This window comes from Palaemon carinicauda, chromosome 8 (assembly GCF_036898095.1).
Source record: "Palaemon carinicauda isolate YSFRI2023 chromosome 8, ASM3689809v2, whole genome shotgun sequence".
Lineage (NCBI taxonomy): Eukaryota > Metazoa > Arthropoda > Malacostraca > Decapoda > Palaemonidae > Palaemon > Palaemon carinicauda.
In genome coordinates this window covers 115258357-115330445 of record NC_090732.1, presented here as the reverse complement: position 1 = coordinate 115330445, position 72089 = coordinate 115258357, and the positions used below count along the sequence as shown (strand labels likewise).

Here is a 72089-nt window from a genome sequence, read left to right as displayed (position 1 = left end):
TGTCGCCCTCGAAGAAGAATTAGCCTGATTAGCTTTAATTATTAAATTAGGATGAGCCATGAGGCTATTAAAAGTAATCTCAACTTTACTCGAACAGGCAGCAAGTACGGGATAATTTAATTTGACAATAGGATGGTCATAATGACGTCTCCAAAAATTCTTGTAATTAAAAAGTTCATCTCTTACTTTACCAACAAGGGTTTTAAAATGATTTACGGCTTCAGGACCCATGCTGGGAAAATCTACAGAAGCAAGAGCATGAAGTGCTATGTCTGCGTCCTCACACACAAAGGTAAATGTTAATTCCTGTTCCTTAAGCCTAGCGCTAATCTCCTCGGGGCTGAGCGTTTCCGCCTTAGGCGTTGAAGGGTTGTTTACGTTAAACATGAACTCCGCCATCTTGGAATGACCACGTTTTGATGAACGGATTCGTAAAAGCAAATAAGGGGTAACTGTATTTCAAAAGATCATGAAAATGAAACTTTACAAATTTACAAGGTTGATAATTGAACATTTAAATTTACTCATGATGGGAGGAAAATGGTTAAATGGACAAAAACATACAAGTCATGAAATTACTTTAAGATTCAAAGTGACCGGGCCCAACAAAGCAGACGATGCTCGGTCACGTGACGTTAAAGACTTTGCTAAAATTAATTATATACGCACGTGGCGATAATGACTAATTAATTTACTTTAAAGTAGAACATATTAGAAAGCACACGGGCTTATGAATGCAAAGACTCAAGTTAAAAGTTAAAATAACAGGTGGAGGCTGACACTGTTGTGACGATTTCACAATTACGGGCGCACTAAGGCAGCCACTGATCTATTCAAAATGTAAATAGGCGCACAAGGCAGCGACTTTAAAGAGCACTCTCGTGGAGGCTAAACAAATATAAAATTTCCCTCACGCGGAGGTAAAACAAAAATATCCTCGCTAAAGGACAAAAACAATATTTCCTCGCTAAAGGAAATTAAATGAACTACACGAAGTTATTTACTTACGGTAGCAAACAATTACGAACCCTTAGTTTGGGCTGTAGACAAGATCCGCCATCTCGGAACAAACACGTGGAATGAAACGGACTTGGTGAAATTAAGTTTCTACGTTACTCTTAAGAACACTTAAAATTATGTTGCGCCAATTCGCTCTTTAGGACAAGGACATGTGCTAGGTATACGGGAAACGTTAGTTATAAAAGTTAAGGTTGGTTAGGGAAGGTAAACGACACAAAGGAAGGTAGACCAAGGTACAAAATGTTACAAATTAGATGCTTAGCTAGCAAAATTAGTTGACAGGACAAGTACACCGGCGCTCTAGCTGAGCAGTAAACACGGGCGTCTGAACAACAAAAAACCTTAGTTCAAGTAGCTTAGAACTTTCTGGTATAAGTGGATTCCGCCACACGTGGGTGAACGGATCCGAGACAAAGTGAAGTTCCTACGACAAATTCTAGTCTTTCTGTAGAGAACCTTCAAGCAACAAATTAACCTGGTTACGTAGCTCTTTCCTTAAACATGTGGTCGATACAAAAACATCATGTTGATTACAAATTTCTCTTCCCAATTAAAGTCTGGGCTTTACACATTCGACAAACTGGCTGTGTGCGCGTGGGTAAGTGATATAGCGAGTTACTATGAGCTTAATCAAGCTGATTAATTACGTTAGTGCTTCACAAGTCAAAGGTAAAAGATCCGGTTCGAAGGACCACTCGTGTGGAGAATTTTTTAATGGTTATGTTCTGAGTGGGAACTTAGTCCGGGAAAGTCTCCTTATAACAGTTACATAAAGTTCAACAGGGGAGGATATGAGCACTTACTCTCGGGGCACAAACACCCTGCTAATACTTTACTGTCACAATTCACTAACCATCACTCTAAATACAAAAGGGGGAAATTTTACTGTCCAGAGGCCGAAGCACTCCACACGTAGGATTAAGAATAATTTATGGCCTACTTTAGCTTTGTCAGGTCTATAGTCATCTCATTCTCAGGCTCTGTTCCGGCTCCGTCCCAGCTACCCCAATGAGATGCTGGACAGTTATTTTACGTTAATGTAAGGTAGACAAAATCCAAAATGGGAGCAGTGATGTAAAGTAGTTTAAAAAGTTTAAAGATAAGGATCTTTACCTTCGAAGCAAATATATTAATGCAAAGTACCTCGCTGTTACCACCTATAGACTTACTCTTTAAATATTGGGTATTTTGTCCCGTAATCAACTATTCATTTCACACATTAAAATAAATGAGGGAGCAAAAATACTAAGGAGGTTTGATTAACCTAATATTGATTTATTCACAAATTTACATTGAAACAAAACGGACATCTTAACAAAATGGAATCATAAAAATGCAATTCAAATAATGAAAATGATGGGTTAGACACGTGGTCTGCAACAATCAAAATCAAAATAGGGTCTGGCACGTGGCCCACGTGACCCAGAGACTATGTTAGTCTCAAAAGGCAAAAATTGTATAGAAAAAAAATATATACACACAATCCCACCGCACACAGTCCGAATAGTGTAATTAGCCAGGTACCCTATCAAGTTAAAATTAGTCTAAGCTAATAAAAAATGGGGGAAAACTAAATGGCCATTGATGTAGTACCTGCACTCCTTTAAAGATAGTCCTATGCCCGTGGTGGCTGTTGACCTGGTTGTCGCACTAATTTCTTGCCTGGCTCACCCCAAGAATTCTCACTGTAGCTGTAACTAGGTACATCAGGGTCCTCTTCTTCTCAATCTCTCCGACCGGCAGCAACCTTTTGTGAGTCGAGTTTTGGGAGAGAGAGTGTGCGGGGTGAGCCAGAAGTGGCCGGGTTCAATGACCAGGCAGGTCAGCAGGCCAGGGCAGCTTGTCGTAGAATGGGGTCGACTGTCGACACTACGGTCGAAGAGATCACCTGGCTTCACCTTTTCAGACAGGTGAAGAGCATGGTGCGCACGGTACTTCATTGGGGGTGCCATATCGGGACTTAAGGACAGGGGAATATATTGTAGCAAGGAGTGCAGAGGAGGCAGGATTTTGTACTAAATACTCAGATAAATCTTGCTGTTCTGAGGGAGGTTATATATACAACAATCCTACCTATTCTGGCTTGCTAAAAATTAACATTTTAAATGATTAATTAGCAATGGACTGGTACGATGGGCATACATCTTAAAATTAACAAACCTTAATTGGTATTGAGAAATATAAGATGCATTAATTCAGCAGTATTGGAATTTATATAAAATGTGTAGTTTAGGAATTTAATCTCGACCCATGTAGCTTAAGGAAAGAACCAACATACGCCGGGGTTACAACTAAGGCCATCTGTTGTGCGTATCTACGCTGTGACGTCACGAGCATGGCGTGCGCCACTGTCAACAAGTTTAGATTAGTCCTCCCTATGTTTCGTTAAAGAAAACTAGATTTAGGAGAGAATGTTTAAGGGGTAGCTATAGTATTAGTAGAAGAGAGCTAAAAATACGATTAAAAGAAGAGTGAAGAAAATTCTTCACACCCTGGGGATAAAGGGGAGAAAAAGGAAGAGGGGCTAGTTCCGGCAAATGTGATTCAACTACTTGTTAGTATGAGCGAGATAAGGTTACTGGCTGAATGATGAGTGAAGTTGTTCTTCACATCATCGTCCGTTTAAAGTTAACAAAACGCCTTTAACGTTAATTGAAATCAATTGAATCAAAAGTTATGCTTTCACGTGAATTTGGGGAATATTGAACCACGCAGGCAATGTTTCACGGAAACGTTTATATAAGTAAATGATCAGTGTTAACTTGAAACATACGATGCAATAATAACAGAACGATTAAAAGTAAATTCTTCCCACCCTAGGGGTACGGATAGAGCAAACAAAACGTAAGCTAATAACGGTCGAGTTCAGCAACAAGTCAGGCCAAATGACAAATTAAAATTTATGGGGGTGAATCCCAATCCCGGTCTGACAACCAACGTTTTACATTAAATGATTTTACAAAGAAAATTACTGGCGTAATGAAAACTTTGTATTCATTGCCTGACAAAAGGAGAAAAGTTACTTCCTTCTCGGCGTTTAAAGGTGAAAATTTGCTTGACACTAGCCTGAATGATAAATCGAGACGAACTAGGTCTATGGGGACATCGTATTTATGACAGCTTGGGTCTTGGATGTCGTCTTTAAGAAAAACGCTTGCAAGGGGAGCAATTAAAGGAAAAGTTATATTCAGCACAAGCTGAAGGATGTCAGGGGGATTATAGCAACATGACAAGTTGTCAAGGCAAAAATCAAATCTACGCTTTGAGGTTAAAGCAAGGGATTGGCCTGGAAAATGCTGCTGGATGACTTGGCAAAAATAATAAAAGTTTAATGTGACGTCATATATGACTGAATGAAAATAATGAATGACGTTCAATGTACCGTTATCCTTAAGCAAGGTGAATCGTAGACAGGCTCTAATCTCCGGTGCTAGGTCTACATGTGTGACCTTTGCTAAATCCGCCGTCAGTGCACAAGGTTCATTTCTGACTGCTAAGGTCTTAACATTGTGATCACGCGGCTCTTTCTGAGGGCGGGTTTCAAATCCTAACGGGGATGTTTTAGCTTTGACACGGGTTGGAGCGGAAGTTACGGGCTTAAGAATAGGACAATCAGGCAACGTGAGCACTGGTCCATGGGATGGTACGACTTTAGTGACTGACTTTACCGGTGTAGGCCTCTGCTGGCCTTCAAGCACACGGTTGGGTTGAGTGGTATTTGCGCTACTAGTTGGGGGGTCCATATTAAGACTGTGAATGGGGTTTTCTCCGGGACGGACTGTCACCGGCGGCAAAGACAAAGGGGGTTGAGGGTGATCAAACACTGGTAGCTTAAGGTTTGGAGATGAGGACAGAGCAGGTGGGGCTGACACAAAATTACTAATTGTATGCCGTGTTGGCAACATAGTATTAAAATTTGAAGATTTTACAGGTTGGGGAATTGATACAAAATTATGAGCATTGTGCTTGACTGCTGATATATTAGAAGTAACAATTAGGGGAACGTTAATGGCATTCACAAAGGGACGTGTCACTGAAGGTGTCGCCCTCGAAGAAGAATTAGCCTGATTAGCTTTAATTATTAAATTAGGATGAGCCATGAGGCTATTAAAAGTAATCTCAACTTTACTCGAACAGGCAGCAAGTACGGGATAATTTAATTTGACAATAGGATGGTCATAATGACGTCTCCAAAAATTCTTGTAATCAAAAAGTTCATCTCTTACTTTACCAACAAGGGTTTTAAAATGATTTACGGCTTCAGGACCCATGCTGGGAAAATCTACAGAAGCAAGAGCATGAAGTGCTATGTCTGCGTCCTCACACACAAAGGTAAATGTTAATTCCTGTTCCTTAAGCCTAGCGCTAATCTCCTCGGGGCTGAGCGTTTCCGCCTTAGGCGTTGAAGGGTTGTTTACGTTAAACATGAACTCCGCCATCTTGGAATGACCACGTTTTGATGAACGGATTCGTAAAAGCAAATAAGGGGTAACTGTATTTCAAAAGATCATGAAAATGAAACTTTACAAATTTACAAGGTTGATAATTGAACATTTAAATTTACTCATGATGGGAGGAAAATGGTTAAATGGACAAAAACATACAAGTCATGAAATTACTTTAAGATTCAAAGTGACCGGGCCCAACAAAGCAGACGATGCTCGGTCACGTGACGTTAAAGACTTTGCTAAAATTAATTATATACGCACGTGGCGATAATGACTAATTAATTTACTTTAAAGTAGAACATATTAGAAAGCACACGGGCTTATGAATGCAAAGACTCAAGTTAAAAGTTAAAATAACAGGTGGAGGCTGACACTGTTGTGACGATTTCACAATTACGGGCGCACTAAGGCAGCCACTGATCTATTCAAAATGTAAATAGGCGCACAAGGCAGCGACTTTAAAGAGCACTCTCGTGGAGGCTAAACAAATATAAAATTTCCCTCACGCGGAGGTAAAACAAAAATATCCTCGCTAAAGGACAAAAACAATATTTCCTCGCTAAAGGAAATTAAATGAACTACACGAAGTTATTTACTTACGGTAGCAAACAATTACGAACCCTTAGTTTGGGCTGTAGACAAGATCCGCCATCTCGGAACAAACACGTGGAATGAAACGGACTTGGTGAAATTAAGTTTCTACGTTACTCTTAAGAACACTTAAAATTATGTTGCGCCAATTCGCTCTTTAGGACAAGGACATGTGCTAGGTATACGGGAAACGTTAGTTATAAAAGTTAAGGTTGGTTAGGGAAGGTAAACGACACAAAGGAAGGTAGACCAAGGTACAAAATGTTACAAATTAGATGCTTAGCTAGCAAAATTAGTTGACAGGACGAGTACACCGGCGCTCTAGCTGAGCAGTAAACACGGGCGTCTGAACAACAAAAAACCTTAGTTCAAGTAGCTTAGAACTTTCTGGTATAAGTGGATTCCGCCACACGTGGGTGAACGGATCCGAGACAAAGTGAAGTTCCTACGACAAATTCTAGTCTTTCTGTAGAGAACCTTCAAGCAACAAATTAACCTGGTTACGTAGCTCTTTCCTTAAACATGTGGTCGATACAAAAACATCATGTTGATTACAAATTTCTCTTCCCAATTAAAGTCTGGGCTTTACACATTCGACAAACTGGCTGTGTGCGCGTGGGTAAGTGATATAGCGAGTTACTATGAGCTTAATCAAGCTGATTAATTACGTTAGTGCTTCACAAGTCAAAGGTAAAAGATCCGGTTCGAAGGACCACTCGTGTGGAGAATTTTTTAATGGTTATGTTCTGAGTGGGAACTTAGTCCGGGAAAGTCTCCTTATAACAGTTACATAAAGTTCAACAGGGGAGGATATGAGCACTTACTCTCGGGGCACAAACACCCTGCTAATACTTTACTGTCACAATTCACTAACCATCACTCTAAATACAAAAGGGGGAAATTTTACTGTCCAGAGGCCGAAGCACTCCACACGTAGGATTAAGAATAATTTATGGCCTACTTTAGCTTTGTCAGGTCTATAGTCATCTCATTCTCAGGCTCTGTTCCGGCTCCGTCCCAGCTACCCCAATGAGATGCTGGACAGTTATTTTACGTTAATGTAAGGTAGACAAAATCCAAAATGGGAGCAGTGATGTAAAGTAGTTTAAAAAGTTTAAAGATAAGGATCTTTACCTTCGAAGCAAATATATTAATGCAAAGTACCTCGCTGTTACCACCTATAGACTTACTCTTTAAATATTGGGTATTTTGTCCCGTAATCAACTATTCATTTCACACATTAAAATAAATGAGGGAGCAAAAATACTAAGGAGGTTTGATTAACCTAATATTGATTTATTCACAAATTTACATTGAAACAAAACGGACATCTTAACAAAATGGAATCATAAAAATGCAATTCAAATAATGAAAATGATGGGTTAGACACGTGGTCTGCAACAATCAAAATCAAAATAGGGTCTGGCACGTGGCCCACGTGACCCAGAGACTATGTTAGTCTCAAAAGGCAAAAATTGTATAGAAAAAAAATATATACACACAATCCCACCGCACACAGTCCGAATAGTGTAATTAGCCAGGTACCCTATCAAGTTAAAATTAGTCTAAGCTAATAAAAAATGGGGGAAAACTAAATGGCCATTGATGTAGTACCTGCACTCCTTTAAAGATAGTCCTATGCCCGTGGTGGCTGTTGACCTGGTTGTCGCACTAATTTCTTGCCTGGCTCACCCCAAGAATTCTCACTGTAGCTGTAACTAGGTACATCAGGGTCCTCTTCTTCTCAATCTCTCCGACCGGCAGCAACCTTTTGTGAGTCGAGTTTTGGGAGAGAGAGTGTGCGGGGTGAGCCAGAAGTGGCCGGGTTCAATGACCAGGCAGGTCAGCAGGCCAGGGCAGCTTGTCGTAGAATGGGGTCGACTGTCGACACTACGGTCGAAGAGATCACCTGGCTTCACCTTTTCAGACAGGTGAAGAGCATGGTGCGCACGGTACTTCATTGGGGGTGCCATATCGGGACTTAAGGACAGGGGAATATATTGTAGCAAGGAGTGCAGAGGAGGCAGGATTTTGTACTAAATACTCAGATAAATCTTGCTGTTCTGAGGGAGGTTATATATACAACAATCCTACCTATTCTGGCTTGCTAAAAATTAACATTTTAAATGATTAATTAGCAATGGACTGGTACGATGGGCATACATCTTAAAATTAACAAACCTTAATTGGTATTGAGAAATATAAGATGCATTAATTCAGCAGTATTGGAATTTATATAAAATGTGTAGTTTAGGAATTTAATCTCGACCCATGTAGCTTAAGGAAAGAACCAACATACGCCGGGGTTACAACTAAGGCCATCTGTTGTGCGTATCTACGCTGTGACGTCACGAGCATGGCGTGCGCCACTGTCAACAAGTTTAGATTAGTCCTCCCTATGTTTCGTTAAAGAAAACTAGATTTAGGAGAGAATGTTTAAGGGGTAGCTATAGTATTAGTAGAAGAGAGCTAAAAATACGATTAAAAGAAGAGTGAAGAAAATTCTTCACAATATATATATATATATATATATATATATATATATATATATATATATATATATATATATATATATATATATATATATATATATATATATATATATATATATATATATATATATATATATATATATATATATATATATATATATATATATATATATATATATATATATATATATATATATATATATATATATATATATATATATATATATATATATATATATATATATATATATATATATCTTTCCTCACTGGGCTATTTTCTCTGTTGGAGCTCCTGGGCGTATAGCATCCTGCTTTCCAATTAGGGTTGTAGCTTAGCTAGTAAATAATAATAATAATAATAATAATAATAATAATAATAATAATAATAATAATAATAACAGAAATTAATTGAGAATCTCATGTGTACTTTACGGTACCAGGAACACTATAGCCACCTACTGACAAGAAAAGGCAACTATATGAGACAGTCAAAAATTGTGATTTCAAAAAAAGCATTTCATATCGTAGGTGTATCCGTTATTACATGATATCTAAAACACCTTAATACCTTTATCTAATCTTAAAGACTTCACTTATGATATATATTTATATATATACATCAAAGACAAATTACAAGGTTTATTTTCAATTAGACAATGTAATATATATGGTACCTAATTTTTTATGTTTATTATCAGATAGCGAGCATTTTTGTGTCTTTATTTTTTATCAAAATTTTATCTTTCTGCAATTATATTTGTAGAATCTTATTTTCTTTGTACATAATGTTTCAAATTGAAATTTCACCAAAATGTTATAATTTTTGGAAGTCTAATAAGATTGAAAAATGAAATAAGACTAAGGCCGTCGTGACCCAGAGACTATGTTAGTCTCAAAAGGCAAAAATTGTATAGAAAAAAAATATATACACACAATCCCACCGCACACAGTCCGAATAGTGTAATTAGCCAGGTACCCTATCAAGTTAAAATTAGTCTAAGCTAATAAAAAATGGGGGAAAACTAAATGGCCATTGATGTAGTACCTGCACTCCTTTAAAGATAGTCCTATGCCCGTGGTGGCTGTTGACCTGGTTGTCGCACTAATTTCTTGCCTGGCTCACCCCAAGAATTCTCACTGTAGCTGTAACTAGGTACATCAGGGTCCTCTTCTTCTCAATCTCTCCGACCGGCAGCAACCTTTTGTGAGTCAAGTTTTGGGAGAGAGAGTGTGCGGGGTGAGCCAGAAGTGGCCGGGTTCAATGACCAGGCAGGTCAGCAGGCCAGGGCAGCTTGTCGTAGAATGGGGTCGACTGTCGACACTACGGTCGAAGAGATCACCTGGCTTCACCTTTTCAGACAGGTGAAGAGCATGGTGCGCACGGTACTTCATTGGGGGTGCCATATCGGGACTTAAGGACAGGGGAATATATTGTAGCAAGGAGTGCAGAGGAGGCAGGATTTTGTACTAAATACTCAGATAAATCTTGCTGTTCTGAGGGAGGTTATATATACAACAATCCTACCTATTCTGGCTTGCTAAAAATTAACATTTTAAATGATTAATTAGCAATGGACTGGTACGATGGGCATACATCTTAAAATTAACAAACCTTAATTGGTATTGAGAAATATAAGATGCATTAATTCAGCAGTATTGGAATTTATATAAAATGTGTAGTTTAGGAATTTAATCTCGACCCATGTAGCTTAAGGAAAGAACCAACATACGCCGGGGTTACAACTAAGGCCATCTGTTGTGCGTATCTACGCTGTGACGTCACGAGCATGGCGTGCGCCACTGTCAACAAGTTTAGATTAGTCCTCCCTATGTTTCGTTAAAGAAAACTAGATTTAGGAGAGAATGTTTAAGGGGTAGCTATAGTATTAGTAGAAGAGAGCTAAAAATACGATTAAAAGAAGAGTGAAGAAAATTCTTCACAATATATATATATATATATATATATATATATATATATATATATATATATATATATATATATATATATATATATATATATATATATATATATATATATATATATATTCTTTCCTCACTGGGCTATTTTCTCTGTTGGAGCTCCTGGGCGTATAGCATCCTGCTTTCCAATTAGGGTTGTAGCTTAGCTAGTAAATAATAATAATAATAATAATAATAATAATAATAATAATAATAATAATAACAGAAATTAATTGAGAATCTCATGTGTACTTTACGGTACCAGGAACACTATAGCCACCTACTGACAAGAAAAGGCAACTATATGAGACAGTCAAAAATTGTGATTTCAAAAAAAGCATTTCATATCGTAGGTGTATCCGTTATTACATGATATCTAAAACACCTTAATACCTTTATCTAATCTTAAAGACTTCACTTATGATATATATTTATATATATACATCAAAGACAAATTACAAGGTTTATTTTCAATTAGACAATGTAATATATATGGTACCTAATTTTTTATGTTTATTATCAGATAGCGAGCATTTTTGTGTCTTTATTTTTTATCAAAATTTTATCTTTCTGCAATTATCTTTGTAGAATCTTATTTTCTTTGTACATAATGTTTCAAATTGAAATTTCACCAAAATGTTATAATTTTTGGAAGTCTAATAAGATTGAAAAATGAAATAAGACTAAGGCCGTCTGTTTTTATTCAAAATATTGCTCAAAATACGTAATCTGATAAAAAAAATTTGGTAATTTTGTATATTATTACATCCTAATGTAACCTAGGAAAAAAACTACTGTTTCTTACAGAAAAAATTACGATATCTTCAAAAATGACACTCGTTTCCGTCGCAAATGAATAGTTTCAGAAATATATATACATCTATATCCTACGATAATGGGGGACCCCCAGTGGGAACTCGGGGTTTTGGGTGGGGAAAACATACTGGGGAAACGAAATATAATTGTTTTTCTATAGTAAATAACGTGAATTAAGCGAATTTGATGTTCATTTCAATGGGAAACAAACATATCAACCAATTCGGATAACTTTAAGATGCACGGTGTCACACGATAACATTAGCAACGTTACCAATAATACACAGTGTTACCAACGTTGAAGTATGGTACACAGAGTTACCAACGGCACGTTGACATTACTAAAGATAGTAATGATAGATATTTCCATAATGTAAATAATTTCTCCATATAAGTTTTACTCAATATATAAAAAGTACAAAAAGGGCACAGAACCTAACAAACCCACCTAACCTAGCCTAGTAGTATGACAGGTCACAAAATAACATTTGATCTACATCGACGTTGGCAGCACTGGTTACTGTATTTTTTCATGACACAATCTTTGTAACGGCGCCTCCAAAGTTTATCCAGATATACTGTTTTGTATTTTCCTCCAGTTATTATAAGTTCAAGAAGGTAATGTATAGAGAAGAAAAGGCTTGTTTTACGTTTATATATCGATTCCCCAGTATGTTTTCCCCACCCAAAACCCCGAGTTCCCACTGGGGGTCCCCCATTATTGGAAGATATAGATGTATATTTATTTCTGAAACTATTAATTTGCGACGGGAACGAGTGTCATTTTCGAAGAGAGCGTAATTTTTTCTATAAGAAACAGTAGTTTTTCCCTAGGTTACAATAGTATGTAATAATATACAATGAAACCAAAAAGGGTAAGATATAAAAGATATAGTTTAGTTATACCTTTATAAATAAGATTATAAAGGAAAACGTTACCTAAAACTTGAAAGAAAACGACACCTTATTTATAAAAATAGGTGTAACTTAGCTAAAATATATTTTCGTGTCACAGAACTTGTCTTGATATTATACATTAAAAAGCGTCATATATGTGAAAATAATACTTTTTATATATACCAAATGGAATCTTCATACTAAATAAAGGTCAAAATAACATAATATATGCTATATACATCTAGAATAATACGACATTTAAGTAGCATTTTTTTTTTCAAGATAATTAGTTTTCTTTTCTACCGACAGATGGCCTCAACGTCTACTTTTTAGGACGTGTGTCCAGTTAAAAACTGGGGACGAGGTGAATAAAATTCATGTTATTATTATGTTTTCTTATATATTCATAAATGAATATCAACCACAGTGAGATTTAGTACCAAGTTTAATCTTGAGAACATATATCCAATAAAAAAAACTTATATATGCGTTAGGCTGATCAAGGACTCGAGCCTATGACTCATCGTCAAAGCAACAGTAAATAAGAATAACGGTTCTTATTATAATAATTGTGTGTGTGTGTGTGTGTGTGTGTGTGTGTGTGTGTTTACGGGTAAAGACAGGCTTAGAAAGATCATACACAGACTCGTGTGGAAGGATATGTCTGAAGCCTTTGTCCTGTAGTGGACAGGCAACAGGTGATTATATATATATATATATATATATATATATATATATATATATATATATATATATATATATATATATATATATATATATATATATATATATATATATATATATATATATATATATATATATATAGTATCATCATCATCTACGCCTATTGACACAAAGGGCCTGGGTTACATTTCGTCTCTATCTTGAACTTTAAATCACTATTTCTCCATTTATCATCTCTCACTTCACGCTTCATAGTCCTCATTTCACTTATATGTTTTTGAACGTGTTTCTACTGCCATTTACCTTGATACCTAAGTATTTGATATTGCTTACTACTCTTATTCCCTCTATATTATCTGGTTTCTCCTTCATAGTATATATAAGTACGCTACTTTTATCTCTATTTGTGTCTAAACCACACTGCTTTCCTATATCTATCACTTTCCTTACGTTCAATTCAGCATCCTGTATACTCTCAACAAGAATTAGGACATCATCAGCAAAAAATAGTACTACTAGCTTTATAATATCATTTTTAAAACCATTACCTTCCTTTTCTACATGTTTTATAGTAAGATAAGTAATTAATTTGATCAATGTTGTAGAGCCAGTACAGCCTTACTTTATTCTACTATTTACGCTAATTTTGTGTTCTACCTTTTCCCCTATGTCTAATGTAGTATTCTCCCACATATACTTCAACTATAGAGTTTATTATACTAGTATGTACTTTATATATTTTTTAATATTTCTATCTGTGCTTTTCTTTTTGTGGAGTCTTAAGCTTTTTTGAAATCTAAAGAGGCAACTATTATTTTTTTTTCTTATTTTTGAAAGTTTCTTCGACCATGTACTATAAAATGAATACATTATCCTCAATCCTTCCCCTCTCTGTAAATCCAGCTATCCTCTATAGCATTATTATTATTATTATTATTATTATTATTATTATTATTATTATTATTATTATTATTATTATTATTATTATTATTACTTGCTAAGCTACAACCCTAATTGGAAAAGCAGGATGCTATACGCCCAGGGGCTCCAACAGGGAAAATAGCCCAGTGAGGAAAGGAAACAAGGAAAAATAAAATATTTTAAGAACAGTACCAACATTAGAATAAATTGTTACTCTTTAGGTGTCATATTCCACTCTTGATATAAGCCATGTATATTTCATATGATAAATTTGTGAGTGCTATTGGTCTCAATTCCTTTGCTGATGATTTGTTTTTCTTTTTTAACATTTTTGTTCTGGATTCTTTTCCAGCTTTTGGGTTTTTCTTGCGTAGCTAATTCCTATTTGGAACAGTTCATTAGTGTATTCTTACATATATCATTTATCATCATAGCTTTATAATAGTGTGGCTTTAGCCCATCTGGTCCAGCCGCTTTACCTTTCTTTAGGTGCTTTATGCATTTTTATTTCAGGGGCATATATGGGTTTACTCCTTCGACTTTTAATATAGCATCCTAAAGGTCCCTCAGATGATCAGGTACACTACATTCGTTAATTATCATAATGTCATCTTCTCTTCTCAAATTATCCTGGTATTTACTCTTCTTCTCCTTATTCATGATCTCTGATATCCTATTTTTGTATATTGTAGATTGTTTTCCAATTTTTATTTCAAGGGGCATGCTTGGGTTTACTCCTTCGATATTTAATATAGCATCCTAAAGCTCCCCTAAGGGTTCAGTTATACTTCATGCGTTAACTATCATAATGTCACCTTCTCAAATTAATCCTGGTACCCACTCTTCTACTCCTCATTCCAGATCTCTAAGGATTTGAGGATTAAGGATTTGATATCCTATTTTCGTATATTGTAGACTGTTTTCTAAAATTTTATTTTGCAGAAAATCACTTAGGGACTGAGGGGAGCCATATGTTCAGTAATGTTTACAATGTTGATTTTGTTTAATGCGAATTGAAATCACTCTTCTCCTCATTCCAAATCTCTAAGTATTTGAGGATTAAGGATTTGATATCCTATTTTCGTATATTGTAGACTTTTATAAAATCTTATTTTGCAGAAAATCACTTAGGGACTGGGGGGAGCCATATGTTCAGTAATGTTTACAATGTTGATTTTGTTTAATGTGAATTGCAAATTTATGATGCTCTTCTAAACCTGAAGATTTAAGGATTAAGGACTATTTTCATGTGTATTATAGACTGTTTTCCAAAATTTTGTTTTGCAGAGTGATCAGGTAGGGACTTAGAGGAGCCATGTGTTTCAGTATTGTTTACAATTTTGACGAGTCAATGTGGAGTCGAAGTGCGAGGCTTATTTTATGTTTTTTTATAAGTAACATATTTTACGAAGTCTACGAAACTATATGAATGAATAAAGAATGTGTGAATGTAAGTAAAAGAAGAATAAAGCAATGAATTAGTGATTGGTAAGCTTAAACAGACCAAGAATTGTACTGCAGCTGCAGGCCACGAGTCATGTGGTCTCGAATTAATTATTGTATTAAAAAGAATACAATTCACTTTTCCCATTCCAATGACAAATGGTTTAATTTTGACTTTGCAAAAGTTCCCATTTGTTCCTTCACAATTACAAACTTTCGTAGGAGCCTTTGTATATCAGCGGCCAGTTCTTCCTATGCAAATTAAGAATGGACATCAGCTAACCGGAACTTTCCCCCGTAACCTACAAGCCGTGTCCTTACCTACTTACCTAACGGGGGGGCTAACGGCCCCCTGCGACCCTCCTCCCCCCTCACACTACTGTATTCTAAGTTAGCCATAATCAAACATATAGGTGGCCGCTATTATACATACAACCCCTTTCGTACTTTACCTTTGAGATATTGACTCAGTGTAGGCTGCTTCATCCAAAGAAACTTTAATGCTGGTTAGTGGCGGGTGGACCAACTACCCCGCTTGTACTCTTACCCAGTTGACTGCATTTGAATACAGGTATTCACGTCGCTCTCTCCCGGTATACCTTACCTAATTCACAGGCTGTAATAACTGTATTAATTCCTTATTCAGGGTGTGTGTGTTCTTGAAGATCTTCTAGGAGAAGGACAATCCAAAATCAAACCATTGTTCTCTAGTCTTGGGTAGTGCCATAGTCTCTGTACCATGGTCTTCCACTGTCTTGGGTTAGAGTTCTCTTGCTTGAGGGTACTCTCAGGCACACTATTCTGTCTTATTTCTCTTCATTGTGCTTTATTAAAGTTTTCTTAGTTTAAATAGGAAATATTTATTTTAATGTTAACTATTCTTAAAATATGTTATTTATCCTTGTTTTCTCTCCTCACGGGGCTGTTTTCCCTGTTGGAGCCCCTGGCCTTATAGCATACTGTTTTTCCAACAAGGGTTTTAGCTTAGCAAGTAATAGTAATAGTAATAATAATAATCTGCAATTATGCGTGTTTGTCCCGGCTTGACAGGCCACTCCTGCCGTACCTTTATGTCGGTCAAGGAGACGGATCCGCACCAGCTTTGCTCTTTGTGCGATTGTTGGGAGTGGTCATGTTTCCAGTGGGAGCGGTACAATAGACATAGAAAGAAGAAATCTGAAATGGGTTCTTCACCTTAGGGTTCATCCTCAAAGTCAAAGAAACCTTGACTCCTTTTTCTTGCGGCTCTGACTCTCCCCCCTGCCGCTTCCTGTTCAGGTTCCTCCAGATGCCGAGGGGACAAGAGCGATTCTCATTTAACCTCAGGACAACCTTCCAGTCTGGAAGACTGTTGTTTCCCCTATCGAAGCGGTAGCAGCATCCCCTCGAAGGGAGTCTAGCTCTTTTGACGCTCTGCATCATCTTTGACCTTCCTTGGGGCTTTTAGGTTCCCCCACTAAGGAATGGCTCTTGGAGGTGTTAACGCTAGAGGCACAGTGGAAGAACACATCTGCCTCCGCAGGAGTTATCCTCGGCACTCCCTGGACCCCTGGAGGGGAGTCCCTTCCAGTCAGTCTTATGCCACTAGAGGAAACATGCTCCAGAGTTCCTCACCCACTTGAGGTTCTGGAGATTTGTTCTCGCCTGAGTTTCAGCTTAGGACACATGCCCCCAGGGTGAGTGTGCGTGCTGAGTTGGCTCAGCATGCTGCATTTAACCAGCACCAGTGGCAGCTCGTGTATAGGCACTGTGGAACTTCAGCAGCCCCTATTTTCACTTTATATTATTGATAAGATTCAATATAATTTTTCTTTATTTTTTCCTTTATACTTATGCAATATATAATCCTTAGATTTAATGTAAATAATCATCCTTCAGTTTATGAAAATAATAAAATAAATCTTTTTATGTATCAAACTGTGGACTTCACAGTTTTAGCAACAAGATGTTTGACTGTTGTTTTTTTTTTTTTTTTTTTACTGTGTGTGTGTGTTGGGCTAGAGTTAGATTATCATTCTTCCAGCTATTCTATTTTATTCATTTTCTTTTTGGTGCTCTTGACAATTCTCATGGCTACGTCATAGGCAAAACGCTGCTTTTCAACACTGAAAGTGATAAAAACTTTTCTTAGAAGCATTATGAATTTGGAAAGGCGTAATGCACTAGTAGTGCTTTCAATTGAGAAAACTTATCTCAGTTGTCATCCAGAAATCAAGGAGAAAATTATTTATCTTTTTTCACAAATTAAAACAGGAAGAATGGCTTTCATTTTTAAATGAGTGAAATCAAGCTTAATCAGTAACAATTTAGGATATACTGTAGTCATTAAAATTTTTTTTATTTTGTTCTTTTAAGATTCTATCAAGTTTCTTAATAAATTTTCTTAAACCTATTTGTTTCCTATTACAGTAGTGTACACAGTATTAAAACCAAGGCTTCAAATTTTCTGGAGCAGCACCCCTAATAATTTTAGCCGTGAGCCGCCACTGCCTAGCACGCTGAGTTCACTCACCCTGAGGTTCCTTGTGGACCTCACAGTTAAGAGCCTGTCATCCCTTCTGGGTCAACGAGAGGTTGTTCTCACCCAGGTAGAGAAATTATTATAAAATCTGGAATGATGAGCCTTTGCCTCTGCCATTAGATCCGACAGTGTCAGCTTAGTCTAAAGCATGACACTGGAGAAGTTGGCAGCTCAGTCATTGAGGTTTTCAGCTGCAGACACAGCTGACTTGGAGAGTTTGCAAAGGCCATATTGCAAACCTCTACACGGATGGACTACTGGTCTGACACTTCGGGTTACCTGGCCGACAACAAAGACCTGTCGGATCCAGAGAAGTGAATAGCATTTAAGAATGTTCTGCTTTTTGGGGCCAGGGGAGTTGAGTTCTTTAGCTATAACTCAGCAAACCAGAGGACCAACTGAATCTTAAAGAGACGAGATGCCGTATTCTCCAAGTTCCAGTGGCAGGTGCCAATGAGGAAAGCTCTCCGTCTTCACAACTCATTGATCTACTCTTCTCTGTTTGGTACCAAGAATATTGATGCGGTAGCAGAGTGTTGAAGAAAGGCGAGTCAGGGCTCCCTTCTCCACAGAGTCGTAATATTCCATCCTCCCCCTTTGGCACCAGCTGCGCCGAAAATGTCACCACTTTGCAGGCAGGCACATATAATAAGACGTCTAAGTAATATTCTTGGCAGTCCACCACCAAGAAGACTTCTCATGCCAGACAACCCTTTCATGACAGGAAGGCACACGGAAGGATAGGGAGAGCTGCAAGACATGGAAAGCACCCCCACTATGGGGCATTTCTCGCACAATACCACCGGTAGGAGAATTCCTGAGGCACAGGTGGCAGAGATGGGAGTGCCACAAGTCCAAACCATGGACAGTCAAAGTTCTCCAAGCGGGTTACTTTGTCCCATTCATCAGCTCTCCCCCTCCCCTTAGTCATCATTCAGTGCAGTCGTTGTCCTTTGAGAAGGGATCAACGAAGGATGTCGCCTCCAGGTTGCTCTCCAAGAGGTTTTTGACAGATCCCCAGGCTTCTTCAGTTAACTCTCTCTACGGGATCTAGAGATATATACAGTACTAGAGTACTACAATGTGTGTTGGGCTTCGGATCCTGTGTCATGTACCCTCTCTGCGGCCTCTTGGAATTTTGAATCGGATTCCCCAGCTGTCCATTGACCAAGGGGCTGGCCAGGAGTTACGAACTTGGATGCTTGTTGCCCCAGGTTAAAGGAGCTTTGGCATTCTCTTTGCAGGGACAATGGGATCCTGCTCCTCCTTCAATGCACAATAGTTTGGTAGAGCAAGTTAAGAAGATTGCACCATTCGAAGCTTTCCCTGTTCGTAGTCCCACACTGGAAGATCAAGAGTTGGGTGCAGAGGGATCTTCTCCCATGTTAGCACAGGTCCATCCCTCCACTCCTTCTAGCAGAGGAAGAGTATGAGTACTCCTCCCATTTCTCCCACATTAGTTCCAGGAATCTTTTCCCATCTATTGCCGGTGTTCCCGGGCTGCCTTTTAGTACATGATTACATGGTCAGGTCTGTCCTTAGGACAGAAGAATCGTATTCAAGGGTTGGGTGGATGATTCACCGAGTAACCTGTTATGCCCTCTTCAAGAATTGATAAGATGGTACGCAGATTTTGTCTGCCCTTAAGGCATCGGACCTTGAATCGATACCATTAGAGGGAGACAATCCAGATCAGTTTGTTTGACTGATGCCCGTGCTCACTTTCAAGGGTGCGACGGTTGGATGGAGTTTACCAAGAATTTGTTTTCCTGGGGTTTGGCCTCCGTTATTAGGCAGTACTTAGGTGTTCTTCAAGGGCATCGGGCCATCCCTTGGCCAGACATGTTATCCCAGAAGTATCTAGTAGTACAGACCACAACATCCCGGAAGGAACTGGGGCAAGCAGTTCTTCAAGTTACCCTACCTGTTTCTTTCAGGCAGGAGGGCTGTGGAAGAAAGGAAGAAGAGGGTTACGCTTTGCAGTGTTCAACCCCCTCTTTTCTTACATCAGAAATCGCTTGTCGTGCCATAATTGATTGATTGATTTAAAGATGTCAGGCATCGTAGACAATCTAGCAGAAGCATAGAGGTGAGTCCTTCAGGATGGTTACTTACTACCGCCTTCTTCAGCCTTATGCATTCCCCTTTTTCTCTTTTGCTGATAGAGTACTCATCTGTTCTCCCAACTTCCTCTAGAACCCTGGCTTTGTGGACAGAAGTAGGAGGGATGTTGGAGTGGATTACGTTTGAAGAATTTCATCATAGAAAGACTTCTTTCTTTCAGTGGATCTGAAGGATGTATACTGTACTTTTATTGCAGTGTCTTACCAAACAATTATACAGCTGTAGGTTCCCTACGAGTGACAGACAATAGATTCAAAACTACCGCGGTGGCGCCGCCATCGCTGATGCTGATGTAGGTGACGTCATCTCCCTCCACTCGAGGTACAACTGTCCAGGTAACACCAATTCGTTCTCTGCCGGCTTCTGGTGAACATCGGTGGTCGGTGCAGACTTTTTCTTCGTTTGTTGGGAAGTACTATCTCTCCAATATCGGTGAAGTATTCAACTCCGTGTTTGTAGGATTGAAGCTGAATTTCTTTTCTGCAATTTTGTGGTCTTACCATCATGTCGGACTCTAGTCCTTCAGTAGTTAGGTTTTGTGCCGGAGGGTGCAAAACTAGGTTATTTGAATTAATTTATGATTCGCGCACTAAGTGCATTAAGTGTACGGGTTGTGAGTGCTCTAGAGAATCTACTTGTGATGAATGTAAGGATTGGAGTGAACAACAGTGGAAAGTTTTTGTTTCTCACTCGGGGAAGATAATGATAGGAAGAGGAAGGCGGCTCTCAGAGCTGAAAGTTAGACTAGTTTAGCTTCTTTGGCTTCTTCTATCTAAGCTCCTGCTCCTATTCCTTTTCCTTCTCCTCTAATTATGTCTCCGATCTTGAGTACTCCTACTCCTGTAACTCCTTTGCCAACTTCCCGGGGAGTTTCTCCTAACACCATTGCCAGCCTCGAGTCTAAATTTGAAAAGAAATTTTATGTATTAGCTAATACGGTGATGCAGTTAGGTTTATCTGTAAAGTCTTTCATAGGAAAGACTTCTAGTAAAGTGAGAAGTGTCAGTGCAGTGCAATCTGAGGGGGTGGCTGTTTGTCCCGATAGTTTTCCTAGACGAAGGTCACTGTCCTGCTCCCCCGCCTCGGGGAGAAGACATATCGGAGGTCCAAGGGAGACTATCGGGGTTTGCCCACAGACAGTCGCTTCCTCCGTCGATCCTGTGGTGCGACAGCAGGATTCGACTAAACACCATTGGAAAGGTGTGTCGTTCGGTAATCAGTTATCGACATAGTCGAGTGATTCGTCGCCAGTTAGACGTCGTAAGTGGCATGATTCTTCAGTCTCATGTCCGTTGAAGAAACGTTCGACTGAAGAGGTGCTATCTCCGCCCCCTGTGAAGAGGAACAGAGAAGTAGATAACTCTCACCCGTCAAGTAGCTACATGGACTTCGCCTCGTAGTCTTACGACAGTGACAGCTGCCTTCGACTCGGTTGTGGAGCGACCGATTCTGAGTTCGTCGAGATCTTAGACTCATCAAGCTATCGAAACTTTTCCTTCGACTTCGCATGCGACAGATAATTCGACTGGCCCGAGACCTCTGGTGGCGATCGTGTTGAAATCCGCGACCCCAGTTTCTTCGACTTCAACTCAAGAAGACGAGTATCTAATTCTGTTACGTCGACAGTTGAAAGAGCTGATGAACTGGATGAAAGAAAACAAAGAATGTACGAAGAATAATGAGTCGAATCAAGAACCGTCTCTGTCGCCTATCTCTTCGGATGACGAGGAGGACTTGGAAGCAGACTCTATCCCTCTCTCATGTTATTTAAAATTTTTACGCTACCTTCTCGACATGTACCCAGATTACTTCGTAGCAGCCGCTCCCAGGTCGCCTGCTTCCATCTTCCTGATGAGAAGAAGAATTTCGATCCTCTTCTCCCGAAGCTCATTTTTTCCAAGGCTGCTAAACATTCGCTTCGTGGTATAGAAGATTGGTTGAAGGTCTAGAGAGAACTCAGGAAAGCAACTTTCGCCTATCCTCTGTCGAAGCTTATTAAGAAGAGGTATAGGCTCTACGTAACCGGAGAAGCCCCCTCTATGGGAGTTTCTGCCTCCTCCCAGGGGGACTTCTCTGGCTTGGTGGATGCAAGTAGAAGGTCCGCATTTGTAGCAGCTAAAATATTCTTTACATCGCCCGAGTTGGACCATTTGGTAAAGAATATTTTCTATTTTTAGAAATTATGAGTTTCTTGGACTGGACGATTGGAGCCCTCGCTATGAAAATAGAGGATTGCCCTACTCTTCAGGAAGACCTGGCCTCAGACTGGCTTGGGGTTTTGTCATGTGCCGACAAATCAGTTCGAGGTGGTTGCAATGAGCTGGCCTCTCCCTTTGCATTCGGAACTCTCAAGAAAAGACAGCTCTGGTGTTCTTTTGTTTCGAAAGGAGTCGCTTTGCCTCAGAAGTCCGCACTTTTGTTTTCTCCTCTCGACAAGGATCATCTGTTTCCCGAAGAAATAGTGGCCAAGATTCTGTCTGCACTGGAAAAGAAGTCTACTAATGACTTGCTTGCCCAGTCTTCTAAGCGGGTTAAACCCTCAACTGTGACGACTACCGCCTCGGAATCACCCTTGCAGAAGAAACCCTTTCTAGGTGATAGGTCCCAACCGTTCATCAGGCCTCGATCGAATTTACGACACCCAACCAAGTCCTCGACCAAACCCGACACAAAATCATCCAAGTGATTTTTCAATCCTTCATGCTCCGATAGGGGGCAGATTGAGCGTTTTCTGGGAGGAATGGAGTCGCAGAGGGGCAGAGCCCTGGGTGACCCAAGTTCTCCGGTTCGGTTACTCCATTCCTTTCAAAGACTCTCCGCCTCTATCCAACGTTCCCATCACATTATCCGCCTGCGAAAACAGGCTCGGAGAAGTTTGTAGCCTTAACCCGAGAAATAGAGATTCTCGTGCAGAAAGCGGTCATAGAGGAGATAAGCGACAGACCATCCTCGGAGTTTTTACAACCATCTTTTCTTAGTCCCCAAGTCATCGGGGAGCTGGAGGCCCATACTCAATGTAAGCGCACTGAATTTGTTCGTCCAGAAGACCAAATTCAATATGGAAACGACTCGTTCAGTTTTGGAATTCCTTTGTCAAGGGGACTAGATGTTATCCCTGGATATGCAGGACGCATACTTCCACATTCTAATTCACCAGGACTCCAGGAAATACCTTCGGTTTGTGTTCATGGATAAGACCTACCAGTTTCGAGCTCTTTGCTTCGGCCTTTCAACAGCACAGCAAGTATTTACGCGAGCGTTGACTCCTCTGGGAAAGTGGTTACACCTCCTGGTCAGATTACGCTGATCCCTCGATTTGTTCAAGGGAAAATGAACGTGTTGGCGGACGGACTAAATCGCCTTCTTCAAGTACTGCCGTTAGAATGGACTCTCGATGCAAAGGTCTGCCTAGACCTATGGAATTTATGTGGCTCGCACGACCAACTTGGTGCGCACGAACAACTAGGCGCAGGCAATCAGTTGAAGTGCGCGAACAACTCTTATGACAGAGTTTTTCAAACTCTCGTTGCGCGAAGTGTTCATGAGTGGACAAGAGTTTTACTCTCATGACAGAGTTTTTGAACTCTCGTCCCGTGAATTTTTTGCGCGCGCCCATCGTCATCAAGAGTTTTACTCTGATGACAGAGGGATGCCTGCTGCCTAAGGGTTTACGAATCTCTACAGGTAACTATGTCAGTTCCTTTGGGTCCTGGTCACGTAACACGATTCCTGAAAATTCCGTCAGGAATCAGCGACAGAGTTCCTACGGATTCTCGGCACATCTCTTAAGGTCGTGAGAACAGTATTCACAAATAGATTCTGAACCCGTAGGTTCTCATCCGAATCTCTTGGTTTCCGTGATCCAGAGTTTTCTGAAAACTCTATGGTTGACCCCCCCCCTACGGGATGGGTCTTCCGAAGGTGAGACTTGTTACGTCACTCTACACTCCCAGCTGATTACTATATCAGCTAGTCTGGTTTCGCCAGCACCGATCCTTTCGTTTTCGAATGAACCACCGTCATCTTTCCTCCACCTTCCCACTTCGAGTGGTTTGGTTAACAGACGTAAATGAGTGAGGAATAAAAAATTCTTTACATTCCAGTTCATTTCCCTGGCAGGCCTTGCCTGATTTAGACGGTAGTTTTCTCACTAGCGAGAAAGCGTTTGATGGCAACCCCTTCGAGTAAGCGGTCGATGGTAATTATATCTGGCATTCTTGAAGCAAACTCCCACAAACGAGACCACCCTTTTCGGGAGACTCGTTCCTGAAAAGTTTTTACAGAACTTCAATGGGTGTTGTTTAAACTTCATGAAGGCCGTAGGCCGTCCTGGAGCATGCGCTCTAACTAAGACAAAACCACGAGGTTATTGCCTTAAACTCGGTTCTACCGTTTGATGGAGGCAGCCTCCCCTGTCATTGCACCCTGGGTATAACGACTTGCCTTTTACACGATAGGCTTCTGAGACCTTTCATTCTATCCTTACAGGGTTATTGTTTCGAACAATTAGTCTCAAAGGAACGTTGTTAGCTGACGTTAAAAGAATGATAGCAACAGCTTGGGCAACTTTCTTGCCAGAGGACATTTTATGTCGATTCTGAGGCTCACCCGCTTCCTCTGCCTGTTGACCCCGATGTTGCCAATCTGGTACCCACAAGTACCAAGCGACAAGTTGGCCAATCTACCTTCTGCTTTCTCTGCATCCAAAATGCAGAACATGGAAGTTGCTGCCACATCTGTCAATCAGGGCCTGCTCTTGGCTGGATCACTGGTCAGGAGCAGTGTCCCATTTTGCAGTGACAGAAAAGCTGAAAGCACACTCCTATTAAAGGACTAGGGTTTGTATAGTTAGGAAAAAAAAAAAAACAGTTATTTTTAGAAATTCTTATTTTGTTACTATTTCTCATTTTAAATCAGTTGATAAGAAAGTAATATTCAGATTTGAACCTATAGACCTAGAAAATCCTTTGCTTACCCTAATATATTTTTTTCAGCTCACTCCGCTTTTTATTGGGAAGTGAAGAGACGATCTTGTCCATCCCAAACTGATTGTATTAAGGACTGAAAGGCATAAAGGAAAGTCTCACTTCAAAGAGGAGTCCCTACACAACTGAGGTATATTTAATTTTGTAATTCCTTTTCCCTATTTTGAGAAATCTCAAACAGTGTTCTGAGGCTATACAATGCAGTTTTTTAATGTGTTTGTAATTTATCTATAATTTGTGTATCGTGTCCATTGAAAACACTGAAATTTTTAAAACCTTTTGTTTGTTATGATTAACACCTAGATTAGGAAAACATTTTCTATTTGAGATTTGAAACCATTACCTTTACCAGTAATATTTTGCCTCTCAGAGGCTGAACAGTTGGTATGAAAATGGGTCTATAGGGGACATGAAAGTTGGAGCGCAGATTCTGCATGCTAGTGTATGAGATATTTTTATTTGAAAGACCTTATTTTGTTTCTTATAGAATGGCTTAACGAATATAGCTGGGAGGACTGTTTTCAAACAAATGGTGAGAATTTGAGCAGTGTGAAGTTAAAGAAATTGGGTTAGGAAATAGACCAAACTGTTCATGTGAGTGGAGTTCAAAAACTCTCCATCTTACCTCAGAGGATGAGGTACAGTTCTAATGGTGTGGTCGTCATGTGTCATGTTCCTCTCTAGTTTTCATTACTTTACTTTGATGGCTGCTTTTCCAGTCCCATACAGCAGGGGAACCCCACTCTCTACAGGGCCTCCACTGTTGTTTTACCTTGTTCGTTCAGAGTATTTAACGTTTCATATCTCGTATTATTCATTTATTGTTAAATCGTCACTGTTGTATGACTGTTGAAATAAGAAAGTCTTCAGTTTCCTCTTGAAAGCCTTAATGTCTTCAATCATTTGAATGTTTCGTGGGAACTTATTATATAGTCTCGGGGCCACGTATTTAAACGCTCTGGAGCCTAAAGCAGACATAAATCTAGGTTCCAACAGTTTGAAGCCATCTATAGCTATTCTCGTGTCAACACGATTTGTTGGCTGCAGAATATGTAGCAATTCTCTTGAGTATTTTGGATGCCCGGTTCTGATAACTTGGTGGGTTATTGTACATATTTTAAATTCAATTCTTGGTTTAATCGGCAGCCAGTGTAAATCGATTGCCTCAGTATAGATGGCTGTCTGGTTAAAGTATATGATGAATCAGAATAAAGATGATGTGGTGAAGTACAGGGTGGCATCATCTATCATGGCTATACAATATTCAATACAGTATCCGTCCCAAACTGTTGTGTATAGGATGAGAGATATTGAGCTTGTAAGGTTGGTCTTCAAATGCATTATATACTACATATGTAATTGAATCATGTCTTATTAACCAGTCTTGTGAGATCATGTTTTCTTTGTGTGTTTCAACATAAATAGCTAAATCTGTGGGTCCTATTATTGCCCAGGCAGTACTACATTGGATCCCTCACTCTGGTTACGGCTCAATTTGTCTTTGCCTACACATACACCGAATAGTCCAGCCTATTCTTTCCACAATCTTCTCTATCCTCATACACCTGACAATACTTGAGATTACCAAACAATTCTTCTTCACTCAAGGGGTTAACTACTGCACTGTAGTTTTTCAGTGGCTTCTTTCCTAAGTGGAAATAGTAGTCTGAATATCTAAGTAAAAAAATATATGTGTCACAGTACTTCAGAAATGCTAAAGACCATTGTAAAACTGAGTTTTTCAATATTAATCTTACCCGATGATCATGTAGCTGTCAACTCTGTTGCCCGACAGAAATCTACGGTCGGGATACGCCAGCGATCGCTATACAGGTGGGGGTGTACACAACAGCGCCATCTGTGAGTAGGTACTCAAGTACTTCTTGTCAACAAGAACTCAATTTTTCCTCTGTCGTGCCACCGGCAAGACCTACTAATACGCCGTCCCTAACTGGATTTGTTTTCACAACTTTTTGGTGAAGTACACTATTCCAGTTTTGAGCTTTCGCTATGCAGGGGTTTTATCTTCATTTCAAAACTTGAACTCGTTTTGGATAGATTTAATTATGGTGACGAAGAGAGTATGGACTCTCTTTCACTTTTAAATGGCCGACCCTTCCCTTAGACGGAAGTGTTGGTGTCGAAGAGAGTATAGACTCTCTTTCTCTTTTTATGACCGACCCTTCCCTTAGACGGAAGTGTGTTTAGGTTTTTGGTAATTTTGCTTAACAAAGTTATAGATTTAGTTTATATCTCTCCGCCATTTATAGGCCTCTTCGATTAACTTTCCATTTATTATAAACTTATAAAACTTAATTTTTATGTTTGTTTATATGCGACCTTTCCTAATAGTAGGCGGTCCTTACTTGGAACCGAAGTTAATTAACATTGAGCCCGTCATATCGTATTTCCTGTTAAGAATTTATGCTATTTTAATTTTAATGTTTTTAAAAGAATTTCTTTGATAGTCTCGTACTGTTTTCAAAGATGAACTAACGTTTAGTTTAGTCTCCGCAGTTGTTGACGTTCAGAACGTTCAACATGCGCTCTATCGTTACGATAGAGAGAGAGTATTTCACGGTTTCACGTTGCAGTAAGAGTAAACCGATTCTAGCGTTTCGTTCATTCTTTCTTAGCTTAAATGGTTTTAATTCTAATAAAGGAACTTTTTATTTGGGAAACCTTTCAGTTTTTTTCCCTTAACAAATAATATGTTTTAACGATATATAATTGGGCTCATCTCTCAGGTTCTAAGTCAAGAGAGAGAGAGAGATAGAGACGGAGGGAGAGAGAGGAGGATAAACGTTTCGTTCAAGCGGGTAACTTTGTTCTCGTTTTTTACTCTTCTCCCTAGTCGCTATAGGGGAAGAAGGTAAAACGTTTCTAGAGTTTTATTCTTGTTCCCAGGCTTTATGCGGTGAGAGATTTTAAACGTAGTTTATTTGATCTAGTGTTTAGTCTCTTTTCCAGCCACTGAATTCTTTATCTTTCATTATGTTTTTCTGTTACATTGTAAAACTGTTTTCGCAATTACTACCTTTTAATGAAGGATAGGATTGCGTGTTTCAGGTACAAATCACTTAAAGTTCGAGTTCAGTGAAATAAGTGCAAACAGAAAATCAAAAGTGATAAAGTGATATGCGCAAAGTGTTACAGTGTTGCGTTCGAGGGTTCGTTTGTTCGTGCCAGTTGTTCACCTTGTCCGATACCTCTTACAAGCTCCCAAGCCCAGGGGAGAAGTAATGTCGAAGGACTTATGGGTTCCACAGGTCTTGATCGACGAACAGACGTTTCCCTCCGTGGTTTCGGGTGTATCTACACACGTTGCCGACGTGATCACCCCACCCACACAAAGACGAGAGAGCCCATTTATTCCTCGTCTGTGGAAGAGGTTTCTCGCAGAAACCATGGACCAAATCTTGCAGCTTTTAAGTGCAAGTCGGTCCCTTCCGCGCAAGTCCAACGGCCTAGGTGTAGCCACTGGGTCAGTTCGGACTCGCTCCAGTCATCCGACGACTGCACACCTCCCAAGAGAGGCAAGGTGGTACCGCAACAGACAGTAACTCCGTCTGTTGCCGCACCAGCTGTTTTAGACCCTCAGTCACAACGGACAGTAGCTCCGTTTGTTGTTGTCTTTCATAGACCCTAGTGGTCCATGCTGCAGACTATACAGTCTCAGCTTGCTCCTTCATGCAGGAGTATCGTGCTGGAAGGTTGACAATGCACCTGTTAACCTACAACCCGCCGAGGTTGTGCGCTCAGCAGATACTGCGGCTGCCTGCTCCCACACTCCACCTGTGAGAGCTCCACCTCCGATGCGCAGTCCACCCTGCCAGACGCATGTTCTTGCTGCACCATCCGTTGACATGCGTGAGCTACCACATCAGCAGTGGGAAGGTGCTGTAGAGCTGTCGGGTTCCAGCTCTATGCGGCATTCTCCGCAACCCATACAGCATGCTCCGCATACCATTCAGCATGCTCCGCAACCCACCGCAGCCCCTCCCACGCACCAGCACTCTGCTTTTGTTGTTGCCAGCTCCCACACTCCGACTGCGGAGAAGGTTGACGATGCACCCGTGGGCCTACACCTCCCACGGTTGTGCGCCCGGCATGGCTTCCTGCTCTCACACTCTTGTTGTGAGAGCTCCTCCACCCATGCACAGTCAACCCTGCCAGATGTATGATGACTCCCACACACAGAGCACTCCGTTGCCGTGCGTGAGCTACCACAAGCTGCCGTGTTTTGACACGGTGTGTCAGCCTCCGCAACACACTGTGGTTACCGCCACTCGCCCGCAGCTAACTAGTCAGTCAGGAGTTGAGGCTTCCCCACACAACTTTGGTTGTTGCCAACTCACAGACTGTCAAACAGTTACATGACGTTGCCTTCTGGTCTGCTACTTACTCACCAGTGCTGTATGTCCTCACGCTCCTGTTGTGGTTGACAGTTCAGTTTTTGACAGTTCAAAGACTGTCAAGCAGTTTCATAACGTTGCCTTCTGGTCTGCTGCTTTTGCACCAGTGAAACCCTCACTGAGAGAACCTAGCTTTTCTCGGATATGGTTCCTGTAGATGAGAAAGTGCTGTTCTCCCTCCTTCTGATATTCCCTTGAGGACTCTGTCATTTGGAGAGGAGCCTTAACCCTTGATAGGTACGCTCCTCGGACACCCCTTTAAGGGTATACTCGGACGCGAACGACCCCGACGCCAAAAAAAATTCTTGAAAAATCAGTTTTTGCAGTAACCTCCTTTTTTCTTTTTCCAAAAAAAACTTCAATGAATGCTTAAAACAACTGTAAAGATAAATACTACTCATCTGCAGAAAAACTATTTATTATAAATATTTTAAAAAATTAAGGAGAAAAAATAAGACCTGACATAAAAATTCATAAAAAAAAGTTTATACATATATACACAAATCCTTTTAGGAATTGATTCTTGAATGTTTAGGACACATCTTGATGTATTTTGGATGAAGTCAGACCCATGGAGGTGAAGATCTGAAATGAGAAAAAAAGGGTAACTTTTTTTGGCCAAAAAAATTTGTCCAAATTTCATGAATTTTTTTGGGTACCCAAATGAAATAGGAAGTGGCTAATTTTTTTAGGGAATAAACATATGTTATCCTAAAATAGAAATATGTTAAAAAATCTTCATTATTTTGTAAATTACATTTATATCAGGGGCCATATCTAAAGGTAATTTTTTGAGTACTTAGAAATTTCGTAAAAAAATACATATATTTAATATATAATATGATATTTATGCAGGTAAAAATATACCAAAATATCACAAATTCTATAGGGAACAAGAATATATATAGATAGGGCAGCTTACGCTTCGGATATGTCCACAAAATGGCCGCCAACCACACTGACTCAGACTCCCTAATCTGCCACTTGAAATGTAGGAAGGGTATGTCAATTTCAAGGTGTTATTTACTAATCTAATTATTATTGGGTATGCATAAAAATTGTATGGTGGGTTGCTGGATAATTGTCGATTATTTTACGACTATAAAATTAACCCTGGATAGGTACGCTCCTCGGACACCCCTTTAAGGGTATACTCGGACGCGAACGACCCCGACGCCAAAAAAAATTCTTGAAAAATCAGTTTTCGCAGTAACCTCCTTTTTTCTTTTGCCAAAAAAAACTTCAATGAATGCTTAAAACAACTGTAAAAATAAATACTACTCATCTGCAGAAAAACTATTTATTATAAATATTTTAAAAAATTAAGTAGAAAAAAAAAGACCTGACATAAAAATTCATAAAAAAAAAGTTTATACATATATACACAAATCCTTTTAGGAATTGATTCTTGAATGTTTAGGACACATCCTGATGTATTTTGGATGAAGTCAGACCCATGGAGGTTAAGATCTGAAATGAGAAAAAAAGGGTAACTTTTTTTGGCCAAATAAATTTGTCCAAATTTCATGAATTTTTTTGGGTACCCAAATGAAATAGGAAGTGGCTAATTTTTTTAGGGAATAAACATATGTTATCCTAAAATAGAAATATGTAAAAAAATCTTCATTATTTTGTAAATTACATTCATATCAGGGGCCATATCTAAAGGTAATTTTTTGAGTACTTAGAAATTTCGTAAAAAAATACATATATTTAATATATAATATGATATTTATGCAGGTAAAAATATACCAAAATATCACAAATTCTATAGGGAACAAGAATATATATAGATAGGGCAGCTTACGCTTCGGATATGTCCACAAAATGGCCGCCAACCACACTGACTCAGACTCCCTAATCTGCCACTTGAAATGTAGGAAGGGTATGTCAATTTCAAGGTGTTATTTACTAATCTAATTATTATTGGATATGCATAAAAATTGTATGGTGGGTTGCTGGATAATTGTCGATTATTTTACGACTATAAAATTAAAATTCTGACCCAAAAAAATTTTTTTGAAGGGAAATAAAATCGAAAAAAAAATGTAAAACAATATAATATTTTAGCTAAAAAAAATTGATGATATTCAATCAAAAAAAAAAGTAAACAAAATTTTCCGACAAATAAACATCTAGAGGAATCATTACTCTGTGATAGTTCCTTAGTACGTAGTAATTTTGAAAGAATTGGGAAAAAACGAAAAAATGGCAATCACCGGAAAATCGAACACATACCTATATATACGCCATATCTTGCTAAAAAAAAGATAGGCATGGGTAGCCAGATCATCTAGAAACACTTTCCAACACTATAAAAATATAAGTTTTGCGACACTACTTGCCAATTCCTTACGGTAACATGACTAAGCAAAAAAATGCAAAACAAATAAAAAGGGGCACTCGCGGAAAAATGGCTAACATTCTAATATACGACATTTCAGAAAAAAAAAATTCAGCCACGTGCTAGGCAAACCATCAAGGCACATTTTCCGACAAATAAACATCTAAATGAATAATTACTCTGTGATAGTTCCTTAGTACGTAGTAATTTTGAAAGAAATGGGAAAAAACAAAAAAATGGCAATCACAGGAAAATCGAACACATACCTATATATACGCCATATCTGGCTAAAAAAAGAAGATAGGCATGGGTAGCCAGATCATCTAGAAACACTTTCCAACACTATAAAATTATAAGTTTTGCGACACTACTTGCCAATTCCTTACGGTAACATGACTAAGCAAAAAAATGCAAAACAAATAAAAAGGGGCACTCGTGGAAAAAGGGCCATTCTAATATACGGCATTTCAGAAAAAAAAAATTTCAGCCACGTGCTACGCAAACCATCAAGGCACATTTTCCGACAAATAAACATATAAATGAAATATTACTCTGTGATAGTTCCTTAGTACATAGTAATTTTGAAAGAAATGGGAAAAAACGAAAAAATGGCAATCACAGGAAAATCGAACACATACTTATATATACGCCATATCTGGCTAAAAAAAAATAGGCATGGGTAGCCAGATCATCTAGAAACACTTTCCAACACTATAAAAATATAAGTTTTGCGACACTACTTGCCAATTCCTTACGGTAACATAACTAAGCAAAAAAATGCAAAACAAATAAAAAGGGGCACTCTCGGAAAAATGCCCAACATTCTAATATACGGCATCTCAGATAAAAAAAAAGACATGCAAGTGTTAGCCCAACCATCAAGGCACACTTTCTAACACATAAACATGAAAAAAAAATCAATAACATACGGCAATTCCTTACTACGTAGTAAATTTTTACAAATATTGAAAAAAAACAGAAATTGGCAACCGCAGTTAAATACCCAATATACCAATAACTACGTCGTATCTGACAAAAACAAAATCACGCATGGGTAGCCAGATCATCTAGACACACTTTCCAACACTAAAAAAGCAAAAGTTTTACGACACTATTTCGCAATATCTTACGGAAAAATTACTTGGCAAAAAAATGAAAAAAAATGAAAAAGGGACACTCGCGGTAAAATGCCCGACATTCTAATATACGGCATCTCAGATAAAAAAAAAGACATGCACGTGTTAGCCCAACCATCAAGGCACACTTTCTAACACATAAACATGAAAAAAAAATGAATAATATACGGCAATTCCTTACTACGTAGTAATTTTTACAAATATTGAAAAAAAACAGAAATTGGTAACCGCAGTTAAATACCCAATATACCAATAACTACGTCGTATCTGACAAAAACAAAGTCATGCATGGGTAGCCAGATCATCTAGACACACTTTCCAACACTAAACAAGCAAAAGTTTTACGACCCTATTTGGCAATATCTTACGGAAAAATGACTTGGCAAAAAAATGAAAAAAAATGAAAAAGGGGCACTCGCGGTAAAATGGTCCTCGTGGTGATGAACGACATTTTAACTAAAAAAAAAATCATGCACATGGTAGCCAAACAATCCACCAAGACTTTCCACAACTGATAACCTATACAAGTTGCACCATTCTACGACAATTTCATCATACGTAATAACTTTGATAATTATGCAAACTACCTTAGAAGGGTAAACTCGGTCGCGAACGACCCCAACGCGTCTCAGAAATCGGGGAAGGAGTACAGCTACAGCAATGCACATCTGGACACTACTAGAGCGTGTAGGGGAGACACCTCCTGCAGGTCGATCACCCACAAATTCAGTCACGGGGGTGAGTCACGTGAGAAAAACCTGTTTTTTTTTGACGCTCGGGGTCGCAAACGACCCATCGTACCTATCCAGGGTTAAAATTCTGACCCAAAAAAATTTTTTTGAAGGGAAATAAAATCGAAAAAAAAAATGTAAAACAATATAATATTTTAGCTAAAAAAATTTGATGATATTCAATCAAAAAAAAAGTAAACAAAATTTTCCGACAAATAAACATCTAGAGGAATCATTACTCTGTGATAGTTCCTTAGTACGTAGTAATTTTGAAAGAATTGGGAAAAACGAAAAAATGGCAATCACCGGAAAATCGAACACATACCTATATATACGCCATATCTGGCTAAAAAAACGATAGGCATGGGTAGCCAGATCATCTAGAAACACTTTCCAACACTATAAAAATATAAGTTTTGCGACACTACTTGCCAATTCCTTACGGTAACATGACTAAGCGAAAAAATGCAAAACAAATAAAAAGGGGCACTCGCGGAAAAATGGCTAACATTCTAATATACGGCATTTCAGAAAAAAAAAATTCAGCCACGTGCTAGGCAAACCATCAAGGCACATTTTCCGACAAATAAACATCTAAATGAATCATTACTCTGTGATAGTTCCTTAGTACGTAGTAATTTTGAAAGAAATGGGAAAAAACAAAAAAATGGCAATCACCGGAAAATCGAACACATACCTATATATACGCCATATCTGGCTAAAAAAAAAAAGATAGGCATGGGTAGCCAGATCATCTAGAAACACTTTCCAACACTATAAAATTATAAGTTTTGCGACACTACTTGCCAATTCCTTACGGTAACATGACTAAGCGAAAAAATGCAAAACAAATAAAAAGGGGCACTCGCGGAAAAATGGCTAACATTCTAATATACGGCATTTCAGAAAAAAAAAATTCAGCCACGTGCTAGGCAAACCATCAAGGCACATTTTCCGACAAATAAACATCTAAATGAATCATTACTCTGTGATAGTTCCTTAGTACGTAGTAATTTTGAAAGAAATGGGAAAAAACGAAAAAATGGCAATCACAGGAAAATCGAACACATACCTATATATACGCCATATCTGGCTAAAAAAAAAAAGATAGGCATGGGTAGCCAGATCATCTAGAAACACTTTCCAACACTATAAAATTATAAGTTTTGCGACACTACTTGCCAATTCCTTACGGTAACATGACTAAGCGAAAAAATGCAAAACAAATAAAAAGGGGCACTCGTGGAAAAATGGCCATGCTAATATACGGCATTTCAGAAAAAAAAAATTCAGCCACGTGCTAGGCAAACCATGAAGGCACATTTTCCGACAAATAAACATATAAATGAATCATTACTCTGTGATAGTTCCTTAGTACGTAGTAATTTTGAAAGAAATGGGAAAAAACGAAAAAATGGCAATCACATGAAAATCGAACACATACTTATATATACGCCATATCTGGCTAAAAAAAAAATAGGCATGGGTAGCCAGATCATCTAGAAACACTTTCCAACACTATAAAAATATAAGTTTTGCGACACTACTTGCCAATTCCTTACGGTAACATGACTAAGCAAAAAAATGCAAAACAAATAAAAAGGGGCACTCGCGGAAAAATGCCCAACATTCTAATATACGGCATCTCAGATAAAAAAAAAGACATGCATGTGTTAGCCCAACCATCAAGGCACACTTTCTAACACATAAACATGAAAAAAAAATCAATAATATGCGGCAATTCCTTACTACGTAGTAAATTTTTACAAATATTGAAAAAAAACAGAAATTGGCAACCGCAGTTAAATACCCAATATACCAATAACTACGTCGTATCTGACAAAAAAAAAATCACGCATGGGTAGCCAGATCATCTAGACACACTTTCCAACACTAAAAAAGCAAAAGTTTTACGACACTATTTCGCAATATCTTACGGAAAAATGACTTGGCAAAAAAATGAAAAAAAATGAAAAAGGGGTACTCGCGGTAAAATGCCCGACATTCTAATATACAGCATCTCAGATAAAAAAAAAGACATGCACGTATTAGCCCAACCATCAAGGCACACTTTCTAACACATAAACATGAAAAAAAAAATGAATAATATACGGCAATTCCTTACTACGTAGTAATTTTTACAAATATTGAAAAAAAACAGAAATTGGTAACCGCAGTTAAATACCCAATATACCAATAACTACGTCGTATCTGACAAAAACAAAGTCATGCATGGGTAGCCAGATCATCTAGACACACTTTCCAACACTAAACAAGCAAAAGTTTTACGACACTATTTGGCAATATCTTACGGAAAAATGACTTGGCAAAAAAATGAAAAAAAAATGAAAAAGGGGCAATCGCGGTAAAATGGTCCTCGTGGTGATGAACGACATTTTAACTAAAAAAAAAATCATGCACATGGTAGCCAAACAATCCACCAAGACTTTCCACAACTGATAACCTATACAAGTTGCACCATTCTACGACAATTTCATAATACGTAATAACTTTGATAATTATGCAAACTACCTTAGAAGGGTAAACTCGGTCGCGAACGACCCCGACTCGTCTCAGAAATCGGGGAAGGAGTACAGCTACAGCAATGCACATCTGGACACTACTAGAGCATGTAGGGGAGACACCTCCTGCAGGTCGATCACCCAAAAATTCAGTCACGGGGCTGAGTCACGTGAGAAAAACCTGTTTTTTTTTGACACTCGGGGTCGCGAACGACCCACCGTACCCCTCCAGGGTTAAGCTGCTTAGCCTCCTATGGATTTTAATTTAAGCATAACATGCTTCCAGGGAGGGTAAATGGTTCCGCTTCAGTCACTAACCCCGTCTGTTGCCACACCTGCTCCCATAGACCTTGGGCTTTGTTGCAAGACATGCAGTCCTAGCTTAGTCCTTGATAGAGGATTTTTTACGGAGAAGAACCTTCTTGCCAACGACCTTCCTACCGGTTGGTTGTACGCCCTGTTGACGCTAAGTTATCCTACTCACGTCCGCCAGTTGAGATGGTTCCTCCACCGGTGCGACCCAGTGTGGGTTGCCAGTCGCACGTTGACGTTAAGCTACTCTCGGAGGTGGTTGTGGACGTTCAGTGTGTCACTGGGGAGACGTTCAACAACCAGCAGAGGTGACTTGTTGTGACGCAGTGCGGCAACCTCAGCAACCCGATAAGGAGTTGTCTGTACTACCCAGACAGTCTAGACAGTTTCGGGTTGTCGCTGTACTTCCTCGCATCCCCATGGTTGACAGTTCACAGACTGTGCAGCAGTACCATGATCTTGTGTCCGGCTCCGTCACACATCCACCAGTGCGACCGGATTCAGCGAGTCAGACGTTGCCCACTCCGTTGCCGTTTCCTCATCAGTTTCGGATGAGGAACCCTCTGATGAGGACATGGCTGAACAAGAAGACCAATCCCCAGCCCTGCTATCCATCCAGAAGATGCTGAAGAAGGAATATGGCCCTGTCAGGCTGTGGATGAGTCTGGTTAGGACACTGTCATCCGTGGTTCAATTGGTGTCACTTGGAAGACTACACCTCCGTCCTCTTCGGTTTCATCTAGCTCTTCACTGGAAAAGGACAAGACGCTAGAAGCGGTCTCGATCCCGGTTTCCGGAAGATAAGTCTGGTCTAACCTGAGGAAAGGACTTTATCAACCTTTTATAGGGTCTTCCCCTGACTGTTCAGACTCCCAACCACGTTCTCTTCTCAGACGCATCGGACGTAGGCTGGGGTGCGACCTTAGGCGGTAGGGAATGCTCGGGATTATGGAACTCGAGTCAAAGGACAATGCATTTTAACTGCAAGAAGCTTCTGGCAGTACGTCTGACCTGGAAAAGCTTCAGGTCTCTCCTTCAAGACAAAGTAATGGAGGTCAACACGGACAACTCCCTGCTTTGATGTTCATCTCCTAGCAAGGAGGGACCTACTCTCTGACATGGTGCGAGTTTGCTAGTGACCTCCTCTCCTGTTCAACAGGTCTAGACTTTTCACTAGTAACAAATTTCTTCCAAGGCAACTTGAATGTCTTAGCAGTTTGTCTCAGTAGGAAGGGACAATAATTCCAACATATTGGACCCTCCACAGAGATGTATGCAAGAGACTTTGGGTCACCTGGGGCCAGCCAACCATAGATCTCTTCGCAACCTCGATGTCCAAGAGGCTCTCAATACTTTGCTCACCTATCCCGGACCCAGCAGTGGTTCTTTTAGATGCCTTTCTACTAGATTAGTCTCATCTAGATCTATATGCATTCCCTCCGTTCTAGATTGTCAACAAGGTACTGCAGAAGTTCGCCTCTCACGATGGGACAAAGTTGACACTAGTTGCTTCCCTCTGGCCCGCGAGAGAATAACTTACCGAGGTACTTCGATGGCTAGTAGACGTTCCCAGAACTCTCCCCTAAGGGTGGACCTGCTACGTCTGCCACGCGTAAGAAGGTACTCCAAGGCCTCCACGCTCTTCGTCTCACTGCCTTCAGAGTATCGAAAGACTCTCGAGAACTAGAGGTTTTTCGAAGGAGGCAACCAGAGCGATTGTTAGAGCAAGGAGAACATCCACCCTTAGAGTCTACCAATCGAAGTGGGAAATCTTCCTAAACTGGTGCAAGTCAGTATCCGTATCCTCGACCAGTACCTCTGTAACTCAAATAGCTGACTTCCTCTTATATCTGAGGAAAGAGCGATCTCTTTCAGCTCCCACTTTCAAGGGTTACAGAAGCATGTTGGCATCAGTCTTCCGTCACAGAGGCTTAGATCTTTCCAACAATAAAGATCTACAGGACCTCCTTAAGTCTTTTGAGACCACGAAGGAGCGTCGTTTGGTTACACCTGGTTGGAATTTAGACGTGGTTCTAAGATTCCTTATGTTAGACAGGTTCGAACCACTTCAATCAGCCTCCCTGAAAGATCTCACCTTTAAGACTCTTTTCCTGATATGCTTAACCACAGCTAAAAGAGTCAGTGAGATTCATGCCTTCAGCAAGAACATCGGATTTTCATCCGAAACGGCTACGTGTTCTACATCTTGGTTTTCTAGCCAAACACGAGCTGCCTTCTCGGCCTTGACCAATATCGTTCGTTATCCCAAACTTATCGTATGGTTGGAAATGAACTAGAAAGAGTATTATGTCCTGTAAGAGCTCTTAAGTTCTATTTTAAAAACCTTTACGAGGCCCGTCTGAAGCTTTATGGTGTTCAGTTAAGAATTCATCTTTGCCTATGTCAGAGAATTCTTTATCCTATTATTTTCAGACTGTTAATACGAGAAGCTCATTCCCTTCTGAATGAGGAAGACCAAGCTTGGCTGAAGGTAAGGACACACGAAGTTAGAGCTATCACAACTTCCGTGACCTTTTAATAAAATAGATCTCTGCAAAATATTTTTGACGCAACCTTTTGGAAAAGCTAATCAGTGTTCGCGTCTTTTATCTTAAGAATGTCCAGTCTCTTTACGAGAACTGCTACACTCTGGGACCATTCGTAGCAACGAGTGCAGTAGTGGTGGGGGCTCCACCACTACAATTCCCTAATTCCAGAACCTTTTTAATCTTTCTCTTGAAATATTTCTGGGTTGTCCGGAAGGCTAAGAAGCCTTCCGCATCCTGGTTGATTTGGCGGGTGGTCAAATTCTTTCTTGAGAAGCGCCTAGATTAGAGGTTGTGATGAGGTCCTTTAGTATGGGTTGCAGCCCTTCATACTTCAGCACCTAGGAGTCGCTCAGCATCCTAAGAGGATCGCTAGGCTCAGTAAGGAAGACGTACTTAAAAAGGCAGAGTAATGGTTCAAGTCGACTTCCTTACCAGGTACTTATTTATTTTATGTTTGTTATTTTGAATAACGGCTAAAATAAGATACGGGATACTTAGCTTCTTTGTTAACCCTGGATAGGTACGGTCCTCGGACACCCCTTTAAGGGTATACTCGGACGCGAACGACCCCGACGCCAAAAAAAATTCTTGAAAAATCAGTTTTTGCAGTAACCTCCTTTTTTCTTTTGCCAAAAAAAACTTCAATGAATGCCTAAAACAACTGTAAAGATAAATACTACTCATCTGCAGAAAAACTATTTATTATAAATATTTTAAAAAATTAAGTAGAAAAAAAAAAGACCTGACATAAAAATTCATAAAAAAAAAGTTTATACATATATACACAAATCCTTTTAGGAATTGATTCTTGAATGTTTAGGACACATCTTGATGTATTTTGGATGAAGTCAGACCCATGGAGGTGAAGATCTGAAATGAGAAAAAAAGGGTAACTTTTTTTGGCCAAAAAAAATTGTCCAAATTTCATGAATTTTTTTGGGTACCCAAATGAAATAGGAAGTGGCTAATTTTTTTAGGGAATAAACATATGTTATCCTAAAATAGAAATATGTAAAAAAATCTTCATTATTTTGTAAATTACATTTATATCAGGGGCCATATCTAAAGGTAATTTTTTGAGTACTTGGAAATTTCGTAAAAGAATACATATATTTAATATATAATATGATATTTATGCAGGTAAAAATATACCAAAATATCACAAATTCTATAGGGAACAAGAATATATATAGATAGGGCAGCTTACGCTTCGGATATGTCCACAAAATGGCCGCCAACCACACTGACTCAGACTCCCTAATCTACCACTTGAAATGTAGGAAGGGTATGTCAATTTCGGTGGTATTTACTAATGTAATTATTATTGGATATGCATAAAAATTGTATGGTGGGTTGCTGGATAATTGTCGATTATTTTACGACTATAAAATTAAAATTCTGACCCAAAAAATTTTTTTTGAAGGGAAATAAAATAGAAAAAAAAATGTAAAACAATATTTTAGCTAAAAAAATTTGATGATATTCAATCAAAAAAAAGTAAACAAAATTTTCCGACAAATAAACATCTAGAGGAATCATTACTCTGTGATAGTTCCTTAGTACGTAGTAATTTTGAAAGAATTGGGAAAAAACGAAAAAATGGCAATCACCGGAAAATCGAACACATACCTATATATACGCCATATCTGGCTAAAAAAAAGATAGGCATGGATAGCCAGATCATCTAGAAACACTTTCCAACACTATAAAAATATAAGTTTTGCGACACTACTTGCCAATTCCTAACGGTAACATGACTAAGCAAAAAAATGCAAAACAAATAATAAGGGGCACTCGTGGAAAAATGGCCATTCTAATATACGGCATTTCAGAAAAAAAAAATTTCAGCCACGTGCTAGGCAAACCATCAAGGCATATTTTCCGACAAATAAACATATAAATGAAATATTACTCTGTGATAGTTCCTTAGTACGTAGTAATTTTGAAAGAAATGGGAAAAACGAAAAAATGGCAATCACAGGAAAATCGAACACATACTTATATATACGCCATATCTGGCTAAAAAAAAAATAGGCATGGGTAGCCAGATCATCTAGAAACACTTTCCAACACTATAAAAATATAAGTTTTGCGACACTACTTGCCAATTCCTTACGGTAACATGACTAAGCAAAAAAATGCAAAACAAATAAAAAGGGGCACTCACGGAAAAATGCCCAACATTCTAATATACGGCATCTCAGATAAAAAAAAAAGACATGCACGTGTTAGCCCAACCATCAAGGCACACTTTCTAACACATAAACATGAAAAAAAAAATCAATAATATACGGCAATTCCTTACTACGTAGCAAATTTTTACAAATATTGAAAAAAAAACAGAAATTGGCAACCGCGTTTAAATACCCAATATACCAATAACTACGTCGTATCTGACAAAAACAAAGTCATGCATGGGTAGCCAGATCATCTAGACACACTTTCCAACACTAAAAAAACAATAGTTTTACGACACTATTTCGCAATATCTTACGGAAAAATGACTTGGCAAAAAAATTAAAAAAAATTAAAAAGGGACACTCGCGGTAAAATGCCCGACATTCTAATATACGACATCTCAGATAAAAAAAAAGACATGCACGTGTTAGCCCAACCATCAAGGCACACTTTCTAACACATAAACATGAAAAAAAAATCAATAATATACGGCAATTCCTTACTACGTAGTAATTTTTACAAATATTGAAAAAAAACAGAAATTGGTAACCGCAGTTAAATACCCAATATACCAATAACTACGTCGTATCTGACAAAAACAAAGTCGTGCATGGGTAGCCAGATCATCTAGACACACTTTCCAACACTAAACAAGCAAAAGTTTTACGACACTATTTGGCAATATCTTACGGAAAAATGACTTGGCAAAAAAATGAAAAAAAATGAAAAAGGGGCACTCGCGGTAAAATGGTCCTCGTGGTGATGAACGACATTTTAACTAAAAAAAAAAACATGCACATGGTAGCCAAACAATCCACCAAGACTTTCCACAACTGATAACCTATACAAGTTGCACCATTCTACGACAATTTCATAATACGTAATAACTTTGATAATTATGCAAACTACCTCAGAAGGGTAAACTCGGACGCGAACGACCCCGACGCGTCTCAGAAATCGGGGAAGGAGTACAGCTACAGCAATGCACATCTGGACACTACTAGAGCGTGTAGGGGAGACACCTCCTGCAGGTCGATCACCCACAAATTCAGTCACAGGGGTGAGTCACGTGAGAAAAACCTGTTTTTTTTTTACGCTCGGGGTCGCAAACGACCCACCGTACCTATCCAGGGTTAACATGTATGCTGGTCTCCACCCACCACCCTGGGTGTGAATCAGCTACATGATCATCGGGTAAGATTAATATTGAAAAATGTTATTTTCATTAGCAAAATAAATTTTTGAATATACTTACCCGATGATCATGAATTTAAGGACCCGCCCTTCCTCCCCATAGAGAACCAGTGGACCGAGGAGAAAATTGAGTTATTGTTAACAAGAAGTACTTGAATACCTACTCACAGATGGCGCTGTTGTGTACACCCCCACCTGTATAGCGATCGCTGGCGTATCCCGACCGTAGATTTCTGTCGGGCAACAGAGTTGACAGCTACATGATCATCGGGTAAGTATATTCAAAAATTTATTTTACTAATGAAAATAACATTTTTACGGAGAAGAACCTTCTTGCCAACGACCTTCCTACCGGTTGGTTGTACGCCCTGTTGACGCTGAGGTATCCTACTCACGTCGGCCAGTTGAGATGGTTCCTCCACCGGTGCGACCCAGTGTGGGTTGCCAGTCGCACGTTGACGTTAAGCTACTCTCGGAGGTGGTTGTGGACGTTCAGTGTGTCACTGGGAAGACGTTCAACAACCAGCAGAGGTGACTTGTTGTGACGCAGTGCGGCAACCTCAGCAACCCGATAAGGAGTTGTCTGTACTACCCAGACAGTCTAGACAGTTTCGGGTTGTCGCTGTACTTCCTCGCATCCCCATGGTTGACAGTTCACAGACTGTGCAGCAGTACCATGATCTTGTGTCCGGCTCCGTCACACATCCACCAGTGCGACCGGATTCCGCGAGTCAGACGTTGCCCACTCCGTTGCCGTTTCCTCATCAGTTTCGGATGAGGAACCCTCTGATGAGGACATGGCTGAACAAGAAGATCAATCCCCAGCCCTGCTATCCATCCAGAAGATGCTGAAGAAGGAATACGGCCCTGTCAGGCTATGGATGAGTCTGGTTAGGACACTGTCATCCGTGGTTCAATTGGTGTCACTTGGAAGACTACACCTCCGTCCTCTTCGGTTTCATCTAGCTCTTCACTGGAAAAGGACAAGACGCTAGAAGCGGTCTCGATCCCGGTTTCCAGAAGATAAGTCTGGTCTTACCTGAGGAAAGGACTTTATCAACCTTTTATAGGGTCTTCCCCTGACTGTTCAGACTCCCAACCACGTTCTCTTCTCAGACGCATCGGACGTAGGCTGGGGTGCGACCTTAGGCGGTAGGGAATGCTCTTGATTATGGAACTCGAGTCAAAGGACAATGCATTTTAACTGCAAGAAGCTTCTGGTAGTACGTCTGACCTGGAAAAGCTTCAGGTCTCTCCTTCAAGACAAAGTAATGGAGGTCAACACGGACAACTCCCTGCTTTGATGTTCATCTCCTAGCAAGGAGGGACCTACTCTCTGACATGGTGCGAGTTCGCTAGTGACCTCCTCTCCTGTTCAACAGGTCTAGACTTTTCACTAGTAACAAATTTCTTCCAAGGCAACTTGAATGTCTTAGCAGTTTGTCTCAGTAGGAAGGGACAATAATTCCAACATATTGGACCCTCCACAGAGATGTATGCAAGAGACTTTGGGTCACCTGGGGCCAGCCAACCATAGATCTCTTCGCAACCTCGATGTCCAAGAGGCTCTCAATACTTTGCTCACCTATCCCGGACCCAGCAGTGGTTCTTTTAGATGCCTTTCTACTAGATTAGTCTCATCTAGATCTATATGCATTCCCTCCGTTCTAGATTGTCAACAAGGTACTGCAGAAGTTCGCCTCTCACGATGGGACAAAGTTGACACTAGTTGCTTCCCTCTGGCCCGCGAGAGAATAACTTACCGAGGTACTTCGATGGCTAGTAGACGTTCCCAGAACTCTCCCCTAAGGGTGGACCTGCTACGTCTGCCACGCGTAAGAAGGTACTCCAAGGCCTCCACGCTCTTCGTCTCACTGCCTTCAGAGTATCGAAAGACTCTCGAGAACTAGAGGTTTTTCGAAGGAGGCAACCAGAGCGATTGTTAGAGCAAGGAGAACATCCACCCTTAGAGTCTACCAATCGAAGTGGGAAATCTTCCTAAACTGGTGCAAGTCAGTATCCGTATCCTCGACCAGTACCTCTGTAACTCAAATAGCTGACTTCCTCTTATATCTGAGGAAAGAGCGATCTCTTTCAGCTCCCACTTTCAAGGGTTACAGAAGCATGTTGGCATCAGTCTTCCGTCACAGAGGCTTAGATCTTTCCAACAATAAAGATCTACAGGACCTCCTTAAGTCTTTTGAGACCACGAAGGAGCGTCGTTTGGTTACACCTGGTTGGAATTTAGACGTGGTTCTAAGATTCCTTATGTTAGACAGGTTCGAACCACTTCAATCAGCCTCCCTGAAAGATCTCACCTTTAAGACTCTTTTCCTGATATGCTTAACCACAGCTAAAAGAGTCAGTGAGATTCATGCCTTCAGCAAGAACATCGGATTTTCATCCGAAACGGCTACGTGTTCTACATCTTGGTTTTCTAGCCAAACACGAGCTGCCTTCTCGGCCTTGACCAATATCGTTCGTTATCCCAAACTTATCGTATGGTTGGAAATGAACTAGAAAGAGTATTATGTCCTGTAAGAGCTCTTAAGTTCTATTTTAAAAACCTTTACGAGGCCCGTCTGAAGCTTTATGGTGTTCAGTTAAGAATTCATCTTTGCCTATGTCAGAGAATTCTTTATCCTATTATTTTCAGACTGTTAATACGAGAAGCTCATTCCCTTCTGAATGAGGAAGACCAAGCTTGGCTGAAGGTAAGGACACACGAAGTTAGAGATATCACAACTTCCGTGACCTTTTAATAAAATAGATCTCTGCAAAATATTTTTGACGCAACCTTTTGGAAAAGCTAATCAGTGTTCGCGTCTTTTATCTTAAGAATGTCCAGTCTCTTTACGAGAACTGCTACACTCTGGGACCATTCGTAGCAACGAGTGCAGTAGTGGTGGGGGCTCCACCACTACAATTCCCTAATTCCAGAACCTTTTTAATCTTTCTCTTGAAATATTTCTGGGTTGTCCGGAAGGCTAAGAAGCCTTCCGCATCCTGGTTGATTTGGCGGGTGGTCAAATTCTTTCTTGAGAAGCGCCTAGATTAGAGGTTGTGATGAGGTCCTTTAGTATGGGTTGCAGCCCTTCATACTTCAGCACCTAGGAGTCGCTCAGCATCCTAAGAGGATCGCTAGGCTCAGTAAGGAAGACGTACTTAAAAAGGCAGAGTAATGGTTCAAGTCGACTTCCTTACCAGGTACTTATTTATTTTATGTTTGTTATTTTGAATAACGGCTAAAATAAGATACGGGATACTTAGCTTCTTTGTTAACATGTATGCTGGTCTCCACCCACCACCCTGGGTGTGAATCAGCTACATGATCATCGGGTAAGATTAATATTGAAAAATGTTATTTTCATTAGCAAAATAAATTTTTGAATATACTTACCCGATGATCATGAATTTAAGGACCCGCCCTTCCTCCCCATAGAGAACCAGTGGACCGAGGAGAAAATTGAGTTATTGTTGACAAGAAGTACTTGAATACCTACTCACAGATGGCGCTGTTGTGTACACCCCCACCTGTATAGCGATCGCTGGCGTATCCCGACCGTAGATTTCTGTCGGGCAACAGAGTTGACAGCTACATGATCATCGGGTAAGTATATTCAAAAATTTATTTTACTAATGAAAATAACATTTTTACGGAGAAGAACCTTCTTGCCAACGACCTTCCTACCGGTTGGTTGTACGCCCTGTTGACGCTGAGGTATCCTACTCACGTCGGCCAGTTGAGATGGTTCCTCCACCGGTGCGACCCAGTGTGGGTTGCCAGTCGCACGTTGACGTTAAGCTACTCTCGGAGGTGGTTGTGGACGTTCAGTGTGTCACTGGGAAGACGTTCAACAACCAGCAGAGGTGACTTGTTGTGACGCAGTGCGGCAACCTCAGCAACCCGATAAGGAGTTGTCTGTACTACCCAGACAGTCTAGACAGTTTCGGGTTGTCGCTGTACTTCCTCGCATCCCCATGGTTGACAGTTCACAAACTGTGCAGCAGTACCATGATCTTGTGTCCGGCTCCGTCACACATCCACCAGTGCGACCGGATTCAGCGAGTCAGACGTTGCCCACTCCGTTGCCGTTTCCTCATCAGTTTCGGATGAGGAACCCTCTGATGAGGACATGGCTGAACAAGAAGATCAATCCCCAGCCCTGCTATCCATCCAGAAGATGCTGAAGAAGGAATACGGCCCTGTCAGGCTGTGGATGAGTCTGGTTAGGACACTGTCATCCGTGGTTCAATTGGTGTCACTTGGAAGACTACACCTCCGTCCTCTTCGGTTTCATCTAGCTCTTCACTGGAAAAGGACAAGACGCTAGAAGCGGTCTCGATCCCGGTTTCCAGAAGATAAGTCTGGTCTTACCTGAGGAAAGGACTTTATCAACCTTTTATAGGGTCTTCCCCTGACTGTTCAGACTCCCAACCACGTTCTCTTCTCAGACGCATCGGACGTAGGCTGGGGTGCGACCTTAGGCGGTAGGGAATGCTCTTGATTATGGAACTCGAGTCAAAGGACAATGCATTTTAACTGCAAGAAGCTTTTGGCAGTACGTCTGACCTGGAAAAGCTTCAGGTCTCTCCTTCAAGACAAAGTAATGGAGGTCAACACGGACAACTCCCTGCTTTGATGTTCATCTCCTAGCAAGGAGGGACCTACTCTCTGACATGGTGCGAGTTCGCTAGTGACCTCCTCTCCTGTTCAACAGGTCTAGACTTTTCACTAGTAACAAATTTCTTCCAAGGCAACTTGAATGTCTTAGCAGTTTGTCTCAGTAGGAAGGGACAATAATTCCAACATATTGGACCCTCCACAGAGATGTATGCAAGAGACTTTGGGTCACCTGGGGCCAGCCAACCATAGATCTCTTCGCAACCTCGATGTCCAAGAGGCTCTCAATACTTTGCTCACCTATCCCGGACCCAGCAGTGGTTCTTTTAGATGCCTTTCTACTAGATTAGTCTCATCTAGATCTATATGCATTCCCTCCGTTCTAGATTGTCAACAAGGTACTGCAGAAGTTCGCCTCTCACGATGGGACAAAGTTGACACTAGTTGCTTCCCTCTGGCCCGCGAGAGAATAACTTACCGAGGTACTTCCATGGCTAGTAGACGTTCCCAGAACTCTCCCCTAAGGGTGGACCTGCTACGTCTGCCACGCGTAAGAAGGTACTCCAAGGCCTCCACGCTCTTCGTCTCACTGCCTTCAGAGTATCGAAAGACTCTCGAGAACTAGAGGTTTTTCGAAGGAGGCAACCAGAGCGATTGTTAGAGCAAGGAGAACATCCACCCTTAGAGTCTACCAATCGAAGTGGGAAATCTTCCTAAACTGGTGCAAGTCAGTATCCGTATCCTCGACCAGTACCTCTGTAACTCAAATAGCTGACTTCCTCTTATATCTGAGGAAAGAGCGATCTCTTTCAGCTCCCACTTTCAAGGGTTACAGAAGCATGTTGGCATCAGTCTTCCGTCACAGAGGCTTAGATCTTTCCAACAATAAAGATCTACAGGACCTCCTTAAGTCTTTTGAGACCACGAAGGAGCGTCGTTTGGTTACACCTGGTTGGAATTTAGACGTGGTTCTAAGATTCCTTATGTTAGACAGGTTCGAACCACTTCAATCAGCCTCCCTGAAAGATCTCACCTTTAAGACTCTTTTCCTGATATGCTTAACCACAGCTAAAAGAGTCAGTGAGATTCATGCCTTCAGCAAGAACATCGGATTTTCATCCGAAACGGCTACGTGTTCTACATCTTGGTTTTCTAGCCAAACACGAGCTGCCTTCTCGGCCTTGACCAATATCGTTCGTTATCCCAAACTTATCGTATGGTTGGAAATGAACTAGAAAGAGTATTATGTCCTGTAAGAGCTCTTAAGTTCTATTTTAAAAACCTTTACGAGGCCCGTCTGAAGCTTTATGGTGTTCAGTTAAGAATTCATCTTTGCCTATGTCAGAGAATTCTTTATCCTATTATTTTCAGACTGTTAATACGAGAAGCTCATTCCCTTCTGAATGAGGAAGACCAAGCTTGGCTGAAGGTAAGGACACACGAAGTTAGAGCTATCACAACTTCCGTGACCTTTTAATAAAATAGATCTCTGCAAAATATTTTTGACGCAACCTTTTGGAAAAGCTAATCAGTGTTCGCGTCTTTTATCTTAAGAATGTCCAGTCTCTTTACGAGAACTGCTACACTCTGGGACCATTCGTAGCAACGAGTGCAGTAGTGGTGGGGGCTCCACCACTACAATTCCCTAATTCCAGAACCTTTTTAATCTTTCTCTTGAAATATTTCTGGGTTGTCCGGAAGGCTAAGAAGCCTTCCGCATCCTGGTTGATTTGGCGGGTGGTCAAATTCTTTCTTGAGAAGCGCCTAGATTAGAGGTTGTGATGAGGTCCTTTAGTATGGGTTGCAGCCCTTCATACTTCAGCACCTAGGAGTCGCTCAGCATCCTAAGAGGATCGCTAGGCTCAGTAAGGAAGACGTACTTAAAAAGGCAGAGTAATGGTTCAAGTCGACTTCCTTACCAGGTACTTATTTATTTTATGTTTGTTATTTTGAATAACGGCTAAAATAAGATACGGGATACTTAGCTTCTTTGTTAACATGTATGCTGGTCTCCACCCACCACCCTGGGTGTGAATCAGCTACATGATCATCGGGTAAGATTAATATTGAAAAATGTTATTTTCATTAGCAAAATAAATTTTTGAATATACTTACCCGATGATCATGAATTTAAGGACCCGCCCTTCCTCCCCATAGAGAACCAGTGGACCGAGGAGAAAATTGAGTTATTGTTGACAAGAAGTACTTGAATACCTACTCACAGATGGCGCTGTTGTGTACACCCCCACCTGTATAGCGATCGCTGGCGTATCCCGACCGTAGATTTCTGTCGGGCAACAGAGTTGACAGCTACATGATCATCGGGTAAGTATATTCAAAAATTTATTTTACTAATGAAAATAACATTTTTACGGAGAAGAACCTTCTTGCCAACGACCTTCCTACCGGTTGGTTGTACGCCCTGTTGACGCTGAGGTATCCTACTCACGTCGGCCAGTTGAGATGGTTCCTCCACCGGTGCGACCCAGTGTGGGTTGCCAGTCGCACGTTGACGTTAAGCTACTCTCGGAGGTGGTTGTGGACGTTCAGTGTGTCACTGGGAAGACGTTCAACAACCAGCAGAGGTGACTTGTTGTGACGCAGTGCGGCAACCTCAGCAACCCGATAAGGAGTTGTCTGTACTACCCAGACAGTCTAGACAGTTTCGGGTTGTCGCTGTACTTCCTCGCATCCCCATGGTTGACAGTTCACAGACTGTGCAGCAGTACCATGATCTTGTGTCCGGCTCCGTCACACATCCACCAGTGCGACCGGATTCAGCGAGTCAGACGTTGCTCACTCCGTTGCCGTTTCCTCATCAGTTTCGGATGAGGAACCCTCTGATGAGGACATGGCTGAACAAGAAGATCAATCCCCAGCCCTGCTATCCATCCAGAAGATGCTGAAGAAGGAATACGGCCCTGTCAGGCTATGGATGAGTCTGGTTAGGACACTGTCATCCGTGGTTCAATTGGTGTCACTTGGAAGACTACACCTCCGTCCTCTTCGGTTTCATCTAGCTCTTCACTGGAAAAGGACAAGACGCTAGAAGCGGTCTCGATCCCGGTTTCCAGAAGATAAGTCTGGTCTAACCTGAGGAAAGGACTTTATCAACCTTTTATAGGGTCTTCCCCTGACTGTTCAGACTCCCAACCACGTTCTCTTCTCAGACGCATCGGACGTAGGCTGGGGTGCGACCTTAGGCGGTAGGGAATGCTCGGGATTATGGAACTCGAGTCAAAGGACAATGCATTTTAACTGCAAGAAGCTTCTGGTAGTACGTCTGACCTGGAAAAGCTTCAGGTCTCTCCTTCAAGACAAAGTAATGGAGGTCAACACGGACAACTCCCTGCTTTGATGTTCATCTCCTAGCAAGGAGGGACCTACTCTCTGACATGGTGCGAGTTCGCTAGTGACCTCCTCTCCTGTTCAACAGGTCTAGACTTTTCACTAGTAACAAATTTCTTCCAAGGCAACTTGAATGTCTTAGCAGTTTGTCTCAGTAGGAAGGGACAATAATTCCAACATATTGGACCCTCCACAGAGATGTATGCAAGAGACTTTGGGTCACCTGGGGTCAGCCAACCATAGATCTCTTCGCAACCTCGATGTCCAAGAGGCTCTCAATACTTTGCTCACCTATCCCGGACCCAGCAGTGGTTCTTTTAGATGCCTTTCTACTAGATTAGTCTCATCTAGATCTATATGCATTCCCTCCGTTCTAGATTGTCAACAAGGTACTGCAGAAGTTCGCCTCTCACGATGGGACAAAGTTGACACTAGTTGCTTCCCTCTGGCCCGCGAGAGAATAACTTACCGAGGTACTTCAATGGCTAGTAGACGTTCCCAGAACTCTCCCCTAAGGGTGGACCTGCTACGTCTGCCACGCGTAAGAAGGTACTCCAAGGCCTCCACGCTCTTCGTCTCACTGCCTTCAGAGTATCGAAAGACTCTCGAGAACTAGAGGTTTTTCGAAGGAGGCAACCAGAGCGATTGTTAGAGCAAGGAGAACATCCACCCTTAGAGTCTACCAATCGAAGTGGGAAATCTTCCTAAACTGGTGCAAGTCAGTATCCGTATCCTCGACCAGTACCTCTGTAACTCAAATAGCTGACTTCCTCTTATATCTGAGGAAAGAGCGATCTCTTTCAGCTCCCACTTTCAAGGGTTACAGAAGCATGTTGGCATCAGTCTTCCGTCACAGAGGCTTAGATCTTTCCAACAATAAAGATCTACAGGACCTCCTTAAGTCTTTTGAGACCACGAAGGAGCGTCGTTTGGTTACACCTGGTTGGAATTTAGACGTGGTTCTAAGATTCCTTATGTTAGACAGGTTCGAACCACTTCAATCAGCCTCCCTGAAAGATCTCACCTTTAAGACTCTTTTCCTGATATGCTTAACCACAGCTAAAAGAGTCAGTGAGATTCATGCCTTCAGCAAGAACATCGGATTTTCATCCGAAACGGCTACGTGTTCTACATCTTGGTTTTCTAGCCAAACACGAGCTGCCTTCTCGGCCTTGACCAATATCGTTCGTTATCCCAAACTTATCGTATGGTTGGAAATGAACTAGAAAGAGTATTATGTCCTGTAAGAGCTCTTAAGTTCTATTTTAAAAACCTTTACTAGGCCCGTCTGAAGCTTTATGGTGTTCAGTTAAGAATTCATCTTTGCCTATGTCAGAGAATTCTTTATCCTATTATTTTCAGACTGTTAATACGAGAAGCTCATTCCCTTCTGAATGAGGAAGACCAAGCTTGGCTGAAGGTAAGGACACACGAAGTTAGAGCTATCACAACTTCCGTGACCTTTTAATAAAATAGATCTCTGCAAAATATTTTTGACGCAACCTTTTGGAAAAGCTAATCAGTGTTCGCGTCTTTTATCTTAAGAATGTCCAGTCTCTTTACGAGAACTGCTACACTCTGGGACCATTCGTAGCAACGAGTGCAGTAGTGGTGGGGGCTCCACCACTACAATTCCCTAATTCCAGAACCTTTTTAATCTTTCTCTTGAAATATTTCTGGGTTGTCCGGAAGGCTAAGAAGCCTTCCGCATCCTGGTTGATTTGGCGGGTGGTCAAATTCTTTCTTGAGAAGCGCCTAGATTAGAGGTTGTGATGAGGTCCTTTAGTATGGGTTGCAGCCCTTCATACTTCAGCACCTAGGAGTCGCTCAGCATCCTAAGAGGATCGCTAGGCTCAGTAAGGAAGACGTACTTAAAAAGGCAGAGTAATGGTTCAAGTCGACTTCCTTACCAGGTACTTATTTATTTTATGTTTGTTATTTTGAATAACGGCTAAAATAAGATACGGGATACTTAGCTTCTTTGTTAACATGTATGCTGGTCTCCACCCACCACCCTGGGTGTGAATCAGCTACATGATCATCGGGTAAGATTAATATTGAAAAATGTTATTTTCATTAGCAAAATAAATTTTTGAATATACTTACCCGATGATCATGAATTTAAGGACCCGCCCTTCCTCCCCATAGAGAACCAGTGGACCGAGGAGAAAATTGAGTTATTGTTGACAAGAAGTACTTGAATACCTACTCACAGATGGCGCTGTTGTGTACACCCCCACCTGTATAGCGATCGCTGGCGTATCCCGACCGTAGATTTCTGTCGGGCAACAGAGTTGACAGCTACATGATCATCGGGTAAGTATATTCAAAAATTTATTTTACTAATGAAAATAACATTTTTACGGAGAAGAACCTTCTTGCCAACGACCTTCCTACCGGTTGGTTGTACGCCCTGTTGACGCTGAGGTATCCTACTCACGTCGGCCAGTTGAGATGGTTCCTCCACCGGTGCGACCCAGTGTGGGTTGCCAGTCGCACGTTGACGTTAAGCTACTCTCGGAGGTGGTTGTGGACGTTCAGTGTGTCACTGGGAAGACGTTCAACAACCAGCAGAGGTGACTTGTTGTGACGCAGTGCGGCAACCTCAGCAACCCGATAAGGAGTTGTCTGTACTACCCAGACAGTCTAGACAGTTTCGGGTTGTCGCTGTACTTCCTCGCATCCCCATGGTTGACAGTTCACAGACTGTGCAGCAGTACCATGATCTTGTGTCCGGCTCCGTCACACATCCACCAGTGCGACCGGATTCAGCGAGTCAGACGTTGCCCACTCCGTTGCCGTTTCCTCATCAGTTTCGGATGAGGAACCCTCTGATGAGGACATGGCTGAACAAGAAGATCAATCCCCAGCCCTGCTATCCATCCAGAAGATGCTGAAGAAGGAATACGGCCCTGTCAGGCTGTGGATGAGTCTGGTTAGGACACTGTCATCCGTGGTTCAATTGGTGTCACTTGGAAGACTACACCTCCGTCCTCTTCGGTTTCATCTAGCTCTTCACTGGAAAAGGACAAGACGCTAGAAGCGGTCTCGATCCCGGTTTCCAGAAGATAAGTCTGGTCTAACCTGAGGAAAGGACTTTATCAACCTTTTATAGGGTCTTCCCCTGACTGTTCAGACTCCCAACCACGTTCTCTTCTCAGACGCATCGGACGTAGGCTGGGGTGCGACCTTAGGCGGTAGGGAATGCTCGGGATTATGGAACTCGAGTCAAAGGACAATGCATTTTAACTGCAAGAAGCTTCTGGCAGTACGTCTGACCTGGAAAAGCTTCAGGTCTCTCCTTCAAGACAAAGTAATGGAGGTCAACACGGACAACTCCCTGCTTTGATGTTCATCTCCTAGCAAGGAGGGACCTACTCTCTGACATGGTGCGAGTTCGCTAGTGACCTCCTCTCCTGTTCAACAGGTCTAGACTTTTCACTAGTAACAAATTTCTTCCAAGGCAACTTGAATGTCTTAGCAGTTTGTCTCAGTAGGAAGGGACAATAATTCCAACATATTGGACCCTCCACAGAGATGTATGCAAGAGACTTTGGGTCACCTGGGGTCAGCCAACCATAGATCTCTTCGCAACCTCGATGTCCAAGAGGCTCTCAATACTTTGCTCACCTATCCCGGACCCAGCAGTGGTTCTTTTAGATGCCTTTCTACTAGATTAGTCTCATCTAGATCTATATGCATTCCCTCCGTTCTAGATTGTCAACAAGGTACTGCAGAAGTTCGCCTCTCACGATGGGACAAAGTTGACACTAGTTGCTTCCCTCTGGCCCGCGAGAGAATAACTTACCGAGGTACTTCAATGGCTAGTAGACGTTCCCAGAACTCTCCCCTAAGGGTGGACCTGCTACGTCTGCCACGCGTAAGAAGGTACTCCAAGGCCTCCACGCTCTTCGTCTCACTGCCTTCAGAGTATCGAAAGACTCTCGAGAACTAGAGGTTTTTCGAAGGAGGCAACCAGAGCGATTGTTAGAGCAAGGAGAACATCCACCCTTAGAGTCTACCAATCGAAGTGGGAAATCTTCCTAAACTGGTGCAAGTCAGTATCCGTATCCTCGACCAGTACCTCTGTAACTCAAATAGCTGACTTCCTCTTATATCTGAGGAAAGAGCGATCTCTTTCAGCTCCCACTTTCAAGGGTTACAGAAGCATGTTGGCATCAGTCTTCCGTCACAGAGGCTTAGATCTTTCCAACAATAAAGATCTACAGGACCTCCTTAAGTCTTTTGAGACCACGAAGGAGCGTCGTTTGGTTACACCTGGTTGGAATTTAGACGTGGTTCTAAGATTCCTTATGTTAGACAGGTTCGAACCACTTCAATCAGCCTCCCTGAAAGATCTCACCTTTAAGACTCTTTTCCTGATATGCTTAACCACAGCTAAAAGAGTCAGTGAGATTCATGCCTTCAGCAAGAACATCGGATTTTCATCCGAAACGGCTACGTGTTCTACATCTTGGTTTTCTAGCCAAACACGAGCTGCCTTCTCGGCCTTGACCAATATCGTTCGTTATCCCAAACTTATCGTATGGTTGGAAATGAACTAGAAAGAGTATTATGTCCTGTAAGAGCTCTTAAGTTCTATTTTAAAAACCTTTACTAGGCCCGTCTGAAGCTTTATGGTGTTCAGTTAAGAATTCATCTTTGCCTATGTCAGAGAATTCTTTATCCTATTATTTTCAGACTGTTAATACGAGAAGCTCATTCCCTTCTGAATGAGGAAGACCAAGCTTGGCTGAAGGTAAGGACACACGAAGTTAGAGCTATCACAACTTCCGTGACCTTTTAATAAAATAGATCTCTGCAAAATATTTTTGACGCAACCTTTTGGAAAAGCTAATCAGTGTTCGCGTCTTTTATCTTAAGAATGTCCAGTCTCTTTACGAGAACTGCTACACTCTGGGACCATTCGTAGCAACGAGTGCAGTAGTGGTGGGGGCTCCACCACTACAATTCCCTAATTCCAGAACCTTTTTAATCTTTCTCTTGAAATATTTCTGGGTTGTCCGGAAGGCTAAGAAGCCTTCCGCATCCTGGTTGATTTGGCGGGTGGTCAAATTCTTTCTTGAGAAGCGCCTAGATTAGAGGTTGTGATGAGGTCCTTTAGTATGGGTTGCAGCCCTTCATACTTCAGCACCTAGGAGTCGCTCAGCATCCTAAGAGGATCGCTAGGCTCAGTAAGGAAGACGTACTTAAAAAGGCAGAGTAATGGTTCAAGTCGACTTCCTTACCAGGTACTTATTTATTTTATGTTTGTTATTTTGAATAACGGCTAAAATAAGATACGGGATACTTAGCTTCTTTGTTAACATGTATGCTGGTCTCCACCCACCACCCTGGGTGTGAATCAGCTACATGATCATCGGGTAAGATTAATATTGAAAAATGTTATTTTCATTAGCAAAATAAATTTTTGAATATACTTACCCGATGATCATGAATTTAAGGACCCGCCCTTCCTCCCCATAGAGAACCAGTGGACCGAGGAGAAAATTGAGTTATTGTTGACAAGAAGTACTTGAATACCTACTCACAGATGGCGCTGTTGTGTACACCCCCACCTGTATAGCGATCGCTGGCGTATCCCGACCGTAGATTTCTGTCGGGCAACAGAGTTGACAGCTACATGATCATCGGGTAAGTATATTCAAAAATTTATTTTACTAATGAAAATAACATTTTTACGGAGAAGAACCTTCTTGCCAACGACCTTCCTACCGGTTGGTTGTACGCCCTGTTGACGCTGAGGTATCCTACTCACGTCGGCCAGTTGAGATGGTTCCTCCACCGGTGCGACCCAGTGTGGGTTGCCAGTCGCACGTTGACGTTAAGCTACTCTCGGAGGTGGTTGTGGACGTTCAGTGTGTCACTGGGAAGACGTTCAACAACCAGCAGAGGTGACTTGTTGTGACGCAGTGCGGCAACCTCAGCAACCCGATAAGGAGTTGTCTGTACTACCCAGACAGTCTAGACAGTTTCGGGTTGTCGCTGTACTTCCTCGCATCCCCATGGTTGACAGTTCACAGACTGTGCAGCAGTACCATGATCTTGTGTCCGGCTCCGTCACACATCCACCAGTGCGACCGGATTCAGCGAGTCAGACGTTGCCCACTCCGTTGCCGTTTCCTCATCAGTTTCGGATGAGGAACCCTCTGATGAGGACATGGCTGAACAAGAAGATCAATCCCCAGCCCTGCTATCCATCCAGAAGATGCTGAAGAAGGAATACGGCCCTGTCAGGCTGTGGATGAGTCTGGTTAGGACACTGTCATCCGTGGTTCAATTGGTGTCACTTGGAAGACTACACCTCCGTCCTCTTCGGTTTCATCTAGCTCTTCACTGGAAAAGGACAAGACGCTAGAAGCGGTCTCGATCCCGGTTTCCGGAAGATAAGTCTGGTCTAACCTGAGGAAAGGACTTTATCAACCTTTTATAGGGTCTTCCCCTGACTGTTCAGACTCCCAACCACGTTCTCTTCTCAGACGCATCGGACGTAGGCTGGGGTGCGACCTTAGGCGGTAGGGAATGCTCGGGATTATGGAACTCGAGTCAAAGGACAATGCATTTTAACTGCAAGAAGCTTTTGGCAGTACGTCTGACCTGGAAAAGCTTCAGGTCTCTCCTTCAAGACAAAGTAATGGAGGTCAACACGGACAACTCCCTGCTTTGATGTTCATCTCCTAGCAAGGAGGGACCTACTCTCTGACATGGTGCGAGTTCGCTAGTGACCTCCTCTCCTGTTCAACAGGTCTAGACTTTTCACTAGTAACAAATTTCTTCCAAGGCAACTTGAATGTCTTAGCAGTTTGTCTCAGTAGGAAGGGACAATAATTCCAACATATTGGACCCTCCACAGAGATGTATGCAAGAGACTTTGGGTCACCTGGGGCCAGCCAACCATAGATCTCTTCGCAACCTCGATGTCCAAGAGGCTCTCAATACTTTGCTCACCTATCCCGGACCCAGCAGTGGTTCTTTTAGATGCCTTTCTACTAGATTAGTCTCATCTAGATCTATATGCATTCCCTCCGTTCTAGATTGTCAACAAGGTACTGCAGAAGTTCGCCTCTCACGATGGGACAAAGTTGACACTAGTTGCTTCCCTCTGGCCCGCGAGAGAATAACTTACCGAGGTACTTCAATGGCTAGTAGACGTTCCCAGAACTCTCCCCTAAGGGTGGACCTGCTACGTCTGCCACGCGTAAGAAGGTACTCCAAGGCCTCCACGCTCTTCGTCTCACTGCCTTCAGAGTATCGAAAGACTCTCGAGAACTAGAGGTTTTTCGAAGGAGGCAACCAGAGCGATTGTTAGAGCAAGGAGAACATCCACCCTTAGAGTCTACCAATCGAAGTGGGAAATCTTCCTAAACTGGTGCAAGTCAGTATCCGTATCCTCGACCAGTACCTCTGTAACTCAAATAGCTGACTTCCTCTTATATCTGAGGAAAGAGCGATCTCTTTCAGCTCCCACTTTCAAGGGTTACAGAAGCATGTTGGCATCAGTCTTCCGTCACAGAGGCTTAGATCTTTCCAACAATAAAGATCTACAGGACCTCCTTAAGTCTTTTGAGACCACGAAGGAGCGTCGTTTGGTTACACCTGGTTGGAATTTAGACGTGGTTCTAAGATTCCTTTTGTTAGACAGGTTCGAACCACTTCAATCAGCCTCCCTGAAAGATCTCACCTTTAAGACTCTTTTCCTGATATGCTTAACCACAGCTAAAAGAGTCAGTGAGATTCATGCCTTCAGCAAGAACATCGGATTTTCATCCGAAACGGCTACATGTTCTACATCTTGGTTTTCTAGCCAAACACGAGCTGCCTTCTCGGCCTTGACCAATATCGTTCGTTATCCCAAACTTATCGTATGGTTGGAAATGAACTAGAAAGAGTATTATGTCCTGTAAGAGCTCTTAAGTTCTATTTTAAAAACCTTTACGAGGCCCATCTGAAGCTTTATGGTGTTCAGTTAAGAATTCATCTTTGCCTATGTCAGAGAATTCTTTATCCTATTATTTTCAGACTGTTAATACGAGAAGCTCATTCCCTTCTGAATGAGGAAGACCAAGCTTGGCTGAAGGTAAGGACACACGAAGTTAGAGCTATCACAACTTCCGTGACCTTTTAATAAAATAGATCTCTGCAAAATATTTTTGACGTAACCTTTTGGAAAAGCTAATCAGTGTTCGCGTCTTTTATCTTAAGAATGTCCAGTCTCTTTACGAGAACTGCTACACTCTGGGACCATTCGTAGCAACGAGTGCAGTAGTGGTGGGGGCTCCACCACTACAATTCCCTAATTCCAGAACCTTTTTAATCTCTCTCTTGAAATATTTCTGGGTTGTCCGGAAGGCTAAGAAGCCTTCCGCATCCTGGTTGATTTGGCGGGTGGTCAAATTCTTTCTTGAGAAGCGCCTAGATTAGAGGTTGTGATGAGGTCCTTTAGTATGGGTTGCAGCCCTTCATACTTCAGCACCTAGGAGTCGCTCAGCATCCTAAGAGGATCGCTAGGCTCAGTAAGGAAGACGTACTTAAAAAGGCAGAGTAATGGTTCAAGTCGACTTCCTTACCAGGTACTTATTTATTTTATGTTTGTTATTTTGAATAACGGCTAAAATAAGATACGGGATACTTAGCTTCTTTGTTAACATGTATGCTGGTCTCCACCCACCACCCTGGGTGTGAATCAGCTGCATGATCATCGGGTAAGATTAATATTGAAAAATGTTATTTTCATTAGTAAAATAAATTTTTGAATATACTTACCCAATGATCATGAATTTAAGGACCCGCCCTTCCTCCCCATAGAGAACCAGTGGACCGAGGAGAAAATTGAGTTCTTGTTGACAAGAAGTACTTGAGTACCTACTCACAGATGGCGCTGTTGTGTACACCCCCACCTGTATAGCGATCGCTGGCGTATCCCGACCGTAGATTTGCGTCGGGCAACAAAGTTGACAGCTACATGATCATCGGGTAAGTATATTCAAAAATTTATTTTACTAATGAAAATAACATTTTTACGGAGAAGAACCTTCTTGCCAACGACCTTCCTACCGGTTGGTTGTACGCCCTGTTGACGCTGAGGTATCCTACTCACGTCGGCCAGTTGAGATGGTTCCTCCACCGGTGCGACCCAGTGTGGGTTGCCAGTCGCACGTTGACGTTAAGCTACTCTCGGAGGTGGTTGTGGACGTTCAGTGTGTCACTGGGAAGACGTTCAACAACCAGCAGAGGTGACTTGTTGTGACGCAGTGCGGCAACCTCAGCAACCCGATAAGGAGTTGTCTGTACTACCCAGACAGTCTAGACAGTTTCGGGTTGTCGCTGTACTTCCTCGCATCCCCATGGTTGACAGTTCACAGACTGTGCAGCAGTACCATGATCTTGTGTCCGGCTCCGTCACACATCCACCAGTGCGACCGGATTCAGCGAGTCAGACGTTGCCCACTCCGTTGCCGTTTCCTCATCAGTTTCGGATGAGGAACCCTCTGATGAGGACATGGCTGAACAAGAAGATCAATCCCCAGCCCTGCTATCCATCCAGAAGATGCTGAAGAAGGAATACGGCCCTGTCAGGCTATGGATGAGTCTGGTTAGGACACTGTCATCCGTGGTTCAATTGGTGTCACTTGGAAGACTACACCTCCGTCCTCTTCGGTTTCATCTAGCTCTTCACTGGAAAAGGACAAGACGCTAGAAGCGGTCTCGATCCCGGTTTCCAGAAGATAAGTCTGGTCTAACCTGAGGAAAGGACTTTATCAACCTTTTATAGGGTCTTCCCCTGACTGTTCAGACTCCCAACCACGTTCTCTTCTCAGACGCATCGGACGTAGGCTGGGGTGCGACCTTAGGCGGTAGGGAATGCTCGGGATTATGGAACTCGAGTCAAAGGACAATCATTTTAACTGCAAGAAGCTTCTGGCAGTACGTCTGACCTGGAAAAGCTTCAGGTCTCTCCTTCAAGACAAAGTAATGGAGGTCAACACGGACAACTCCCTGCTTTGATGTTCATCTCCTAGCAAGGAGGGACCTACTCTCTGACATGGTGCGAGTTCGCTAGTGACCTCCTCTCCTGTTCAACAGGTCTAGACTTTTCACTAGTAACAAATTTCTTCCAAGGCAACTTGAATGTCTTAGCAGTTTGTCTCAGTAGGAAGGGACAATAATTCCAACATATTGGACCCTCCACAGAGATGTATGCAAGAGACTTTGGGTCACCTGGGGCCAGCCAACCATAGATCTCTTCGCAACCTCGATGTCCAAGAGGCTCTCAATACTTTGCTCACCTATCCCGGACCCAGCAGTGGTTCTTTTAGATGCCTTTCTACTAGATTAGTCTCATCTAGATCTATATGCATTCCCTCCGTTCTAGATTGTCAACAAGGTACTGCAGAAGTTCGCCTCTCACGATGGGACAAAGTTGACACTAGTTGCTTCCCTCTGGCCCGCGAGAGAATAACTTACCGAGGTACTTTGATGGCTAGTAGACGTTCCCAGAACTCTCCCCTAAGGGTGGACCTGCTACGTCTGCCACGCGTAAGAAGGTACTCCAAGGCCTCCACGCTCTTCGTCTCACTGCCTTCAGAGTATCGAAAGACTCTCGAGAACTAGAGGTTTTTCGAAGGAGGCAACCAGAGCGATTGTTAGAGCAAGGAGAACATCCACCCTTAGAGTCTACCAATCGAAGTGGGAAATCTTCCTAAACTGGTGCAAGTCAGTATCCGTATCCTCGACCAGTACCTCTGTAACTCAAATAGCTGACTTCCTCTTATATCTGAGGAAAGAGCGATCTCTTTCAGCTCCCACTTTCAAGGGTTACAGAAGCATGTTGGCATCAGTCTTCCGTCACAGAGGCTTAGATCTTTCCAACAATAAAGATCTACAGGACCTCCTTAAGTCTTTTGAGACCACGAAGGAGCGTCGTTTGGTTACACCTGGTTGGAATTTAGACGTGGTTCTAAGATTCCTTATGTTAGACAGGTTCGAACCACTTCAATCAGCCTCCCTGAAAGATCTCACCTTTAAGACTCTTTTCCTGATATGCTTAACCACAGCTAAAAGAGTCAGTGAGATTCATGCCTTCAGCAAGAACATCGGATTTTCATCCGAAACGGCTACGTGTTCTACATCTTGGTTTTCTAGCCAAACACGAGCTGCCTTCTCGGCCTTGACCAATATCGTTCGTTATCCCAAACTTATCGTATGGTTGGAAATGAACTAGAAAGAGTATTATGTCCTGTAAGAGCTCTTAAGTTCTATTTTAAAAACCTTTACGAGGCCCGTCTGAAGCTTTATGGTGTTCAGTTAAGAATTCATCTTTGCCTATGTCAGAGAATTCTTTATCCTATTATTTTCAGACTGTTAATACGAGAAGCTCATTCCCTTCTGAATGAGGAAGACCAAGCTTGGCTGAAGGTAAGGACACACGAAGTTAGAGCTATCACAACTTCCGTGACCTTTTAATAAAATAGATCTCTGCAAAATATTTTCGACGCAACCTTTTGGAAAAGCTAATCAGTGTTCGCGTCTTTTATCTTAAGAATGTCCAGTCTCTTTACGAGAACTGCTACACTCTGGGACCATTCGTAGCAACGAGTGCAGTAGTGGTGGGGGCTCCACCACTACAATTCCCTAATTCCAGAACCTTTTTAATCTTTTTCTTGAAATATTTCTGGGTTGTCCGGAAGGCTAAGAAGCCTTCCGCATCCTGGTTGATTTGGCGGGTGGTCAAATTCTTTCTTGAGAAGCGCCTAGATTAGAGGTTGTGATGAGGTCCTTTAGTATGGGTTACAGCCCTTCATACTTCAGCACCTAGGAGTCGCTCAGCATCCTAAGAGGATCGCTAGGCTCAGTAAGGAAGACGTACTTAAAAAGGCAGAGTAATGGTTCAAGTCGACTTCCTTACCAGGTACTTATTTATTTTATGTTTGTTATTTTGAATAACGGCTAAAATAAGATACGGGATACTTAGCTTCTTTGTTAACATGTATGCTGGTCTCCACCCACCACCCTGGGTGTGAATCAGCTACATGATCATCGGGTAAGATTAATATTGAAAAATGTTATTTTCATTAGTAAAATAAATTTTTGAATATACTTACCCGATGATCATGAATTTAAGGACCCGCCCTTCCTCCCCATAGAGAACCAGTGGACCGAGGAGAAAATTGAGTTATTGTTGACAAGAAGTACTTGAGTACCTACTCACAGATGGCGCTGTTGTGTACACCCCCACCTGTATAGCGATCGCTGGCGTATCCCGACCGTAGATTTCTGTCTGGCAACAGAGTTGACAGCTACATGATCATCGGGTAAGTATATTCAAAAATTTATTCTACTAATGAAAATAACATTTTAAAGTTTATAACAGTGTTACCATGATTTGTATAGGACACTTAGTGTTGTATAGTATTACAAGGAACCTGGCTTGCATATGTTGCAAGATGGATCTACTGTACTAGCAATTTGTACTAATGATAATCTAAATATTTCTGAACATTTCATGAGTGCATTTAGGTACAGTGAATGCTTTGGTAAGACATGAAGAATGGTACAGTTTTCAGAATGTAAAATAAACTTATAAAATAGCTATTCACAATGATCATTTTGTTCTTTTTGCTTACCTGGACATTTGCTAAGGTGTTGAGATATTACCCGTGAAACTAGGGAGTAACTAGGGAACAATGGTTTGATTTTGGAGTGTCCTAGAAGAGATGCTTACCATAGTTACAGTCTCTTTTACCCTAGCCAAGAGGAAAGTAGCCACTGAACAATTACAGTACAGTAGTTAACCTATGAAGAAGAATGGTTTAGTAATCTCAGTGTTTTCAGGTATATGATAGCAGTCATTGAAGGCCGATTGTCCTAAAGTTACTTCCTTCACAATAACGGTTATTAATGGATCCGCAAAGGGTCATGCAGCCTTGTGTATCTTTAAGGTTATGGAGATCTGTTCTGTCTCAAGTAATGGAAGATAGATTAGTTGACTGAAACGGGCGCCAGTATGCAAACAGATCTTGCCAATGTGTAATTGGATACCATACAGCACTTATGGGATAAAAGACATGCCCATACAGGGGTTTGTTATGTACTAATTTGGTCTTCCAATACAACTTTTTGAGGTCACATCCACAGTAGCTAATTAGCTTTCAGTATAATGTAAAATGATGGTTGTTTCTATGGTACTTAAGACTTTGGAAAGTATTTTTCATCATATAATGCCAAAGGTTTTCACTTACTCATAGTTAAGGGCAATAGGATTTAAGAAATGTTTCAGATAGATTTTACCATTTTTATTTAATTTTTGTGTATAGTTGATTAGTACATCACAAAAGCTAATAAACTGTCTTAAGAAATTTACATTTGTGGAGGCATGTAAGGCAGTATGCATTAATATATTTCTATATTTCAGGGTGGACAATTTTGACCAGCCATGGATTGAGCCTGACCTCCAAAATTTGAAGAATATCTTGCACGGTGCGAAGTTACGGCTGCCAACGTGAATGTCCCATAGAACAAAAAATGTCCGCAGCATGTCCTAGACTTTCATGTCTTTGAAAATATGGAGCAGGAGTCAAATCCCGTCCCCAGCACCTCAGTAAGGCCAAGTAAGAAGCTTGAGACATCGAGAAAAGGAAAGGCTTGCAGAACTGGTACCTCAGGAAAAGGAGGAACATAGCAAAGTGAATATTAGAAAATGCAATGCAAATAATTTATTGGTAACTATACCTGAGTAATGAGTAAATGAACTCCCAGTTTTTGGTCATTAAGATGCAAGGGAAAGAAATAGATAAAATAAAAAACCATTAAAGATAAAATAATTCTATAATGTTTACATATCTAGGAATTCTTGATATATATGTAGATTAGCTTGCTAGTGGTAGTGAGATCAGGGCTCTTGAAACAAGGCCAAAAATTAGCTATTTGTGAATTCCTCTATTCGGGAAAGAACCATCAGACCACAATAGCCACAGTAACATCATTAAAATAAATATTTCCTATATAAACTATTATAACTTTTATAACAAAACAAGAGGAAGAGAAATAAGATAGAATAGTGTGCCCGAGTGTACCCTCAAGCAAGAGAACTCTAATCCAAGATAGTGGAAGACCATGGTACAGAGGCTATGACACTACCAAGACAAGAGAACAATGGTTTGATTATCTTAGATGCTGCTGCTTTTTACCCTAGATGACCTTAAAACTGTCATTGGAGTTTCTGAGTACAGTGCTGTACAGCGTACAGTATAAAATTCCGTCCTGTATTTTATCATACTGTGTATGAATAATCATGCTGCACTAGCTTTAATGCTCAGTATGCCTTGAAGGGCCAAAGTGCATGTTTTGTTCTTTCCTTGTATATTTCCCAATTGCCTGCATTCATTCGTCCATAAGTACGACCAAATTTAAAAAGTGAACGCCAGGTATTTATACTGTACCGTTCTTGTCATACAGAAGCAGCTATGTAGAGCACAAGGGAGAGATACAAGTATTAGTCCCAACCATATTTAGTCAGGGGACACCTAATATAGCCCTTATTAGATTAAATCAGTAGTTACCATAAATGGACTGGTCATATATCATTGAATATTAACTAAGCAGACAACCAAGTGTAGACATTTGACACCAGATGTTGAATGACCCAAGACTCATCCTTAGACAGAAAATGAAACAACCAGATAGGATTTTCTGGTGGACAACTTGAACATGGAAATAGAGTAACCTTTAGTTTGTTCTGTAACTGACCTACAAACCACGCTATTTAATAGGAGTTATTACTTTCGGCGTAGCTGAAATGACGAGCCATTAAAATTTTAACGAGGGTTTACTACTGCATCACTAGTTAGTGGGGGGTGGGGGATAGCCTGCTACCCCTCCCCCCCCCCCCCCTCACACACACCTGTGCTTGAGCTCACTTTACTTTTGGTTCGGAGCGAGAACGGTTGTTGCCTCTCTCTCTCCTCGCCTATTTTGGACTGCCATTAATTTTTATCTTTTCACTTACTTTTTCTTATACTTGTAATATATATATATATATATATATATATATATATATATATATATATATATATATATATATATATATATATATATATGTATATATATATATATATATATATATATATATATATATATATATATATATATATATATATATATATATATATATATATATATATATATATATATATATATATATATATATATATATATATATATATATATATATATATATATATATATATATATATATATATATATATATATATATATATATATACACATATATATATATATATATATATATATATATATATATATATATATATATATATATATATATATATATATATATATATATATATATAAACATTCTTTGTTTATGTATATAGTTATGTATAGAAATGTAGCAAGTTTTCTTTTCAGTGTTTGTGCATTGTGTGTGATGTACGACAACGACACTTGTGTAGCAAGGCCACCACAGTTCCTCTTCGTGGGGAACGACCTCTCCCTCTCGTGTCCATCGGTCTTCAAGTCGGCATATTTCTGTTAACTCTGCCGCCGCAGGGGAATCGTCATTGCCTGGACCCTCTTCATTCATCTATTATCTTCGCTTTTCCTCTTTTCCTACGGGAAACTTGGATTCTCAGCGAAGGGAATGTGGCTTATTTTTAGCTTGACTACGGTCTCTCTCTACTCGAGGTCGTTCACCTTTACTACAACTGCGTACTATTACGGTAGCTCTTTTCCCGTGTGCGGGTTAGGTTGCTATTCCGTTTGTTTGTTTCAATTATTTTTAGTGAAATTAACTTTTCAGCTTTTCCGTGGGGAACACTTCCCTTCGGGGGTTCAGTGGTTCTCACTATTATATTCTTAGATGATTATAATTCTGTTTTTATTACAGTTACTCCGCCCCCCCCCCCTTCTCCCGTGGACGTCATCTGGGGTAGGTGGGTGCATACTTAATTCTTATTTTATGTTTTTCCCTTGGGCTTCCTCTTCGGAGTTCCTCCCTAAGGATTTTTTTTTAAAATAATTATTTAATTTTATTTTCCCAGTTAACTATGCAGTTTTTCTTCGTTCGACTAAAGAGTGCCAACGAAGCAGAGCTGTCCTGTTCATGCCTGGGGATTCTGCTGTCGCTGCCGTCCCTTAGAGGACGTCGTCATGGGCGTTATCCCTTCTCTTAGAAGTTCTCCCGTTACAACATGCCAGCACTTCATATCATCTTAGAACGCTAATGGAGGTTCGCCTCCAGGGGTTGGACAACTTCCCTTCCGGGGGAGATTTCCTCCCCAGGTGTGAGGTTTTCTCTCTTCAGAGGGAGAACTCCCCATACCTTAATAAATTCATCACCTTCGACTACTGTTGCTGCCCTTCGGCCAGACTTTTCTCCCCCCTTGCTGAGTTTCTCTTCCTCCAGGGGTGGAGCACAGTCTTGGCAAGTCTCTTCTACAAAGTGTTCACCTCTCTCATTCGCGAGAGAGGCCACTCATAGAGACTTCTCTTTGGAGAATCGCTACTGCTAAGGTCAGCTTGCTGATCCACCAGCCCTAAGGGGCGTCACCACGAGTGTCTTCAGGTCTCTTCTATGAAGTGTCACCTCTCGTTCGCGAGAGAGACCACTCATAGAGACTCCTCTTCGGAGGATCGTTACTGATAAGGTCAGCTTGCTGATCCAACGGCCCTAAGGGGCATCACCATGAATGTCTTCAAGTCTCTTCTACGAAGGGCAATTCTCTCGTTCGCGGGAGAGGTCTCTCATAGAGACTCCGCCTCGGAGGATCAAGCTGAACTTCCAGGGACCTCTACCTTCTGCTGCAACGTGGTCCTTTGGACTTCGGTCCTGGACTCTAACACGGACCTTTCACGGTCCCATCGGTGGATGCTGGCCCTTCCAAAGGGCACATCCCAGTTCCTGATCGTCCTGCCAGCTGACCTACCGAACTACCAGCGCAACCTTGCGCTGCAACGAATGACTTCGGTCTTGGACTCTAAAGCAGACCTGCTTGCGGTCCTCATCGGGGATGCCCCCCCTTTAAGGACACATCCCAGTTCCTGATCGTCCTGCCAGCTGACCCTTCAACCTATTAGCGCGTGAACACGCGTGCGCTCGCCGATTTTCTTAAGCGCGCAAGCGCTGACGATCTTCTTACATGCGCAAGCGCCGACGATCTTCTTATGCGCGCAAGCGCCGACGATCTTCTTACGCACGCAAGCGCCGACGATCTTTTCTGCGTGCAGGTACCAATGGTCTCCCGCACGCGCTCTGATAGTCTTTCGCGCGCGCGCGCCAATAGTCTTCTGAGCGTGCACTCCGTTAGTCTTCCGCGCTCGCTCTGATAGTCTTTCGTGCGCGCGCGCCAATAGTCTTGCACGCTCGCCTGGGCCGATAGTCTTCTGCGCGCGCCGATGGTCGCGCCAACAAACTCGTACGTGCACGAGCTGATAGCCGCGCGCGCACGTGCCAACATTCTGGTACGTGAGTACGCGCCGACGATCTTTTATTTTTGCCCGCACGGGCTCTTCATTCTGATCCTGCACGTCAATCTGATTCCTGCGCACTCTATGAAGTCTTGCCTGCGCGCGCGAGCGCTCCAGCAGTCTCCTGCGTGCGAGCCCCGGGTATTCCCCATCGCGTAAGCACCAGCGCTCTCCCAGTGCAATCGTCGACACCCTCCCACGCGCAAGGCTGCACGACAACGCGCGGTAAGGGCATCAATCACCGCATTCCCCCCCACCCCCCACCCCCCACCCCAGCTAGCACAGAACAGAGCGCTGGCCGGTAGGGGGGAAGGTTCCAGGAAGGTCCAGGGACATTTCTTCCTTATCTTCTTGCTTCTTACAGGTGACTCCCCCTCCAGAGGGAGTGTCTGACAGCGCAGCCATCAGCCGGCAGCCCTGGTTTGGGGCTCGAATCAGAGCGGTAGCACAGGCTTTCAAGCCTGTTCTCTCTGAGTTGGGCCACAAATCCTTGACTGCATCTACTCCCCTGAAGAGGTAAAGAGGAGTTTCGGACGCAGTAACTTCTCCGAGGACGAAGCTGTCAACTCGTAAGTCTTCGAGGCAGGCACCCTCCCCCTTCCGACTTTTCTCCCTCCCCTTCGGACGAGGATTTCCCGTCCTCAGGAGAGTCACATGAGGTGAGACATTCCCCCATCACACCATTGAGGGAAAGCCCACCTCGCGCAGTAAAGTCCTCTCAAATAAAGGTGGAGAAGAGCCTGCCTCCGTCGTTGTTGGAGTCCTGCATCCCTCCCAGGAGGGAGTCAAAGGACTCCAAGACAATACCGGGAGGCCCCTAGCACCGAAATCTACAGGCTCAGACATTCTTCCGTTATGGGAACGAACCTGTTTGAGCCTAAGGACGTGGAGCAGGCTGCTGAGAGGTGGAGGAAGTCACCAAGACTCCCTCCTACATAGGGCTTTGACATTCAAGCCCTATAAACCTCCAGCACCCCAGCAGCCACGTCCCACCAAGACAACAGCAGCAAAGACAGTGGTGTCTAAGCCCTTACCGGTCAAGGACAAGAAAGGCAATAAGTTCTCCAGGGGAGGGAAGAATCCTAGAGGGAGCAGCCGAGGCCGCAAATGCTAGGATTGGCAGTCCCCCTGCATGTCCGCCAGTGGGGGGATGCCTACAAGGTTGAGCAGACAGGTGGCAGCAACTCGGGGCTGATTCCTGGATGATTTCTGTAATCAATCAGGGATATCGCGTCCCGTTCACAACATCTCTACCTCCCCGAGGACGAATCCGGTGTCATTTAGCTCCCTTGCCTTGGGATCAACAAGGGGGCGGGCCCCTAGGGCAGAGGTCCAGATTGAAGCAAACTCCGTTCAGCATGGAGACCGCAAACACGGTCAGTCTTGCAGTGAAGCCGCAAGACTTCATGTGTATACTGGATCTGAAGGACATGTACTTCCAGATCCCAGTCCATCCGTCTTCAAGGAAGTACTTAGGGTTCAGCCTAGACCACAAGGGTTACCAGTTCAAGGTGCTGTGTTTCAGTCTCTCCACAGCACCACAGGATTTCACCAGAAGTGTTCACCCAAATATCATCGTGGGCACACAGGATCGTCATCCGTCTCCTCCGTTAACTGAATGACTGGCTGATCCTAGCAGACTCAGAGTCATCCCTTCTTCGACACCGAGACAAACTTCTAGGACTTTGCCAGGATATGGGGATCATGGTAAATCTCGAGAAGTCCTCTCTGCTTCCCACTCAAAGACTGGCTTACCTAGGCATGATTATAGACACCAATCTCCACAAAGCCTTCCCATCAGACGACAGGATAGCAAGGCTGAGAGGGGTCGCAAGCCCTTTCCTCAGTCAAGAAGAGCTTCCAACCCAATCGTGGTTATGTCTCCTTGGTCACCTTTCATCCTTGAGTCGTCTAGTTCCAAACGATCGCCTCAGGATTAGATCTCTTCAGTGGCGGCTCAAGTCCCGGTGGAATCAAGGTTGCGATTCCCCGGACGTCATGATCCCTATGGGTCCTGCTGAACAGACGGACCGCCAGTAGTGGGTGACAGACGAGAACCTATGAAGAGGAGGGGATCTTCTCGTCCTTCCCCCGGATTTAATGCTGTTTTCGGACACTTCAAAGAAATGGGGGTGGCCCATGTTTTGTACCACAGGACCTCAGGCCTGTGGTCAGAATCAGAAAAGTGCCTCCATATAAATCTTCTCGAGATGAAGGCCGGTTTGTTGGCCCTTCAGCAGTTCCAACAATACCTGGCAGGTCATTCTGTGGTGGTGATAAGCGACAACACCACAGTAGCGGCTTACTTCAACAAGCAAGGAGGTACCTTTTCGAAGCAGCTATCCCATCTTGCAGTAGAGATACTGAGATGGACCGAAGTCTGCTCAATTCTACTATCGGCGCGTTTCATTCCAAACAAGAGGAATGTGCTCACCGACAATCTGAGCAGAGTGTCTCAGATAGTGAGTATCGAGTGATCTTTGTGTCATCTAGTAGCCAACAAAGTCCTGACTTTGTGGGGTTCCCCGACTGAGGATCTGTTCGCGACAGCGCTGATCTTCAAGATTCCACTGTACTTCCCCCCAGTCCCGGATCCCAAGGCGCTCTGGCAAGATGCCTCCCAACAACGGTGGGACAACATCAACACGTACGCCTTTCCCCCATTCTGTCTGATGAGGAGGGTACTCAACAAGACCAGAATATCGGTCAATTTTTTAATGACCCTCCTTTTCCATTGAGAGCTGTCTGCTCTCCTTTCTTGGGAGGGAATAACAGAGGTCACTCGCTGAGTGATTCCTTCGTATTTCAACAGGCAGAACGTGAGCCTGGTGTGACAGCTATTGCCGTGGCACCAGTTATAGGTACTGTACTCCAGCCACCAGTCACTATCACTCAAGGCCAATAGAAGGTCTGTCTGCCTCCTCTCCCATCGACGAGTCTCGTAGGCCTTAACTCTTCAAGGTTATTGCCACTCTATGCCTTTGGGCACAACAAGGCTCTCAGAGCTTTGTGAGGCCAAGCTTTTTGGGACCTGCACCTAACGAGGAAGAAACAGCTGGTCTTCAAGTGTAGCACAGCGTTTTTTGTTCCCTTCCGAGGGGATGACATACGGCTATTCACCAACCCCCTTTTCGGTGGTAGGAGTACTAAGAGGAGAGGCAAGGGTTTGTGAGACTCTCACCTCGCCTTAATACCCTTGGCAGATTTGTGAGACCCTTGCCTTAGCACAAATGGCAGGTTTGTGAAACCCTTCTCGCTAGCGCTATAGTAGCGTACGCTACTGGGTTTAATCGTAAAGGAGATTCAATGCTGACGGTTTCTAATTCTCTTTCACTGATTCTCTTGCGCACTTGCAGTGCTTTGCGGGTGCTCGCTAGCGTTTGCTAGTATCAGATGGTGGTTCACGTGCGTTTGCAAGCGTTTGTGGACGATCGCCAGCGTTTGTAGACACTCGCCAGGACTTGCTGGCAAGCCTATACGAAGCTGCCTAGTGTTTGTGTTCTTGGCATTCTGAGATGACAAACCCCTCATGCAAGACTTTGCTTCTGCATGGGTAACTCTCATCCCTGAGAAGTTTTGCACAACTGCAGGTGTTCGGTAAAACTCTATAAAAGACTGAAACGAACTCCTGTGGTGCATGCGCTCTCGCCATGGGAAAACCTCAGGATTATTGCCCCAAATACAATTTACTTCCGATGGCTTGAGTTAGCTTTATGCGTCAGTGTGCCCCTGGACTTGATGAGTTCTCGTTAGACGTCAAGTTTCTGGAAATATAATTCTTCTGGGTTATTTTCTTGGGCTTTGTTGCCCTACAAAATCGAGAGCTCTTCGGAACACTAGTGCAACGAGCTTGTGATATACAGTATACATACCCTTATAAGGTTATGATTTCAAGCCTTTGTTTCCAAGGGAGAGGTATTAGCTTCTGCTTATGTTTATGAACGGTAGCAAGCCCTGCCCACAAGGTGGACAGACGAACGTTGTCAGCTTCTCATTACATTTACGAACGTTAGTAAGCCCCTCTCACAACGCGGGCAGCCAAACCAACGGAGCTATGATTACTACACTAGCTGTATGTTTTGTTTTCCTGGGCACATGTGCTCACATCTTGAAAATAGTAAAAGTTCCTTGGGCAATAATGTTGCGATTCATCGTACATACATTATTCCTGCAAGTGGGCTCAGACTTGTCAAATGTTTTTCGGAGGCAAAGAGGTTACGTGGGTCTGCAGACGGATATGTGCATATGCGGGCAGCAATTTTTTTGCCGACGAGTACTATAGACCATCTTACAATTAGAAAATATAGTTTATATAGGAAATTTTTCAATA

The 72089-nt window shown here is 41.8% G+C and overlaps 1 long non-coding RNA gene across 1 annotated transcript; it reads left to right on the top strand.

Annotated features, from left to right (window-relative positions):
- The first annotated feature begins 15175 nt into the window (after nt 1-15175).
- LOC137644949 (uncharacterized) lies at nt 15176-63807 on the top strand. The gene is made up of 3 exons (XR_011045238.1): nt 15176-15278; nt 24911-25031; nt 63687-63807. It is a non-coding gene; the product is annotated as an uncharacterized lncRNA (long non-coding RNA).
- The last annotated feature ends 8282 nt before the right edge of the window (nt 63808-72089 follow it).